The sequence below is a fragment of the Eleutherodactylus coqui genome, chromosome 2 (genome assembly GCF_035609145.1).
Source record: "Eleutherodactylus coqui strain aEleCoq1 chromosome 2, aEleCoq1.hap1, whole genome shotgun sequence".
Lineage (NCBI taxonomy): Eukaryota > Metazoa > Chordata > Amphibia > Anura > Eleutherodactylidae > Eleutherodactylus > Eleutherodactylus coqui.
The window spans coordinates 191,198,347-191,260,423 of record NC_089838.1 but is presented as its reverse complement, the minus strand read 5'-3'; the positions used below and the strand labels follow the sequence as shown (position 1 = coordinate 191,260,423).

The following is a 62,077-nucleotide window of genomic DNA, read 5'->3' as shown; positions in this document are numbered from 1 at the left end:
ACGGAGCTGTGTAAGGGTTTTTATTTTGCGGGATGAGTTGTACTTTATTAGTACCATTTGTTGATCCGTGAAGCATTTTGATCACTTTCTGTTCCGTTTTATGTATGGTGAGATAAGCTAAATTAGCCATCTTTGCCACGTTTTAACTTTTTTCCCATGCTGTGCACCCTGCAGATTAACCCCTTCCCGCTCCAGAATGTACATTTACATCCTGCAGCGTCGGGGTATGTATGAAGAGAGATCATGGCGCGACCTCTCTTCATACAGCATGGGCATCAGCTGTTTATTACAGCTGACACCCACGGGTAATAACTGCAATCGTACAGCATTACGTCATACTGCAGGAGCAAAAAAAAAAAAGTAAACATAAGGTCAATAAAGTTTTATTAATTGTAAAAAAAAGTTATAACATTTTAAATCACCCCCCCTTTGCCATATCTATAATAAAAAAAATCTAAATCATGAAAGAAAAATACATATTTGGTATCGCCGCGTCCATAAAAGTTCGATCTATCAAAGTAGCACATTATTTACCACACAGTGAATGTCGTCCGAAAAAAAAAATACAGAACGCCAGAAATGCACTTTTTCAGTCAATCTATCTCCCAGAAAAGCGATAAAAAAATCGTATGTATTCTGAATTGGTACTGAATTGGACATCCCGCAAAAAATGAGCCCTTGCACAACTACGTCGATGGAAAAATAAAAAAAGTTATTGCGCATAGAAGATGGCGGCAGAAAATAATTTAAAAAAATTAAATGTCTTTGAAAAAAAATAAAAGTACTTCGGCAAAAAAAAAACCTATACAAGTTTGGTATCGTAGTAATCATACTGACCCATAGAATAAAGTTATCATGTCATTTTTGTTGCAGTTTGTGCGCGGTAGAAACTAAACGCACTGAAAGATGGTGGAATGTCGTTTATTTTTTTCATTTTACTCTACTTAGAATTTTTAAAAAGTTTTTTAGTACATCCTATGGTACTTTAAAAAGCACCATTAAAAAATACAACTCGTCCCGCAAAAAACAAGCCCTCATACAGCGACGTCGATGAATTAATAAAGGAGTTACGATTTTTTAAAAGGGGGGAGGAAAAAATGAAAAGGGAAAAAAAGGGGGGGGGACGTGTCATTAAGCGGTTAGATAATGTACTAACTTCCTCCTCTGGGTCATTACAAACGCAGGGATACCACATGTGTAATTTTGTTTTTAATTTTTTACAAAGTAAAGGTAGAAAGGTGGGGTTTTATCGGTTCTATCTTCCTGCTTCTTTTTTTTAAGTCATGCACTGCTCTGTGTGGGTCTGTGCAGGCAGAGCACACTGACACAGCTTGTGGCATTGTGCTCTGCAGGTCCCATAGTGAAACATAGCCCGGAAATCTTCCGGGCTATATCGCTATGGGAAGTGGAGCTCGTCCCGGAAAATTTACGCGCGTGCAACTCAAGGGGTTAAATCTGACCAAGGCAACATCTTTATGTGATTTTTATGTTCTGTTTGTGTTTATTCTCCTTTTTCTCCTCTGGAGAAGTAAGAACAGGTGTGGTGGCTCAGTTGTTAGCACTGTTGTCTTGTAGTGCTGGAGTTTTAGGTTCAAATATGACCAAGGAAAACATCTGTATGGAGTTTTTATGTTCTATTTGTGTATTAGGCAGGGTTCACACGGGGCGGATTCCCGTCGGAAATCTCGCGGTTTGGCCGCAGCAAAAACCGCGAGATTTCCGCCGGGAGAACCGCCACGGCTTTGAAGCGGCCCGGCCGCTTGCTTTTCCGTTGCGGCCGGCGCTCCCATAGAGGAGAGCGCGGCCGCAACGTAAATAAACAAACAAAAAAAAGTAAACAGACATGCTCAGTCTTTTGAAACCGCGCCGCAGCCGCGGTTTCAATGGGATTTACCGCAGTGGATTAGCCGTCCCGTGTGGATGAGATTTCTGAGAAATCTCATCCACATGGCTGACTAATCCCGAGATTAGCGGCCACGGGCGGATCTGCTGCGGCCTTAATCCCAGCCTTAATCTTCTCCTTCTCCTCCTCTGCATAAAAGAAAGTGTGATGGCTCAGTTGTTAGTAATTAAGTGGTTTTCACCCCTACAAGCTCTATCAATAATAATAATAATAATCTTTATTTGTATAGCGCCAACATATTCCGCAGCGCTTACATTGACAGGGGGAATACAGAAAGACAAAAGTACACAAATTACAGAACCATGGTTACATAGTAATCGGTTGATGGAAACAATAGGGGTGAGGGTGCTGCTCCAATGAGCTTACATACTACAAATAGTGGGGTGATACAGAAGGTAAAGGGTCTGGAGATGTGCCCGGTATGGCGAGGTGGAGAGGGAGGGATGCTATACACACAAACAATGGTCGGACATTAAGCCATGTGACGGCAGAAACGGTATGACTGCAGGAGCAGTTTATGATGGCTAGCAAGGATTGCAGTCAGTAGGTCAGGGAGCATGTTATCAGGCGGAGTACAGAGGGGTTTGTTTAGGGAATGCGGTATGCCTCCCTGAAGAGGTGCGTTTTTAGAGCACGCCTGAAGTTCTGCGAGTCCTGGATTGCCCGGGTATCCTTTGGCAGTGCGTTCCAGAGGACCAGTGCTGCTCTGGAGAAGTCTTGGAGGCGGGAATGAGAAGTTTGAATTAAATAGGCGATCATTCTGGTTTCATTCTGGCTATATCACTATGGGCAGTGGAGCTCATCCCGGAAAATTTCGAGGCATGCCACTAATGTGGTTAAGAGCTGCTCCTTTAGATCCCAGATGAGGGTGGCTTTCTATGTAGGAGATTTTGCATATGATCCTCTGACTTTCCTCTAAATAGAAAGTGATTTACAGCTTCTAGCACATTAGCCCACCTGCACATAACTGGGTTTGAATTGCGGGAACCGCAATCGCTTCCCGTGCAGACGATCCACTTCATTCCGCACTAATTCAAACCAATGGAGCATCTGCGTGTCCGCTCACACGAGCGGACAGCAACTGCGATTTTCCGCTTCTGGAAAAAAAAAAAAATCGCATCATGCTCCACTTTTGTGCTGATTCCACGCAGACGGCTTCTATTGAAGTTAATGGAAGCCGTCCAACCAGCAGCCCTTCCGCAAATGACATTGTGGAAAGGTCACACATTCTGCGCCATCACTAAGTGATGACGTAAGAAAAGCAAGAGTTTAAAAAAAGGAAAAACTGTAGTGCGCATGTCAGGTGGCGAGCCGCGTGGACCATCCACAGTACAGAAAAAAAGGCTAAACTACAGGTACGCACGGACGCCGTCCAGGCACAAGGCCTGCAGGGTTTCATTTTCATTTTGTATTACTTTAGTTGATCTTTTTGGGGCTTCAGAATCAATCACCAGTTTTCCATAGAGCTCTGGCATCAACATACAACAGTCCATTCAGAACCAATTCACATTGTCTGCTGAGGGACCATTGTATGTACATGTATATATATTCTATAGGAAACTTCTTTAACACAGTGAGCTTAGATCAGGGGTGTCAAACTCATTTTCACTGAGGGCCACATCGGGCTTATGGTGACCTTCAAAGGGCCGATTGTAAGACAGTACAGTAAGGGCTCGTTCACACAAGCGTATTTGCGTACATAATATGCAGTGAATAGAAGCCATTGATGTCAGTGAGTTCAGTCACATGATGTATATTTTCACACAGCATGACCTATTTTGTTGCGTACTGCGCACCCCAATAGGCCATTGAAGTGAATGGGCCACGCAAATACGTGGTGAATGCGCAGGAAACCTATGTACTCACTGCATATTTGGGCACCATCTCAGTGGGCCCATCTGCGTTCTTTTTTCCGTGCCTAAATATGCAGGCATTAGCAATTTTTGATTGCGCAAATACACAGCGTATTTGTGCTACCGAAATACCCATGTGAACAAGCCCTAATAGTGACCCCCCCAGCAGCCACCATTATCCCCCCCCCTCAGAAGCCACCATTAACCCCCCCCTCTCAGCAGCCACCATTAACCCCCCCTCAGCCACCATTAACCCCCCCCCCTCAGCCACCATTAACCCCCCCCCCCTCAGCCACCATTTACCCCCCTCCTCCAGCAGCCACCATTAACCCCCCTCCTCCAGCAGCCACCATTAACCCCCCCCCCCCGTAGCTACCATTAACCCCCCCTCTCAGCAGCCACCATTAACCCCCCCTCTCAGCAGCCACCATTAACCCCCCCCTCTCAGCAGCCACCATTAACCCCCCCCTCTCAGCAGCCACCATTAACCCCCCCTCAGCCACCATTAACCCCCCCCTCAGCCACCATTTACCCCCCTCCTCCAGCAGCCACCATTAACCCCCCCCCCGTAGCTACCATTAACCCCCCCACTCAGCAGCCACCATTAACCCCCCCCCTCTCAGCAGCCACCATTAACCCCCCCCTCTCAGCAGCCACCATTAACCCCCCCCCTCTCAGCAGCCACCATTAACCCCCCCCTCTCAGCAGCCACCATTAACCCCCCCCCTCTCAGCAGCCACCATTAACCCCCCCCCTCTCAGCAGCCACCATTAACCCCCCCCCTCTCAGCAGCCACCATTAACCCCCCCCCTCTCAGCAGCCACCATTAACCCCCCCCCTCTCAGCAGCCACCATTAACCCCCCCCCTCTCAGCAGCCACCATTAACCCCCCCCCTCTCAGCAGCCACCATTAACCCCCCCCCTCTCAGCAGCCACCATTAACCCCCCCCTCTCAGCAGCCACCATTAACCCCCCTCTCAGCAGCCACCATTAACCCCCCTCTCAGCAGCCACCATTAACCCCCCTCTCAGCAGCCACCATTAACCCCCCCTCTCAGCAGCCACCATTAACCCCCCCTCTCAGCAGCCACCATTAACCCCCCCTCTCAGCAGCCACCATTAACCCCCCCTCTCAGCAGCCACCATTAACCCCCCCTCTCAGCAGCCACCATTAACCCCCCCTCTCAGCAGCCACCATTAACCCCCCCTCTCAGCAGCCACCATTAACCCCCCCTCTCAGCAGCCACCATTAACCCCCCCTCTCAGCAGCCACCATTAACCCCCCCTCTCAGCAGCCACCATTAACCCCCCTCTCAGCAGCCACCATTAACCCCCCCTCTCAGCAGCCACCATTAACCCCCCCTCTCAGCAGCCACCATTAACCCCCCCTCTCAGCAGCCACCATTAACCCCCCCCCCTCTCAGCAGCCACCATTAACCCCCCCCCCCTCTCAGCAGCCACCATTAACCCCCCCCCCTCTCAGCAGCCACCATTAACCCCCCCCCCTCTCAGCAGCCACCATTAACCCCCCCCCCCTCTCAGCAGCCACCATTAACCCCCCCCCCTCTCAGCAGCCACCATTAACCCCCCCCCTCTCAGCAGCCACCATTAACCCCCCCCTCTCAGCAGCCACCATTAACCCCCCCCCCTCTCAGCAGCCACCATTAACCCCCCCCCCTCTCAGCAGCCACCATTAACCCCCCCCCCCTCTCAGCAGCCACCATTAACCCCCCCCCCTCTCAGCAGCCACCATTAACCCCCCCCTCTCAGCAGCCACCATTAACCCCCCCCAGCAGCCACCATTAACCCCCCCCCCAGCAGCAACCATTAACACCCCCCCTCTCAGCAGCCACCATTAACCCCCTCCCTCTCAGCAGCCACCATTAACCCCCCCCCCCCTCTCAGCAGCCACCATTAACCCCCCCCCCCCCCCTCTCAGCAGCCACCATTAACCCCCCCCCCCCCTCTCAGCAGCCACCATTAACCCCCCCCCCCCCAGCAGCAACCATTAACACCCCCCTCGGCAGCAACCACTAAATCCCCCCCCCCCCAGCAGCCACCATTAGCCCCCCTAAACCACATACTTACCTCCTCCTTGCTGTCTGCGCTGCTTCCCCTCCGCTCACATATTAACATTTTCCACATCACTTCTGCTTATTCAGCAGTTCCAGCAGCCTGATTGGTTGTTTGGGTTGGCTGATTCACCAAGCAACCAATCAGGTTGCTGGAATTGCTGAATAGGGCAGAAGTGTTGTGAAAAATATTAATATGCCAGCGGGGAGCTGCAGCACACCAGCTGGTAATAGCTTAGTGGTGAGCAGCGTCGGCACGCCGCGGGCCACATGAAACAAGGCAGCGGGCCGGATTCGGCCCGCGGGCCTTGTGTTTGACACATGTGGCTTAGATCAAGTCTAGTATACATATAACTAATGCACAAATGTAGAAGAATAAATAATGCAGTCATCATATAATGGGACAACACTGCATTTGCTTCCACTGTTCATAAGTGACATCTTCTCTAGTTGGAATCCTGTTGTTTTTGTTTTTCTTCTTGGCCCAGACCTCCATGATAATTCTTCCAGCCATTACTTGTCACAACAGACTCCTCCCATATTGCCACTACTACCCGATATCACTGACCCTAACGTAGTACTATTCCCTCTCTGTGGCCCCATAACGTATTTATGCCCCCTTTGTGGCCTTACCTATTGATAGTGCCACCTATGTGGCCCCACAAAGTAATAATTCAACTTCCGGGTTGCTGGGTCTTGGATGTTGGGAAGCTTGGTGTGTGCTACAGAGAGTTAGGGAGTAAAATCTGAACTTTTCTCAGAGTGATGGCACACAGCATAACAGGTAGATTACTTCTACCAGTTCAGAGATAGTTGAGAATTATGGATAAAGCCTGCAGAGTATAAAAGTGATGCTAAATTCAGAATACAAGTCATATAATGGCCAGAAATAATGTTATTTCTAATGTACACATGATAGCTTATTCTAAATCCACCTATAGTTAAAAAAATGACAGCAAAATAATAAATACATAAGCTTTTATAACCACACCTGCTATCAAAGGAAGTCACATATGACTATATGAGGAAAAATATATATTAATGTAAATGATGCAAGATAAGGGAAAGAAAAGTCCATGCTGAAGACAAATGCATAAGCCATCAAATACAGTGATATAGCTGGTACTTTCCTATGATAAAGCTTGTGGTCATCATTGTTAAAGATAAGAAGATATGAAGAATGACTAGAATGATTGGTCCTGGGCGTTAATCCTGCCCGATCGCAGAAATACAGAGCGGGATTAACCCTTTCCAATCCACTGTCTGACCTCTGAAGACATTATGATTTAAAGGGGTTGTCCCGCAAAACCAAGTGAAGTTAAACACTTCTGCATGGCCATATAAATGCACTTTTGCACAGACCTGCTGTGCGGCGCGAGCACACCGGAGCGGCCCCATTCAACGGGAGAGAAGAGGCAGACTGCGCAAGTGCGTCTAATCGAGGCAGAAGGCTTCGGTCGGCGCCATGGAGACGGGGACGCCAACACCGGGAGGGGGGGGGGGGGTAAGTATATAACTTCTATATGGCCAATATTTAATGCACGATGTATATTACAAAGTGCATTTATATGGCCATACAGAAGTGCTTAACCCCACTTGCTTTTGCGGGACAACCCCTTTAAGGCTGTACAGCTCCGATGTTGGAAGACGTCCGTCAGGGTTCTCTTACTGTATATTGCCAGCCTCTCTGCTGTCGGAGCCTATCCAACGTGTCCCCTCATGCAGTACTGGCTTTAGCCAGCATATAGCACCGTTGTATAACAGCAGAAAAATGTAAGCCCCCTAGGAAAACCAGGACACAAATTGGATTGGAAAGAGTTAAAGTCTCTGCTCTTGCAATCAAGCAGGAGCAGGTGGGGTTGTTAGCTGTAAGGCTGCATGTCCATAGCCGAGGCGGAATATCGCTAGTGATATTCTGCCACAAGAGAGCAGGCGGGAGAACTGACAGGCAAAAATCGCAGAAAATCGCAGCATGCCGCGATTTGAATCCCACGAGCGGAGAATTGCTATGATTGCTAATGACTTCTAATTGTTTTGTAAGTAACATGGCCTATTTTGGGAAATTACACAATGGCTTCAGATATGATTGTTGCTGCCAAATTAAAAAGCCTTAACCCCTTTAGTGGCACGCCCAGAAAATCGTTGTGTGTAACTGCACTGATATCGTGCAGTTTTCATTATGCCGTCGATCATCGTTGTCTTTCAGCGGGATAAGCTGATACTATTGTTTCAGCTGTATCCCGCTCCCTGATCACAGGCTGAGTATGAAGAGCACAGCTGTCCAGCTCTGTTCTTCATACCCCGCACAAAGCGCTCCATGCAGAAAACAGCTGGATGACACCCCGCTTGTCTTCTGCATCCTCCGCTCGCAGCGCAAGGTGATCACTCATCTAGAGCGATCATCTTGCGCTGTAAATGACACGATTGTCGCCCAAAAGACATCTTTTCAGCGATAATTGTTGTGTGTAAATGGGCCTTTAGTCACACAGTATTTTACTAATTATATCCTTGCCAAAGACTACATTTCCTGTTTTTGCATTGAGTGGTTGTACAGACCTATCAAGTGAGAAATCTAGCACTTCTCTAGATAAATAATATACACACAATGACGTGAAAATATGTTCCTACTTCCAAATGCCCCATTTTATTGCTTGTTATTTTAAATGGGTTTGACCCTTATAGAAAATAGTACAATTTCCCGGCTTCACGCGTGTCTATTTCATGTAACTTTGTGAGCGTGGTTAAAAGCTTTGTTGGCTACTGATATGAAGCCAACATAATCAAACTACTAACGACCACTTGTCCGTCAAATATGTGTGTGTGACGTGTGAGTTACATGCAGAGCCTGACAGCACCTGTGATGTCAGTTACCGGCTCTTAGCTCCGCCCACCGATCACATGATGGTGATGTAATCACAGGTCCTTTATCCTCCTTCTGCAGTGAACAAGGAATTATGGGAGGACTATATCCCCCAAAACTCCGGCGGCTTCAGTTGCTATGGATACAGCAGTACTCAGTCTGAAATTTTGTACCTGGTTGTCAGACTGCTGCACACCTGTGTGGAGGCTCCAATAAATGACACCTCACAAATATCCACATATATAGCTGGCAGTGCATATTGACCAACCACATTGAAGCATAGTCCTTCACCACTATCTTCACATCTCCTGAAGATGATATCATGTCATCTCAAGTGCTAATGTTGCCAACACCAGTCCAGCCTTCATCTAATCGTCAACTATTGTCCAGCGTTGTAACAAACCGTCGCTGTCGTGCAAACATGTCACCGCAGAGGGTTCAACACCACCATGAAGCTAATGCAGCTTACATACCACAGCGACAAGCCACGATGTCACCTCAGCCACCAGCTGAAGTTCGTAAATCACGTACAGCTCATATTAGAAATAAGTAGCAGAACCGTTTGTGTGTGACGTGCGTGTAGCATGTATTACGATTTTTTTTTTATATGTCAAGGCCCTAGATAGCTTAAACCCAGTCTGAAATCTTCCAAAGTGCCTGACTTACCTATGTGGCAAATTTGGTACAGATTGGTCCTGTCTTTTGTCCATGCATAAAGAACAGACTAGTAATTATTTGGAAATAATAGCACCAGTGTTTCTGGTAGTGCGATTCGTCACACACCACACACATCTCTGCTACATGCGTGTGTCACACAAACCCACACAGCTGTTACATGCGTGTCACACAACACATACAGCTCTGCTACATGTGTCACACACATCTCTGCTACATGCGCATGTCACACACACACAGCTGTACTACGTGTGCACATCTTTCACACAAACACAGCTCTGCTACATGCGCGTCACACATACAGCTGTACTACGTGCGCGCATCTCACACACACACAGCTGTACTACATACATTCTTTGTCGACCTGTGATGGTTTAGGATCTATGATGATGTCCCCATCATGTGACCCCGGACTTCTCCCACACAGGTGACTGATCACATGACTGTGAGATTATCACAGGTCCTGTCAGCAGACAGCTGCTGTCCGGCTCTGCAGGTTTTTAATAAAGTGAAGCACCAGTGATAATGTCAGCATCCTGTGATCAGGGGGGAGGTGAGAGCCCAGGTGACTAATTACATGATGGTTACATCATCACATTTCCTGTGAGCACACGGCTGCTGTTCAGCTCTGCATGCTTTATGCTTCAGGAACTGCGATGACATCACCGTCATGTGCTGAGAGGCGGAGCATGTGGAGCAATCACACACTCACGGACAAGTGGTCATTAGCACTTTAGTGTACTTTTTGCGCTCCCATGTCATGCATATTTGCGCACGCAAAATAACACGCAAGCATGCTCCCATTGATTGCAATGGGCAATTAAGTTAAATTAGTTTAATATGTGCTGTGTTCATGCGCAGTATGCACAAAAATAGAACATGCTGCGTATTTTTGAGCAAACGAAATACATGCGCAAAATACACTCATTTTGCATGCACAATTGCGTTCGTGTGAATATGCTTTAAATCTCAAAGTCTACATTTGCAAACCCACACAGACACCGCACACCCTATCCTACGCACTCCTGCTATTCCTCTCTCTGCTTCTCCTCACTACTGACGATATATCCCCAAATCCTGGCCCATCCCAGCAGAATCCTATCATCGTACCTCCACCCTATCACCAAGCCACCTTTGTAAATTCTTCTAATCCCAATTCATTCTCTCTCTCTTGGCGGGGAGGGGCCAAAAATGGGGCGGAGTCGGACACGGCGTGATGCTTGCTCCAGTAACAAGCACTATCGAGTGCGCTAATACTCGAACGAGCATCAAGCTCAGCAGAGTATGCTCGTTCAACTCTAGTAGGGACCCAATAAAAAGAGGTCACAATAAAGTGCCTAGTGGCTTATACAATTTCATCAGAATGTAACTGCGAACCTCACGTTCATATTTATAATATACTGATAAGCAATACAGTAACAGAAATATATGCATTTAAAGAATGGAAATACACGTCCACAATGGGGCCTTAAAAAAAAGTAAACATAAGTTAAATAAAGGTTTTTACAACAAGGAATTATTTAAAAAATTAAAAATATGAAGTTTGACCCCCCACCTTTTAAACAAACAAAACAGGAAGTAAGCATATTTGGTATTGCCGTGTTCATAGAAGTCCGATCTTATAAAATAATGCATTATTTATCCAGCATGGTAAACATCATCAGAGAAAATATACACAACGCAAGAATTGAGCTTTTTTAGTCATTCCAGCTCCAAGAGTAAATTTTATAAAAAATTATCAAAATTTGTATATGTATCCCAAAATGTGAATAACTAATAAATAAAATATAACTTTTAATGAATTTGGTTAAAAAATGCGCGGTCAAAGCAACTAAAATTTGTGCCTCTTTTTTGAAAGGACAGCACTGATATATTTCTGCCTCAGATTGAATCTTTATGTCCTGATCCTTTTTTCGCATGCGCGAGATCGCCACTCCACCGCGATACCTCGGAGCAGTGGGAGGTGGTAAGACAAGCTGATTGGGGTAGCTGGACGAGCCCCTTGTGAAGGGAGGCGGGGTCTTTACTTCTTAAAGCCCTAGAGAGCGGTGTCATACCGTCTATGTTCATTTGATTGCAGCTCGTCACGCTGCTCATTACTTGTGGCTGTAATTGATACACAAATTCTACCCTGATGACACGGCTAACTTAGTGTTAGCCGCAGAAACGCGTCGGTAGTGTAGGGTCATGCTCTTGAGGGGGTTTTAGTCTGGCTGGACGTTATAATCAGGGTCCTGTGCGGCTACTAACATACCCTTACCAGAGAGAGCTCTGAAACAATGAAATGAACATGAGCTGAGTGGTTCCATTGATCTATACAGGGACTAGCACTAACTGCATCATAGGAGTCAATGTACCATCTATTTTGGTGACAACATTAAAGGGGTTGTCTCGCGGCGAAAGCGTGTTTCTTTTTTTTTTAAATGGACCCTGTGAATTCTGCCCTGTGAAAAAGAAAGCATGTGTTAGTTTTTAAAAGCACATTGCGCTTACCTGCATCAGCGTTCTGCAGCTTCTTCATTTCTTCTTTTAAAGATGGCGCCGCTGGTCTTCTCCCATGGTGCACTGCGGGTCTTCCTATGGTGCACCGTGGAGTTTCTTCTTCTGTCTTCCGCGTTCCACTGCCGATACAGCCACCTCATTGGCTGATCGGCACCACGTGACGGAGGCGGAGCTACGATGACGACGCGGTGACCAGCTCTCCGGCACGAGCGGCCCCATTCACCAGGCAGAAGACCGCACAGCGCAAGTGCGTCTAAAAACGCCAGAAGACAGCGAAATTAGACGGAGCCATGGAGACGGGGACGCTAGCAACGGAGCAGGTAAGTGAATAACTTCTGTATGGCTCATATTTAATGCACAATGTATATTACAAAGTGCATTAATATGGCCATACAGAAGTGTATAACCCCACTTGCTGCCGTGAGACAACCCCTTTAATGCAGTGGAGCTTGAGTAAGGGGTTTAGAATAAACCACCCCTGAGATATATATACAGCAGGAGAATTGATTCAAAGCCCTTGTATTGAAAAGCGGTGTATATCACCTCTCTATGGGGTACATTCAAGATAGTATATCCACGATAAAAGAAGAGTGGATCTACTACTGCTGAAGTTACCCTGCTGCGTCCTGTATTGATTAGTTCAATCAATAGGTCCGCTATGGACTAAATGAACAATATATCGGACATTTATGTTATAGTGGGGAATACAGCGCTATATGTATATGCCCGAGCGCAGCCCCAGACATTTGTTTGTTCTGAGTAAGTGTCCAACTATTTAACACCTTACTTGGGAAACCCAATTGGGCATTTGAGTGCAGTTTATATTGTACCGCAAACAGTTGTTCATCGATCAAACGCAACAAACATGCATTTAGTGGTGTGATTTGGTGTCCGCAATTGAGATCACCCAATAAATTTCAATTCACACCAAACACTGGATGATCCCCTTTCTAGGACTCTAGTGTAGTGGTACTATTCCCAAGGTGTAAGGTGGGATCAGGACATAAAGATTCAATCTGAGGCAGAAATATATCAGTGCTGTCCTTTCAAAAAAGAGGCACGAATTTTAGTTGTTTTGACCGCGCATTTTTTTAACCAAATTCATTAAAAGTTATATTTTATTTATTAGTGATTCCCATGGGTGATCTATTGGTTCTATTTATTGGGATATTCGTCTGTCACGGTGACAATGTATCCCAAAATGGTTGCAATAGAAGCTGCTGCTCACGCCACAAAGGACAAGCCCCACAGAGCCGCATGGATGGAAAGGTTATGGTGCTCAGAAGAGGACAACAAAAAGTTATTTTTTTAAGTAGTGCAATGACAAGAAAACAATATAAATGTGGTATTGTTGTAATTGTACTGACCCACAAGATAAACATAACGTTATTTTTACCTCACCCTGTACGCCACAACATCCCCCACAAAAAAAGTGCAGTAGTGGGTTTTTTTTAAATTTAATGCCACTTAGAAATGTTTTAAAGTTTTGAAATCTATGATATGGCACTTTAACTTGTAGCACTGAAAAATACAACCTGACCCGCAAAAAAAAGCCTGCATGCAGCTACCCCGAGAGAAAAAGAAAAAAGTTATGATTTTTTGAAAGTGGGGAGGAAAAAGCAAAAAACAAAAATGGCCTGGTCCTTAAAGGGTTAAAGAGTGACTGCAATTTTTAAAAATCTTTTAACATGTCAGAGCGACATGTTAAAAGTTTTGATCAGTGGGGGTCTGGGTGCTGAGACCCACGCTGATCTCTGAAGTGATGTGGTTGCAATGCTCGTCCTAGCTCTGTGTCCCTCCGGGTGTCTTCAGTGCCCGTGGGCTCCTCTCCGCAGCTGAGGATCGCCGAGTTACTCTTATGGTTTTCAATAGTGCTGCTGCCGCCGGCCCCATTGACAGCAGTGGGCTGTGATGCGAGATCGCACAGCCAGATGTGACATGCTGTGATGTGTTTCCCGTATCGCAAGAATGGGGTTCATATACGTGCGAGATTTGTGCATCTTGCAATGCACAAATCTCGTGCGATTTTATTGCCCATGTGAAGCCGGCCAGGATCTGCAGGAAAATGGAGCATACTGTGATTTCTTCCAACTCGTGCAATCCGCACACAGGCAAAAAAATTACATCCACATGCTTTTTACTGTCCTGCAGACGCTAATGCATCCCTATAGGCAGCCTGATTTGCGGATCTCCCACGCGGGTACTGCACATCAACCGCCCGTGGACATTGGGCCTTGCTTTCAGATGGAATCTGCAGCCCATCCGAAATTCAACTGTGGACGGGCCATGTTTTAAATGGCTTCCATAGACTTTAATGGAAGCTGTCCATGTTGGATCTGTAGTGAAATGGAGCATACTGCAATTTTTTCCGCATGTTTTATTTCACTTGCGGACGCCCATGCATCCCTATGGACGTCTGGATTGCGGGAGTGACCAGCGTGGATTACGTAAATCAGATGGACATTGGTCCTTAGTCATGCTGTGTTGATGGAGAAATAAAAAAGGTTATGTTGTGATGCCAAAAAAAAAATCAAATAAGGGTTTTTATTGTGCAAAAGTGGAAAAACCTAAAAATATAGTCGTGGCATCCTTGGAATTGTACCGATCTGCAGAAAAAAGTCATGTCATTTATACCGCATTGTAAATGCCATAAAAAAAGAAAACCACTAGCAGAATTGATGTTTTTTCACCTTGCTGGCCCAAACCAATAAAAGTTACATAATACATTATAGGTACCCAAAAATGGTACAGATGAAAACCACAACTCGCTGCGCAACACACCAGCCCGCATACGGCCACGCCGACGGGAATTTAAAAAAAAATGTCAGCACTTTCAAGAAGTGGAGATAAAGATTCCAAAGTAAACTACAAGTGGGAGCTGGCTATGAGCAGAGACACAGTAGCTGGGGTCACTGGAGGGCCCGGGACATTAGAAGGTGCTGTTAGAGCTGGCTATGTTTAGATCCCTAGTGAGGGGTTTGACAGAAGGTAAACTTCAAAGCTTTCGCTAATAGTCCTGCAGGTGACGTCCACTTATACCGCTACACGAGTTAACGCCACGTAATCTTACTGCTGCTCCCTGTTGCCCACATTCTTAATGGCGGGTGCCTACTTCCTGCCCCTACGTGACGTCACGCTCGCGCTGTGCGTAAGGCGCGTCACTGGTGCGTTCCAAACCTCGTTTGTGGATACGGTGCTAGTAGGCTGTTCGTAGTATTGTCGCGTTTATTACACGTACATCAGTCGCGCCCCTCACCAGCACCGGGTGTTTATGGAGGTTTCCTGCGGGAGTCGGTGATTACTGCTCGGTAAATCGTTTGCTTTATCCCCAGGTCCCGCTTTGCCACCTGCGGTGCTCGGTAGTGAGGAGAATGCGGCCGGTGTCCTCGTATTATCACTATGGCGGCTTCCTAGCAGCCTGTATTCTGTAGATGGCTGCACACACATGTGGTTTACTGGTCGCCTTTTACTGTGATGCTCCAAATGTGGCGCTAACCGCGGTACAACGTTGCTGTTGGTTTCAATGGGGCCTCGCAGACCTGCGCTCAGACGTGGCGATCTTTGAGCGCCGTGTTCTGTTTTCCCGTGTTTTAGCGCAGCTCTTCACCCATCATGATAGGCTGCTTTACAAACCGCCGTCAGAGGCTGTACTGTGCGTTCAAAGACGACGCTCCAAATCGCAGTAAAATGCTGCGACTTCCAGTGGGGTCTTCTGAGCGCAGGTGTGAGAGCGGTCCTAGTTTGTAGAGTCTGAGCCGGCGTACCGCTGCGGGGGGCGGTGCGGGATGCCGCATGTTGTACAGTAGTTATTAGCGGGGAAATCATTGGCGTGAAAGAAATGACGCTTTCCATCACCATTCAGCAGAATCCTTCGAACACTACAACTTATTGTACTAAATCTCTTATTAAAGGGGTGTTCTGGGCTCGTACTGCTGCCACCCCCTCAGGATAGGTTGGCAACAGATTATCACCAGGACCCCTGTGATGAGCTGACGCCCGCTGTCGGGGGCAGGACATCACTGTCTGGCTTCCCTTCTGTGGAAATGAATGGAAGCTGAAGCGGTGGTGACACATCCCCACTGTCCCCGGGGTTGGTGGCAGAAGTGTAATGGCCGACTTCAGTAGTTGAGTGGTGGGGTCTGCTGCTCGGGACCTCCACCAATCCGCTGGTCCTCCGGTCAGCAGAGCTGGATGTCCTCATCAGGGCCAGGAGTGCTACAGGAGGCATCGCCCCCACTGATTGGCAGGCATCCCGGGCGGTGGATCCCCACTGATCATCTGTTAAGGACAGGCTATCAATAGTAAAAACCCAGAATGGCCCTTCAAAGGGAACCCGTCACGTCCCTCCGTACCATCAGCTAGGCTATGGGGCTGTTAGGACAGGTGTCGGAGCCAGGGGTGGATCCTCTTTAGTCTCCCACTTGTCTCATCCATTGCTGGCACCCTCTTACGTCGACTCTCTCCCATGCGTGCAGTCCTCCATGCTCCCCTAACAGCACCATAACTTGGTTGATAGGGACAGACCAGTTCCCTTTTAAGCCTGTTGTTATACGCCAGCACAGCGGATGTATGTTGCATTGTGCCTGTTGAGATGTAATCTGCGGAGTCCTGAGGGTTATGGGGTCCTGCGGACAGGACTACTGGTGTGGTGACGGCCCTGTCTAAGGGGTAGATGCAGCACCAAAGAGGTCGTCAGACTTGGGCCAAGCGGATAACCTCTGTGAGACAGAGGATCTGTGGTGCCATCTGCCAGGAGATGAGGTGCTGGTGGTTCACGGAATAACAGTACTAAGAGTTTAGTATTACAGGCAGTAGTGGGCTTCTGGAGATGTAGAGATTATAACGAGGAATTACCGTATCGGAGTCGAGAAGGCTTTCCTCCTGATGGGAGGAGGTGGTGGCTGCACCGCAGGAGTGCGCAATGCCTTCCTCTGGGTGAACTTAATGGACTCTTTATCAACCTAACTATATTATAATCACCCCTTAAAATTCTATTCCTGTTGATGTGTATCAGAGGTGGGACCAATGAATGAGCAGAAAGTTTTATTTTTTCTCTAACTTTTTTTCTCTCTCCCCCCCCCCCCCCCCCCTACCCTTTCAGTAGGTGAGGAAAATGTCTTTATATGATGATTTAGGAGTGGAGACAAGTGATTCAAAAACAGAAGGATGGTCAAAAAACTTCAAGCTCTTACAGTCACAACTGCAGGTTAAGAAGGCGGCTCTAACACAAGCAAAGGTAAGTTTATTGAAAATTTTCTAGGCAAAAACTGTAGATGACACATCCTCAGGATAGGTTATAAACAGTTCCGCTGTCTGTGTAGCGGGTTTGAACATCGTAATGGACAGCAGTAAAAGTGCCCTATCTGGTTTCCCTCCCATTGAAATGAATGGGAGCTGAAGCAGCTATTACACTTCACCACTGTCCCTGGTGTTGGCAGCAGAAGTGCTGGAAGTGTTATAGTTGACTTCAGCTACCATTGATTTCAATAGAAGTGAACCCAGCTAGGGTACTTCTATTCCCGTCCCCTAAGACACACGCCCGACTCTCCCTGGTGACAGTGGGCCTGGCGATCAGCTCATTGCTAAATATCCCTAGTGACAGATCCTATGAGGATAGGTCATCAACAGGTTTTTTGAAAAAAAATTTTTTAACTGTACTAATTTATAAAAAATGAAATCTAAAAAAACTGTTGCTATCTTCTAACCTGGGGATTGTTAGTGTTTTTTTTTTTTTTTTTTTTGCTTTTGTAAAACTTTAATAATACACATGGACATGAAACCAGATGTCTTCTAAAGTAAGCAGTGACCTTTGTACTGTAAATGTTTGCTTCGGTCACAGGGCAGAGGCAATGTGCCATGTATTGATAACCTCAGACCTATAGATCGGATGCCCTCTTTAAGTATTATGCACAGTAGACTAAAAAAACACTAGAAAATACAAACGAGTAAAACCAGCATTTATGTTTTAGCACGGTGGTAGTGATTGGTTATTGCTCTAAAGAGTGTGGTTTCCTGTTCTGTTACAGACTCAGAGGACCAAGCAGAGTACAGTTCTTGCTCCTGTGATTGATCTAAAACGCGGTAGTACGGATGAGCGGCAGATTATTGATACCCCGCCACATGTGGCTGCTGGAATGAAGGTATGGTGACTGTTCTGCTATCAAAGTCCTATGCAAGGGCAGCATATTACAGGAATAGGTCGGCTCTACTATTGGACTAAGCTGTGCAAAAAAAAAAAGTGGGAAATTTTCATGAAAAGTTTTACACCTATTCCTGGTGTCAAAACACCCAGCAACCCCACAAAAAATAAATTGTGTGACCACTTTGCTGCCTGCGCTGCTGTGCGCCACTTTTTTTTTTAAAAAGGGCTATGACTTGTTGGGAGAGGCACAGCCGCCCGGGTCTACACATTTATGCATAATGGTCGTCAGAAACTGATGTAAATTATACCAGCAATGAACGGCAGATTGAATCTGGCGAACACTTCTGTTCAGGCACTGAGATAGGCCTAATACATTGGGCCATGTGCGTCTTCATGTATACTTGGACATTATGTGCACAGTCATTATGTGCACTTGGACAAGGAAGCTTATTCACATGCCAGATGTGTTTCATGTATGGATATAGAATAGTTTTAGAGCTCCGCACGGTAGATGGTCTTTCCATTACAGCGCTCTTTTTCAGCTGATTATAGTGCTGACAAGAATAATTTATTCTATTATATGTAATGTATAATTCTGTATAGCTCCAAGAGTCTAATAATCTCATCAGATCAGTCATTCCTCACTGACTTGATAGACATTTAAGCATACTTCTAACCTTTGTTTTATTTCATGGGTGTATTGCTGCTATAGGACCCCGTTCCTAGTGGGTTTTCTACAGGAGATGTCCTCGTTCCATTAGCTGATGAGTATGACCCCATGTACCCTAATGAGTTTGAAAAAGTGGTTAAACGCCAGAGAGAGGAGAGGCAACGTCAGCGTGAGCTGGAAAGGCAGAAAGAGATTGAAGAACGTGAAAAGTAAGTAAATGAGTATTTATTTAAAAATGGGGCCGGGAAGGGTATTTTTTTTTTCTCCTTAGGGAGAGCACCTAGAAGGTGTAAGTAGACTTAGAAAAGCATGGATGGCTTTATAAGAAATATGCAAATATGAATATGGAGCAATGCCTCTACAGCACCACCTGCTGGAAGACAGCATTCCTGCACATCAATGTCAGGCCTTGTAAGAATGATTGGGAATTATGAGCCAAAGCCACCCATGCACAGACAGCTGTTTTAGGGTGATTGCCCCTCATTGGTGTACCCTTTTATATTTCTTTTTTGGGGATTTTTCCATCTCCACATTCAAAAAATAAAAATAACTTTTCTCCCTGGCAACATACATTACTGGTCAAAAGCTTTTTTTTTTTTTTTTTTTTTTTTTTTTTTAAAGAGCTCCTCAGTTTTTCCAATTTTTATTGATATTTACTGTTTAATGTCTCAAATCTACTTTGAAATGAAAGCATAGAATAAGTAAGATGAATAAAGGTAATCGATTAATTTTGTTTCATCAAATCTAGATTTTTGACTAGATATTATTCAGAATTTTCTACCCAACATTTTGCAGAAATTCCCACAAATGTGCTGAACTTGTAGGTGGCTTTGCTTTCACCCTTCTAACTAGTTTATCCCATACAAGCTCAATGCGGTTTAAGTCTGGAGACTGTGTGCAGGCCATTCTTCTTGTTGTTTTAAGTAGTCCTGACATAACCAAGAAGTATGTTTTGGATCATTGTCTTCTGTAATATGAACCCCTGACCAACTAGGCGTACACCAGGGGGTATTGCTTGGTGTATCAAAATGCTGTGGTAGCCCTTTTGATCCCGTGTACCAGTGAAATTGTGCAAGTTACCAACTCTAGATCCAGCAATAAAGCCCCAAACCATGACTCTTCCTCCATGTCTGACAGTTGGTGTCACACTCAGGAATCGTCCTTTTACCTACTCGATGGAGTACAAAAACTCTGTGTAACTAAAAAAAACCTGCAATTCTGGCAATGTGTACTTTTTTCAATCTTTAAAGTGAAGAAAAGTGTCCTCATCTTCTTCTGTTCCATCCAGCTAAAAAAAGTGGGACAAAAACCTTGTGAAATGGGGAGACTAACCTATTGGTTTCCATCCCTGTGCAGTCTTCTGCATAAAAGATGGAGCCCAGCATGGAACCTGTGCTGGATCCGTAATAACACTAGGTGAAAAGAGCCTGGCCATGACGGCAAACTCCGATATAAAGTTGGTGATACACGGTGATAATAACATAAGTGCTTGCTAAAAGCTAATTATTTAGGCTAACGTTTACCTCTGTTTACCATCTCCTGGACCGTAAGGTGGTTGATGCAAACTCTGTGTACGTTCACCCGTAGTGACATTGTGTGGATTTTGATACAAATTCACATCAGACTTTCAGCCCTTCAGTTAATGGGGTGAGATTGGCTGCAGATCAGCATTGAATTCTGCACCAAATAGTGTGTATTTTGGTCCACATCAAAATCTGCAGCGCCAACTATGCTGTGGGTTCTTGTGCGGATCCTCAGCACTTACTGCAGTCACAATGTGGATAAGACTTTCAAAATCCCATCCACACACAGCAGAAAAACCCGCTGTAGAAATTGGCCTGAAGAGCGGATTTTGGATCCGCAGCGTGTCAATTAAAGCACCAGATGTTTGATGCATATTCCACCTCTTCTTATGAGGGGGTGAATTCCTCACCAAACAGTGTGGTTTGGGACTTGGTGTTTTTGTACTGGGGGTTTGCTGAGTGTCCGCAGCTGACATTCAACAGCATATTCCACCCACTTGTGAACATAGCCCTAAGATGTGTTTATTAACACTTTTATAGCTAGGGTAGTTTTGGGCTTTAAAATTCTAATGGTGGTTTTGTTTTAAGTCTGCCACAAAATGCACAAAAAGATAAAGGGTAGGGATAAAACAGATTAAAATTGTTGGATGGTAATTATTGTATGTTTTGAATAACATACTTTCTGCGTGACAGGAACATATTAATACCAAAGCACCAGATGCTCAAGCAGAACATGTCTGAGTTACGCAGGATGTCTAGAATTGCTGTGGATCAGTTTGGAGAGGTGCATACTTTCTTGGAAGGGGGCTGATTTATTTATTCATTTATTTTTTTGTCTCACTGTATATCTTATTTTACTATGGGGGCACAGGTTATCTATGTGCTCCCCGCTGTCCTCTCGTACAGATCGCTGATAAACGGTGATCTAATGGGAACAGCCTAGGGGCTTATTCAGACGAGTGTTTTAACGCTCGGATTACCACGGTAAAACAGCACAGCTATCTGAGCGTTAAATTGGGTGAACGAATAGCAGTAACGAGCGTGTCGCGGCTGCTATTACAAGTGTGCCGCTTCCCCTTCTTTTGCCGGCTCCCATAGGAGTCTATGGGAGCCGCAGGCGCTGTGCTGTCAAAGGATAGGACAAGTCCTTTCTTTGGACAGAAATCTTAGCCTCAAAAAAAGTGCCAATTGCACTATTTTTTTGACTTGCGTTTTTTTAGTCTCGTCAACAAAAGTTCACCTTCAGGAAACCATGGGTTCTTTTAGATATAATTTTTTTTTTTACGCACCAACACAGTGTCAAAATGACGCTTGTGTGAAAGAGGCCTTAAGGTGACTCCTACCAGTGATCTTTATTTATAGACCTGCCGAGAAGACGCACATCGTATCTTCTCTGCACGCCTTCAAGCCTCGTCTACACATGGATTCCCTGTGATGTCATGGTTTTGATTAATGGTGTCATGGGATTTCATAGCAACCGCCTGAGTGTGGAGCACAGCACTCAATAGCAATGGCTTCAGGGGTCCTTGTCGGCATGAATGGGCTGTCGGTGTGACCGGCCAATCCTGCCCATGGCGTTGTGTGCATGAGTGCGCAGTACCGTCACCTTATAGCGTAAATTGAACATGATGGCATGTAATATTCTGGTGCATGTAGCATGCGGATTACACTCAGACGGGTTAGTTATTAATAAGACCGTATCTAATCTTCAGTGATGAAACGGATTTGATTTAATACTATTACTCTTTCCAGGCCATGTCTCGTCATGCTGGGGCCATCAGAATAGGCTGGGAGGTCACTCATCCTTACTTAATATACATGAAGGCAAAGCTGGAGTATATGGAGAAATCAAGTGGCCTTCACTGGTCCTAGTAGGAATAGTTTATTCCATCATACATCTTGTATGCTGCTGCTAAATAGTGTCTAAGGAAAAAGTATGCGGCACACTAAAGGCAAACTTTAAAAAGTTAACATGAGAAATATTAAAGGGGTTGTCCCGCGGCAACAAGTGGGGTTATACACTTCTCTATGGCCATATTAATGCACTTTGTAATGTACATCGTGCATTAAATATGAGCCATACAGAAGTTATTCACTTACCTGCTCCGTTGCTAGCGTCCTCGTTTCCATGGTTCCGTCTAAATTCGCTGGCGGCTTGCTTTTTTAGACGCGCCTGCGCAGTCCGGTCTTCTGCTCTGAGCACGAGCTGCTTCAGTGTGCTCGCCGCTACAGCTCTTCTGCGCATGCGCAGACGAGCTGTAGCTTCTCGGGAGCGCGCTGGAGCGGCCATTCTGCTACCATCCTCTGTTAGAGGAAGGTGCAGAAACTGGAGCCGCCCAGCCCAGCAGCCCAGCAGAGCCGCCCAGCCCAGCCCAGCCGCCCAGGTAAGTGATGGGTGACGGACTGACGGGGGTGACGCGTGACTGACTGCCGCTGTGGCCCCGGGGCCTAGCGCTGTTGCCCCGGGGCCTAGCGCTGTGGCCCCGGGGCCTAGCGCTGTGGCCCCGGGGCCTAGCGCTGTGGCCCCGGGGCCTAGCGCTGTGGCCCCGGGGCCTAGCGCTGTGGCCCCGGGGCCTAGCGCTGTGGCCCCGGGGCCTAGCGCTGTGGCCCCGGGGCCTAGCGGTGGGTGACTGGTCGGCCGCGTTCAATCCCGGGGTCCGGTCGGCAGCTGCGGGGCATCTGGTTGTCAGAAAGACACAGCTGGTAGCGTCTCGGGAGCGCGCACATCGGGCTACAGCAAGCGACGGGAAAAGAGCCGGCGGCCATCTTGGGGAAACTTTTTATAAGTTGCTGAAACGCTGGAACTGTAAGTACAAACTAGCTAGAAAAGTCATTTACAGGGGGGCTTAGTAATGTATGCTTAATTAGGGGGACTGGGCAAAAAAAAAATTTCACTGCTTCCTCGAGACAACCCCTTTAAGTGATTTCAAAACGCAGGTTTTTTGTGGCACTTTTTCATGCTTTTGTATTGTGCCAAAGCCAGAAGTGATGCAGCAGGAAGGAGAAGTTCTTTCTCTATATTTTCCATTTCTTCTGACTTTGGCAAAAAAAAAAAACAACTGACGGATTGCCATAAAAACCGAGGCTTAAATAAAGGCTGTGTGAAACCACCAATGCTATATATTTTAATTAAAAGTAATCTCTTAAGCCTAGTTTAGACAACGATTATTGCTCAAAAGATGTATTTTGAGCAAATTGTTGTGTGCATTTACAGCGCAAGGTAATTACTCAAACGTTGAGCGATCACTTTGCGCTCTGAGCAGGGGATAAAGAAGACAAGCGGGGCCGCTTGTCTTCTGCATCCAGCTGTTCTCTGCTCAGAGCACTCGGCTGTTATACAGGTGAGCACTCTGAGTGGGGGATGCAGAACGCAGCTGGACTGCTGTATTCTTGATACCCCGGTTGTTCAGAGCGCTCAGCTGGTATACAGCTGTGCCCTCCGTGCAGAGTATGAAGAACAGAGCTGGACTGCTGTGTTCTTCATACTCCGCCTGTATTCAGGGAGTGGGATACAGCTAAACAATAGTATCAGCTGTATCCCGCTGTGAATCCCTGATGAGGCTCATCGTTGTCTTTCAGCACATGTTGAATACGCAACATGTCAATTCTTTGAACGCTGGTTTTTGTCCACAGGCATCCATGTAAGGTGCAAAAAAAGTGACTAATTCTGCTGGTGGGTTTTTTTTTTTTTTTTTATTCGGAAAGTATAGCGGTTCCATTGCAGATTGTTTGTGTGAAGGAAGGCAATAAAAGTTGATTGTGAAGCCGGAAACACAGGACATAGTGTAAAAAGCGCTGTGGATTTAAACGCACGTAATTAGCTGCGGAAATTCCGGGCAGAGAAAAACGCACATAATGCGCTATAATAAACACAAGAACAAATCAAGCTTGTCTGCGGTCTTGCACCATAAGCGGAAATTCTGTGGAATTTCCGCAGAAAATCTGTGACGAGTCCGCCCAGTTTTTCCACTGGCTGCCATCCATCTTAACTTGAAACTGAAAAAAAATGTGTGGTCAAGGCAAGGATATTGTTCCAGATTGCAAATCAATGGGATGCGTTTTGTAAGCTTATTTCGGAGCATAATACATGCCAAAATACGGTGTGTGAACATGCCCTAATACCCTGTTTCCCTGAAAATAAGACCTAGCATGATTTTCCAGAATTTTTGAGGATGCAAAATGATTTTTCAGGCTTTTTGAGGATGCTTGAAATATAAGCCCTACTCCAAAATTAAGCCCTGCTAACAGTTAAAGTCAATTTAAATAGTGTCCAGGCAGCTGTACATGTAAAAAAGTTAAACCTTTTTGAACAAAAATTAATATAAGACACTGTCTTATTTTTGGGGAAACACAATACACTTCATGTCTGTACATAAATGATGACTGGCTCATGGATTAGATGTCTTCCTCCATCTTTGTACAAATGACAGCAGCCCTATAGTGCAGATCAAGCACTTTCACCTTTGTAACGTATACGCTCTTGCACGCAGGCCTTCACTCCTCTAGATTGAATTGTTACTCTGTAATGTCTAGTTTTGCTTGTACCCTCTGAATTGTGCTGCAGAATATGTAGGCGCCATATAGAGATTATAAACCTGTTACGTTGTGTGTTTCAGACGAAGAAAGGACCGGCACGAAGCCAGCGGGTTTTCCCGCAGACCGGATCCTGAATCTGATGAAGAAGATGATTTTGATAGAGAACGGCGCAAGAGAGGTCAGTTGTCAGTTTAAAACCATTGTGAAGAACCCCAATGTAAAGTCCCGTGTTCTGATTCAATGCACGTTAGAGGAATACGGAACCCTAGCTTATTGAAGAAGGTATACACTGCATGCATGAATCCAGCCTATTGCAGGTTTCGCCACAAGCAGTGGTGTGGACTTTAACATCCTAGTTCAGCTGGAACTAAAAATTAAGAGAACCTTTTTAATGAATAGGGTTTTTTATTTTCCTTATGTGTTCCTTTACATAATACAGGGGAAGAGTGATACCTGATAAAGGTGTTTGTTAATGAAATCCGTATGATTATCCCCTTAGTGACCAGCTATGTTTTTATGGCAGTCACTTAGGGGCTTTGGGTTTTGTTAGGTCTCCATAAAAACATAGCAGCCCAGTCTAAGATTGGCATGGAAGTCATATATGGGAAGAGCCAGGGCACGGTTATTTACTGACCGCCGGCGTCCTGCAATAATGGCCAAGTGCAGAGATACCTTCCATCTTGGCTGCTTGATGGCTTATTTACCACAGTCATTACTGTGGTTTTGAAGCAGCCTTTCCACTACGGAAATCTCACGGAATTTCCGTGCAGTCCCGCTGCGGACATTCCGCTTATTTACCACAAGACTAGCATGTAACTGGTTGACAGGAAAAGAGGTTACCCGTGTCACTCATCAGCACTAGAGATGAGCGAGCATACTCGCTAAGGGCAATTGCTCGATCGAGCATTGTCCTTAGCGAGTACCTGCCCGCTTGGGAGCAAAGATTCGGCTGCCGGCGGCGGGCGGGGAGCTGCGGGGGAGATCTCTCTGTCTCTCCCGCTCCCCCCTGCTCATGGCCGCAACTCACCTGTCACCCGCGCCGGCAGCTGAAGCTTTTCTTCCGAGCGGGGAGATACTCGCTAAGGACAATGCTCGCTCACCTCTAATCAGCACCCAACCATGCAATGGTAGGGTGTCAGTGGCTTGCTCATGGCAAGGCATCTGGGTCTGTCATGTAAGCCAGCTTGTTAGGGAAGCAAAGGCATACTGCAGTGGAGTATGGCAGTGATTTGAGGAACAAGAGTGTGTCTGGTTAAATAGAGTTCACTTAAAAATCTAGAAAAAAAGTCTCTCCTCCACAAATCCCACAGTTTTATGAGCAAGATTAAAAAAAACCAAAAAAAAACATGGGCATTGTGGTGTTTTAAGCACCCAAACTATAAAAATATATTCTGCACTTATTCTACATGGTGAATGATGTAAGAAAAATAAATTAATTAAAGCAATGCCGATAATGCAATTTATTTTGTCTCCCCCTAAAACGCAATAAATAGCAATCAAAAGTTGTATGTACTTTAAAATGGTACCGATGGAAGCTACAATTTGTCCTGTAAAAAAAAAACAAAAACAAAAAAACAGCCCCTCCCATGGCTTTATCAAAAACTAAAAATGTTCTGGTTCTTGGAAAACAAAAATAAAAATGCAAAAAAAAAAACCATTGCTTGGTCATTAAGGATAAAATCAGGCTGATTGCGAGGGTTAAGCAGACATGACTATCTGCAGTATAGCGCAGGTCATAGAATTGGGAGCAGGACGTTGGCTGATGTGCTCTTGCATACTTCTCTAAGGGTTCCTGAAGGGGCAGACTAAGGCCACTCTCACACTTTCAACTTTCGTCTTTTTATCTTCTAGTAATGGGAGGAGCAGCCATCGCACCGCCTACATCACTTGTTGAGAAGGATCGGGAATGTAAGTGTTGCTATGGTTTTTGGGTTGTGACTACACTTGACCACTAGGTGGAGTCGTTGGTACGTCTTTGCTGCTGTATTTGTGCACATAAACATGTTTTTCTATTGCATAATATAAGTGAAATATTTTTGCATAAATGCTTTTACTGTAGTTCTTCATTTTATGTGCCCTCCTTGTACTCTCTATGATATGACCATATGTGTTGTGTTCTGAATAAGCTACAACTGTATAGAACACACTTTAACAGTTTAAGACTGATGTTTTATACACCAATTGTTATCCAAAGTCTGTTGGATCAAAAAGCGCAACATTTATTAAGCAGATGCCTCTTAATAAATTTGGCGCATCTTTGGCTGTTGTTGTGCCAGGAATTGAAATGTATGGACAGCCATAGATTTATGCTATAAATTGCACCAAGTTCTGGCACCAGCTATAGTAAATCTGTCACACTGTCTGAGACATCGCCCCTTCAATCTACACTTTTAAAAAATAGCAAGAAGACGCTTAAAGAGTTGCAAATACCCTGTTTCTATGAAAATGAGACCTACCCCAAAAATAAGCCCTAGTATGATTTTTGAGGATGCTTGATATATATGCCCTACTCCAAAATTGAGCCCTAGTTACAGTTAATAAAAAAGACAATGTAAATAGTGTCCAGGCAGCTATATATGTAAAAAACTAAAATCCTTTAGAGCAAAAATTAATATAAGACCCTGTCATGACTTATGCCACAGTTTTGTTTTTCTTTTGAACACACCATAAAAGTGGCATTAAACCTTTTGACCCCTGATAAATTCCCCCAAAGTTTCAATTTGGCCTTAAATTAAATAAAAAATTCCCTCATTGCTGGATGTTACAGAAGCTTAATTACTTTATTACTTTCTTTAGAACAATGTGTACATTCTAAGGCCGCACAAGATACACAAAAGAGGACTTGTAAATCTACAACTTGAAACCATTACATAACTCCAAGGCATCATGTCCTCTGATATTGTATATACAAAAATTCTAGAATTATGTTTTAATGGGATCCCCTAATATTGTATAGAACCCTAACCTATGAAATAAAAGCTGCCTAATGATATCCGTTGTAATATCCGCAATCATCCAGGCATATCATGCAATATGTATGTATCAAATATATAGAAGATATTACAGTAAGTAGAACTATCACTAGCAAAATGTAGAACTGTAAACAGGGCTAACTAGAAGCACAGCGGGTCTCATTCATCACAACTTTCTGAAAGAAAAACTTTGTTGCTTATGGCAACCAATCACAGTGCAACTTTCATTTTACCAGAGGAGTTTCAGAAATTAAAGCTGAACTCTGATTAATTGTTATGGGCAGCAAAGACAGTGGTTTTTTCCTTTTTAAAAAGCATTGATGAAAGAGGCTCGTTGTCTCTTATGTCATTTGAGGGTTACTATGTCACGTTCCAAATGTTATTATTTATTACTTTTTTTTTTTTTTCTTCCAGCCATAGTGCCGTCTTATGATGAAGAGCCCAGACCCCGTCCATCTATTCCTAAAGCAGCAATTCCACCTCCTATATATGATGAGCCAGAGAGACCGCGATCACCAACTGGGCCCAGCAATTCATTTCTTGCAAACATGGGGTAAGGTGGCTGTTTTTTAAAACTTTTTTTTTTTAATCCCAGCTGTCAATGGCCCAGATTAAGGCCGGCTGCACACGAGCGTGACGGGCTCCGCCGCGGAATATTCCGCGGTGAAGCCAGTCACGGCGCCCCCCAGAGACCCCATACTTACCAGCAGATCCGCCGTTCTGGGTCCCGCATGACGTTTCCCCGCCCACCGCCGCCGCGTCACATGACACGCCCACCACGTCACATGACACGCCCACCACGTCACATGACACGCCCACCACGTCACATGACACGCCCACCGCGTCACATGACGCGCCGGCGGTAGGCGGGAAAGCGTTTTCACGCTATCTTCCGCTGTGTTGCAGCGGGAGATAACATGAACGGACGGCTTCCATTGACTGCAATGGAAGCCGTCAGCGCGTACACCCGCGGCAAATAGAGCATGCTGCGGGTGAAAACGGGAGATTTCACAGTGCGGAATTCCGCGCCGTGTGCCTTGAGCTATTAGGTTCAATAGAACCTAATAGCTGCGGGCAACACAGCGGATTTTCGCCGCAAATTACGTGGCGGAAATCCGTTTGTGGGAAGGAGGCCTTAGTCTTTCCTTAAAGTGGCTTTATGGTTACAATATGATAAATAACATAGTATGTAAGGCCAAAAAAAGACACTTGTCCATCCTGTTCAGCTTATTGCCCCCCAATGTTGTTCCAGAGAAAGGCAAAAAAAAAAACCAATGACGTAGAAGCCAATTTTCCCCATTTAAAGGAAAAATGCCTTAATCTGGTAATAGAAATAATACCTGGATCAACAATACACTTCCGTATGGCCATATTAATGCACTTTGTAATATACATCGTGCATTAAAAATGAGCCATACAGAAGTTATTCACTTACCTGCTCCGTTGCTGGCGTCCTCATCGCCATGGCGCCGACTAACGCGGTCTACTCCTTCCTTTAGACGCGCTTGCGCTGTGCGGTCTTCTGCTTTGTTCAATGGAGCCGCTCCGGTGTGCTCGCGCCGCCGAGGTCTTCTGCGTTGCGTCCAGCCCCTCTTGAACCTTTTTATAGAATTTACCATCACCACGTCCTCAGGCAGAGCGTTCCATAGTCTCCCTGCTCTTAAAGGAAAGAACCCCCTTCTTTGTTTGTGTAGAAACTTCTTTCCACTAGACGCAGAGGATGTCTCCTTGTCAGTTTTAGGCATTGATAGATGATGGGAGAGATCTCTGTATTGTCCCCTATATAGTTATTAGGTCGAATTATTTCTGATGGCTTCTTGATTTTCCCCTCAGTCTGCTTCTTTTGCCTCCTCTGACATGGGTGACGCAGAAGGCATTATTCACGCACCATTGCAAAGTCTCGCACCTGCATGGTGAGACAGATAATTCAGAATTGTCGCACTGCTATTTGTTTGCGTCTTTAAACACTCGTGTTAGGTTCCCTTTATAAAATGTACTAGTAAGACAGCAGATACAGTACTTTCAGAAATGACTTGAATTGATCAAAACTTGGGAGTTTGTGTATATAGTTAAATGGTAAAGGGTTTGTCCGATTAGTGTATGATGGATCGGTGAGGATCTATCACAGTGCAGGATCCCTTGCATTTCTGTAATGTAGTTGAGAGTAGGCCACTGATCGTGCCTGCGTAGTGCTGCTCCGTTCATTTCTATGGGACTTCTGAAAATAGCCAAGCATGACACTCAGTTGTCTGTCTGCGCCATTGAGTAGAATGGAACTGCTGCCACACATGTGCAACCTGCGGCCTACTCTTAACTACATTACAGAAATGGAAGAAGGGATATTGTACTGTGAAAGTGTTTTTGGGATTGGTGAATGGGTGGAAACTTCATACACTAGCTAGACAACCCCTTGTTAATTGGGTATTCTCATCTCAAACAATTATGTCTGAAATGGGAATACCCATCTGTCTGCGGTGGCCAGGGTTACGAACACCGCTATGCTGACTGTCTGGCTTTTTCTGTAGTTTCCATTCACTTCTGCAGGACTTACAGAAATAGCGTAGCACAGCCAACTCGGCTGGCTGCATACAGACATATATATTCCCATCTCCACCATAATATCCCTTTATGCAGGGTTAGGTTCTGTTGACATCTGAATCGGATGTTCCACTAGTGGCCTCTGTCGCAGTTCTGGGAGAAAACTGACAAAATAGTGCAGCATGCTGCAATGTTTTGTCTGGGAGAATGTTGTGTGTCGTGTGCCAGATCCTGCACTACTTGCATTCTCATCATTCTGCTCCTCTGATGAAGAAGAGCAATAGAAGTGACAAATGTAGATGTAGACACAGCCTTGTTATAACAGATCATACTCTGCATGCAGACTACCATGCTCAACCTCCTGCTCTTAACTTCTTGTATTATAGTGGAACTGTGGCGCATAAAATCATGCAGAAATATGGCTTCCGGGAAGGACAGGGTCTGGGAAAACACGAGCAGGGGCTTAGTACTGCCTTGTCTGTTGAGAAAACCAGCAAGAGAGGAGGCAAAATCATTATCGGTGATGTGGCTGATAAAGGTATGCTCTTTAATTCATGTCCACCATTATTACATTTCTGATGATTGTAGACGACCACCTGTGTGTAAAGAGATTCTCTAGTTAAAGGCTGACTTGCAGTCTTAACAAGGTAAGTTAGAACGGTACTTTAGATTGGTTCTCCCTGCACAGTAATGTGTAATTTTATAGGTCGATCGTTGAGTAGCATGCTATCTAACAACCCTAGCAATGTAATTAAACCAATTTACCCAGCACTTTTACACAGGATGATTATCGATCAGATTTTCACACTCCCGCTGGAGTTTGAACGATAATCAGTTTCTGCATGTGTTTACACAGGATGAACGGGAGTTGTTCAGTCTTTCAGCTTCTGCATTTAGAATACTGAACAGCCATCCGGTGTAAACAGCAGTCTTCACTTCCGAATGACTGTCTGCTTATTGTGAATGGAGGTGGTGAGGGAGAACGCCCCCCGGCCCGCTCTTTCTCCATGCCGACAGTTCTATCAACAATGTTACTTGCTCCTGTAACGGCACCGAAGTGAGCATCACCGGGATGAGCTGTTGGCATAGTTTGCCCAACAGCTCATCCCGTGTGAAAGGACCTTTTAATGCCAGTCAGATTTGTTTATTTGAACTGATCTGTGTAGGCTGCACAGTGAGAAAATGGGAAATAAGTATTCTAAAAGCAGTAGCCTGCTAACTACTTCTTGGGATCTGCAATAAATGTAAACTATGCATGGAGACCCTCAAGCATAAGCTGCACCCATTTTTCCATTCACTCCTCCAAAACCATCTTTTCCCCCAGTCGTCTCCACGACAGCACCAATTGAGATTGCCTCCTCCTGATAGGACAGGAACACACTGAGAGGTTAAAAGCTCCCCCACTTTCCTCAGTGTCTTCCTGTCCTGCCAGGAGGCAGGATCTCTGAGAGGGGCTGGTGGAGAAGCCAGCCGGAAGCCTACTCACGGGCGGATCGGAGGGCAGTGGGTCAGCCTGTCCTCCCTTCCCAGCCAGACGACTCCCGGGACCCCACATGGGGTGGTAATCCCCGGGCCAGGTTCCTCCCGCGGCGGCCCATGGGGGGTTCAAAGCGGGAGCCTCAGTCCCCCCCCTCCTCCTTGTATAGTGGCAGCGCGGTGCTCCAGGAAGCCCTTTGACGGCGCGGGGCGTCGCGTGCCCAGCGTGGTGACGTCATCACGCTCGCATCAGGAGCCGCACGGAGGGGGTGGGGCTTAGCGCAGGAGCGCGAAAATTCAAAATAAGGAACCTGAGAGAAGCCAGAAGGTGGACCAGCACTACAGGTCGCAGGGTGTCTGCAGCACCGGTACAGTAATGAGTGCTCCAGCCCCAGAGATAGCTGAAACCTCAGCCTCACGGCCGTAAGTAGCCAGTGCGGCAAAAAATACAAAATGCAAAATCCAATGTATTGTATATGGAAAAATTGCATATTTACCCGCAAAAAATACTTTCCCCTCTTTGTTTGTCAGGGGGATAAAGAAGACATTCCCCCCCCCAGAACAAAACCCAAAAAATGTGTGGAGTGCGGGATGAGACTGCCAGCTACGTACCAGAGGCCTCTATGCAAGGCATGCGTAGCTAGGCTAGTCAAAGAGGAATCGGGGGGATTCCTGGATGACGTTAGGAAGCTGGTGAAGGAGGAGGTTCGATCAGCCCTAACGTCACAGCTGGCGCCGCCAGCGAAACGCCAGAAAAAGGCGTATGTTCCTGACGAACCTTCTGACTCAGAGTTCTATCGGATCGGAGCAAGAGGAACAGGCAGCCGAGGACTACAAAAGATACCTTTTCTATCAGGACGACTTAACAGAATTAATTAAGTCAGTCAGGGCTACATTAAAAATGGAAGAGCCCAGAGAGCCACGCACCCTGCAGGATGAGATATTTGGGGGACTAGGGGAGAGGCGCAAGCATACCTTCCCTGTCCACAAAAACATCATTAAAATTATCCAAAAGGAGTGGAAGAAACCAGACGCAGGTTCCTTCTCCGCTAGAGGGGTAAAAAGAAGGTACCCATTTGAGGAGGAAGTTTGCGCAAGCTGGGAAGAGATACCCAAGGTAGACGTCCCAGTGGCCAAAGTAGCTAGGAGGACGAGCCTGCCCTTTTAGGACTCCGCACAATTAAAAGATCCCATGGATCGCAAAGCCGAAGGCCTTCTAAAAAAATCATGGGAGGCAGCAGCAAGCATACTTAGGCCAGGGATCGCAGCCACCTGCGTGGCGCGCACTCTGGGGGTATGGCTCGAACAGCTGGAGCTACACTTAAACAATAAAACGCCAAGGGAACAGATCCTAAATTCCCTACCAATCCTGCGCATGGCAACAAATTTTCTAGCGGATGCCGCGGCCGAAACGGTTAAACTCTCGGCAAAAGCTACAGCCCGATCCAACTCAGCCAGAAGAGTACTATGGCTGAAATCATGGTCAGGCGACTTGGCCTCAAAAAATAAACTATGCGCCCTCCCGTTCTACGGTCAGTTTTTGTTCGGACCAGACCTAGACAAAATCCTGGAGAAGGCGGCCGACAAAAAGAAGGGATTCCCGGAAGAAAAGCCGCAGAGAGGGAAGACCTTCTTCCGAACCCCAGGGCAACAGCCCGAGGCCTACCGAGGCAAGGGCAAGACAGGCCGCTGGAGTTACCCCAAGGGGGGCAGAGGGAGAAATATCCTCTGTAATCCCCACCAGGGGGAGCCCAAGCAGAGACCCTGACGCCAGCTCCGTAGGGGCAAGGCTGGGGAACTTTGTGGACCAATGGGCCGCAATTTGCGAAGGCCCATGGATCCCAAAGATCCTACAGCAGGGATACCGGATAGAACTGGTGTCCCTCCCCAGAAGGAAATTCATCATCACAGGAGGCTCGGGGCGACAGTTACACTTACTAAGGCAAAGCGTTCGGGATCTGCAACATCTAAACGCAATATCCCCCGTACCGCAAAACGAGGAAACTCAGGGCCATTATTCCAGGCTCTTCCTAGTAAGAAAACCCTGCGGGAAACACCGCATGATAGTGAATCTGAAGCCTTTGAACACCTGTGTCAAGTACAGGAAATTCAAAATGGAGTCCATCTCCAACGATAAAGTTGATTCCCAGAGGGGCCTACATGGCGTCCATCGATCTGAAGGACGCTTATTTCCACGTACCAATCCACGAGGGGTCCCAAAGATACATAAGGTTCGCACTGGATATGGACAAAGGAATAGAGCACCACCAATTCAGATGCCTGCCTTTCGGGATCTCCTCAGCACCCAGAATTTTTACCAAAATTATGGCAGAGGTAGCTGCCTACCTGAGAAAAAAGTCGATCCTAATAATACCCTACCTGGACAATATTTTAATAATAGCAGAGTCCAGGAAACTACTAACAAAGCACCTAGAGATAGTGCTAGAACTCCTCCAGTCTCTAGGATGGATCATAAACTGGGAAAAATCCAGCTTAGACCCCGACAGGAAGAAGACATTTCTGGGCATAACGCTCAACTCAGAATCACAATGCTCCTGCCTGCCCAAGGAAAAAATACAAAAAATCCAAAGGCTGGTCAGATCCTTCCTACAGAAACGATCATGCACAATTCGGGAAGCCATGTCTCTCCTGGGAAGCCTAACGTCATGCATTCCCGGAGTAGCATGGGCCCAGGCTCACACCAGAGCTCTACAGGCCTCCGTCCTATCCGCATGGGACAAAAAGCAGTCCTCGCTAGGGACAAAAAATGTATATCCCAAACACAGTGAAAACATCCCTGCGTTGGTGGACATTCCCAGCGAACCTGCACGAAGGGGTTCATTGGCTACAAAACCCAGCCACGCACATCACAACGGATGCAAGCGCCTTGGGATGGGGAGCGCAGGTGGGGAACCAGTTCTTTCAGGGCCCTTAGTCCCAAAGGATAAAAGAACAATCCTCCAATTACAGAGAGCTACAGGCCGTATGGCGGGTCCTACAGCAGTTAGGAAACTCGCTACGGAACCAGCATATAAAGATACTGTCGGACAATACCACCACGGTCGCCCATATTCGGCACCAGGGGGGCACAAGGTCTCCTGCCCTGCAAAACATTTTGCAGAAAATCTTCCACTGGGCAGAGGGCCGGATCCTTTCGATCACGGCAACCCACTTAAAAGGGACGCTAAACCAAAAAGCGGACTTCCTCAGCAGGAGGCAGATAGACCCAGGAGAATGGTCTCTCTCCCGGGAGGCATTCAGAATCCTGACCAACCGGTGGGGGTCCCCACGATTGGACCTATTTGCAACCAGGGAGAACGCCAAAGTAGGCAAATTCTTCTCCCTCCGGCCAGGAGATCATCCTACAGCAATAGACGCCCTAGGCCAGGACTGGGGAAAGGGGCTAGCGTATGCGTTTCCTCCGATACCGCTGATCCCCAGGGTCTTACAACATTTCAGAACCCAGGTATGCACGCTCATCCTGGTGACCCCCTTCTGGCCCAAGAGAAGTTGGTTCGGTCTTCTGACAACATTGAGTGTCCAGGACCCAGTTACCTTTCCGACCTGGACAGATCTGCTATCACAGGGGCCACTGAACCACCCGGGCTTAGACAGACTCCACTTAACAGCATGGCTCTTGAGGAATCCTCACTAAGGGGGAAGGGATTCTCACAAAGAGTGGTAGAAACGTTAATGTCCAGCAGAAAAAAGACGACCCACCTTATCTACTAGAAGGTTTGGAGAAGGTTCTCCTCATGGAGACAGGGAAGGGATTCCGGGGAGTCTATCCCGAGCATCCCTTTGATCTTAGAATTCTTGCAAGAGGGCCTACAGATGGGCCTCTCTCCAAGTACCCTGAAGGTCCAGGTCGCAGCCCTTAGCGCGATGTGCGACACAAAGTTCGCGGACAATAGATGGGTCAACAGGTTCTTGACTGCAGCAGCTAGATTACGACCTAGACCCATAAAACTTGTTCCAGACTGGAACCTTAATTGGGTTCTACGGGCCATGTCAGCGGAACCATTTGAGCCGATCGAAGCACTACCGATAAAAATGCTTACAATCAAGACCGTTTTTCTAGTAGCCATCACGTCTGCAAGAAGGGTTAGCGAGCTTCAGGCTCTGTCCATTCGCCACCCATTTCTAAAAATCTCGGATTCCAAATTAATATTTAAAACGGACCCTGCCTTCATGCCAAAGGTGGTATCACATTTTCATAGGTCCCAGGACGTAATAATTCCCTCTTTTTTAGCAAACCAAAAAACGAGGAAGAAAAAATCCTAAGCTGCCTGGACGTTAGGAGAGCAGTCCTAGGCTACATAGAGGCGACAAGCCACTGGAGACGGGACGACAACCTGTTCATCCAGTTCAGTGGCCCAAATAGAGGGAACAAAGCGGCAAAAAACTCCATAGCCAGGTGGATCCACCTAGCCATCATAGAGTCCTATAAGGCCCTCGGGAAGGAAATCCCTTTAGCTCTTAAAGCCCATTCTACAAGGGCAGTAGCATCCTCATGGGCCGAACATAGCTAAGCCTCGGTCGAGCAAATTTGCAAGGCCGCAGTCTGGAAAAAACCCCACACGTTCATTAAACATTATAGGGTTTTAAAAGTGCAGCAGGACGAGGACATGGCCTTCGGCCGCAAAGTCCTCTCGGCAGCAATCCCACCCTAGGGAAACTTTAGTTGGTACGTCTCAATTGGTGCTGTCGTGGAGACGACTGGGGGAAAAAATGGATTATACCTACCTGATAATCAGGTTTCCAGGAGTCTCCACGACAGCACGCGTACCTCCCCCCCCCCCCTAAATGGATAGAAAGAAACTATAGAATATAATATAAAAAACAAATAAATATATAATATAATATAATTTTATAATCAACAAAAAAACCCCGGTTAAGGGAAGAAATTTAAGTTGAGCTCCTACCCCGGCAATTCGTTAGAATCCACTGAGGAAAGTGGGGAAGGGGGGGAGCTTTTAACCTCTCAGTGTGTTCCTGTCCTATCAGGAGGAGGCAATCTCAATTGGTGCTGTCGTGGAGACTCCTGGAAACCTGATTATCAGGTAGGTATAATCCATTTTTTCTTATAACCTGACAAGTGTCCAGATCTAGTGACACCAGTGACCTTAGTGTAAATTGGTCTGACTAGTATAGTAGACTGTTCCTAGACATGGGCTACATAGCCCCTACAGTGAGGCCATCTTACAGGCAGCCTGTTGTACCCGTGTTCACTTTTTTTCATGGGCACAACAGGCTGAGTCTCAAATCAACAGCAATAACAATTGATTGTACCATAATTGTCTATGTGTATATCACCTCTCACTCTCCACCTCGCCATACCGTGCACATCTCCAGCCCCTTTACCTTCTGTATCCCCCCATTACTTGTAGTATGTAAGCTCGTTGGAGCAGGACCCACACCCCTATTGTTTCCATCAATTGATTACTATGTAACCGTGGTTCTGTAATGTTTGTACTTTTGTCTTTCTGTATCCCCCTGTCTATGTAAGCGCTGCGGAATATGTTGGCGCTATACAAATAAAGTTTATAAAGTTTATTTTTATTATTATTATAATGGTGTCACATAGTACTCATAAAATTATTTTAATCCCATAGCAGTGCCTAAAAAAAAAAAAAAAGTTGCAAACTATTACAACAGTCCCTGATTAAATGTGCCATGGGCCTCCACCTCTACTGTAGCAGGGACACATGCCTAACTGTGAGTCTATGGTGGCATGTGACTCGGAGCTTGTATGGAGGAGGCAGAACACTGCCACAAACACAATGGTAATTGGCCACGGAGGAGCTAGGAGCTCATGAGAGCTCAGACTGAGTTTGCTTGGTGTAGAGGACTGGGATGGGCATGTGATGCACGAGACTCTCAGTATAAGCTGTTGATCCTTCTATACAGTCCTCTCAGGGAGGTCTCCTCTGTTCTCCTGTGTGGTCCGCAGTGCTGCCTTCAGTGTTTAACCCCTTCCTACCTCTGTACCTCCACTAATGATGGGCAGCAGAGCTTCAGAGCTCGGGAATGTCACACAAGCCACTCCATTAATTCCACACACTGTTTCTTAGTAGTATAAACATGTGAGGGGTCATGCATGTGCTCCGTTTTACTAATACCTTATGTGCATTTCAGCATAATGTGCAACCCACGGCTTGTCCTGCCTCAGTATAATGTTAGAAAAGTGGAGACGTCGCCTATAACTAATCACATTATCCGTGTCATTTTCCAGAGAGCCTGTCAGAAATGCGTGCTGCAATATGATTGGTTGTGATAAGAAACGCCTCCACTTTATCCCAGGAATACGTTTGATAAATCTCACCACAGTGAGCTCACATGGTCTTTACAGTTGCAGTTAAAATTATTCATCCTCTATTACAAATTAGGGTTATTTGCCAAATTTACTTCATGCTGCGCTCTTCGAGAGCAGAATGAAATACCCTGAAACCTACACTTGCTGGGCCTTCCCTAGATCAGGATCAGCTCGGTTGATGGGAAATAAACCGTGCAAACTTTTTCCATGTAGAGGGCGTCACCTGTGGCGTGGTCTCTAAAAGGGGTGGGATACATCCACAAAAATCTTGAGGTCTTTGTTGGTTAAATTGTCTAGAAAAAACTAAGGAGAAGATTGACAACCCTGGGTTGTGTTAACAAATTGTAAATGGGGATGAATAAGATGCTTTAAACCCTGCCCAGATCACATTCGTCACTGCAGTCTTTGACGTATTACAGCGCATGCTTTACGAAGATTCATGTCAGGGCTTATTCAGACGACCGTATATATCTGCTGGGTATTCACGCCGGCCGATATACGGCGTCCCTCTGTGCAGGGGGAGAAGGCTGGAAGAGGCGGGAGCAGTGCTCTGAGCTCCCGCCTCCTCTCTGCCTCTCAGCACTATTTGCAATGGGAGGGGGCAGGATAGGGGTGGAGCTAAGTACCGGGACTCCGCCCTACCCCTCCCATTGCAAATAGTGGCAGGGGGCAGGAGCTCAGTGTAAAAAACCCAGCCGATATACGGTCGCCTGAATAAGCCCTAACACTGCATATTATAGAACAGGTGCAGATTGTTCGGTGTCCTCTCTAAATGTTTAGTTTTCAGTCTTGTTTTGTTGCGGCGGATTAGTCTAATCTTTTTGTGTTTTTCTTCCAGTTGAAGCATCTAAAAAATCTGATGCAAACCCTCTGACAGAAATCCTGAAGTGTCCTACCAAAGTGGTTTTATTACGGGTAAGATTTTAGAAGGATTTCTTTTGCAGACAAGAAATATATCTAGGTAGCAAAAAATACATATGTGCCAATATGCCCTGAAATGTATCAGATTTTACATCAGTGTACACAGTCTGAAAAAATGTTATACGAACGTTGTTTTGCAGAACATGGTTGGTGCGGGAGAAGTGGATGAAGACCTGGAGGGTGAAACTAAAGAAGAATGTGAAAAATATGGCAAAGTTGGAAAATGTGTCATTTTTGAGGTAAGTCCATGTATTGATTTTATAGAAGACACATTCTCACAAAGGTATACAGATATTAACAATCATTATGCAAATGTCTTCATGATCAGATTCTACTGTTAAAATGGTAATGGGCCAAAGAGGACTAGGGGGAAAAAAAGGCTATTATCTTCCAGAAACAGTGCCTTTCCATGACTTGTGTCTGGAGCGAGCGGGGCTGAGCTGTTTCTGGAAGAAAACAACCATGTATTTCTAATCCTAGACATCACCTTTAAGTAGGTTTATCTGAGTAGTTTTGTGTAACCCTTACGCTGCCAGGACAATTTTCACTCTTTTGACATACATAATAAATACCCACCCACACATGTGCTTTCTAAAAGTACATACCTGGCACACTGTTTGGAGCGTCGTGAACTGTGAATGAGTGGAAGCAAGTGTTGTAGACAGGTGAATCATGGTAAACAATTGTCTGGCATGGTTAACATGTCAAACAGAACTCTGTGTTGAGGCTTAGTTTGAGGAGCAGAACGTCTGCAAACTTCATTGGACAGTCCAAAGTCCAGATCTCAATGCTATTGAGCATCTTTGGGACAAACTAGAATGCCGTATCCATGCACGCCAATCACTATCTAAAGCTCCCCTTGAGGAATGGAGCTATATCCTTCCACACATCTATTGGAATTTGGTGGAAAGAAGCCTAGGAGGGTTGCTGCAGTCATTGAGGCCAAAGGCGGCCCCAGACTGTATCAAAAAATATAAATAAAATTGAATTGCATCACGTTCTATGTGTGTCCCAATACTTTTGTCAACATGGTGTATGTGACCAAACGATCATTAGGGTACATACAGTTTCATTGGTAGATCTCTTATAGTGATGATATTGGTAACCTTGTTAAGTGAAGTGTGGGGGAATAGTTTTGGGGTACATTCACACATGATGGATCTTGGTGCAAATCTGCACCATAATTTGCACTGCAACGTATCGTGTGGATTTTGATGCCTATTTGCAGCAGATTTTACCCTTTCAGTTGAAGGCTTGAAGTCTGCTACTGATCCCTGTTAAAATCCGCACCAATGGGATATGACCCAGATTTTGGTGCAGACTTTCCACTGTGGAAATCTGCTACATGTTAATGCAGCCTAAGTGCGGTTTCACTCACTCGTTTTTGTGGTAGGTTTTGAGGCAGTTTTCTAGCCAAAGCCAGACATGGCTCCTGCGGGCAGGAAAAGTAAAAGTCCTTCCTCTATATTTGCTGCATCTTTTTGAATCCACATCTAAAAAAAAAATATGAAAAACTGTCTCAAAAACCTGTGTGTGAAATGGCACTTATGCAATTTTTCGTATGGTTTTGAAGGCTCACAATGAAACCGTTATCTGCTAGCATTCCCCACCTGTGTAAGTTGTTCTTTTGCCATTGCTGAAAGACACAAAATATTGTAAATAGAAGTGACTTTATGATCTGATTAGTAATGGTCACGATGTCTTTATTAGATCCCCGGTGCTCCTGATGATGAAGCTGTGAGGATATTTTTGGAATTTGAGAGAGTGGAGTCGGCTATAAAAGGTACATGTTGTATGGTCTCTGTAAACCCTGATAAACTTGTCATCTGATTTCTGTGGGATACAAAGGAGGCTCAAGGATGATAGCAGTCTTTATTGTAAGTCTGCTAGACCCATTTACTAGAAAGATTTGCAAATCGGTTAGACTAATGCTTGATATCGATTCTCATATAAATAATGCAGTTGTACTGCGAACCTCACACTTATGCGGGGAGTTTGCTGACCAGCACATGTGCAGATAATTTATCCTTTTAGTGGTCAGATTCACCACACTCATCTGTGCCCGCGTCGGTCAGCGAACTCTTGGCATAATCTAAGGGATTTGCAGCGCTATAGAAGTCATAGGAGCGGAGAAGGGCGGACTTGCGAGGGAAACTTTCAGGCAGCAAAGACACTCCGACCCACCCGACCGGTCTGCCTGCCTAATTTACATGTGGTACAGAGAGGTTATAAATGCTCATTTTTCAGGTATGCTTTTATAAAGGGAGCGCGTCACATATGGCAGTTGGTCACCCCCAGTAATGGTATGAGGGACAATGACAGCTCAGCAATATGTTCAGGACGTCCTGCAGCCACATGTGTTCCTCTCATGGCAGGGTTCCTAAGAGGCATTTTCCAGCAGGATGCGCGGCTGCGCACAGCAAGGGTGTTACAGGAATGTCTCTACAACATTGCCACACTTCTGTGGCTGCCGATCGCCAGATTTATCACCAATAGAACATGTATGGGAGCATCTGGGACGCCAACATCAACAGCCTATGACTTTGCACAATCTAGGGGCTCAGTTACAGCAAATGTGGACGGATATGCTGCAGGATACCATATAGAACCTGCAGGCTCCCCATGCCCATCCATATCGCATCTTGCACTCAAGCTAGAGTTTTCATGCCTGCCCTTATCACACCTTGTATCCGAGCTAGAGGTGCCCTACAGGGTACTGGAGCCTCCCTTCAAGGGTTCCGTTTGCTCTGATATTGTAATTACTTACTTGTGTCAACATTACAATCGCACATAGAAAGTTTCATTTGATTTTGGCAACTTCTTCTAGGAGAGGTTTTTTTTTTTGTTTTTTTTGGACAAGTAGTGTAAAAAAAAAAATTAGAAAAAGCATGCAAAAAAAAATTAACGCAAAAAAATCAGTGTTAAAATAAAAAAAAAATGAAATCTGGCTTTTTACATTTGGCTTTAGAGTAAAAGAAAAAGCCACGAAAAAAGTGTGTGTAAAAGAAGTCTATAGCTGCCCATATGAATGAGAGTTGTTTGCATTAAAGAAGTTTTCAAAGATAGTTATTGCTGACCTATCCTTGGTGTAGGTTATCAGTTGCAGATGGACAGGGATCCACTACCTGGGACCCCGCCAATTGGTGATCAACTGATAAGCTGCCTCAGATGGCTGGAATGCTCAGAGTGCCATCTTTAGTGCAGTGGCGTTGTTTGGTATTGCAGCTCTCTCCCATCGAAATGGATGAGCATTTCAGTCCTCTTCTGTAGCTTCTCATCAGCTGATAGATGGGTCTCTAGCAGGTGACCCCCTGCCTAAGGATGGATCATCAATAGTGTTACCTTGGAAAACCACTTTTAAAGGAAGTCTCTTACTTAAATTAGGCCTATTAACCCAATTTACTGTTATGTATGCCCTGTCATAAGAAACCTTTTTTCTCTTGCCAAAGTGTCTCCTATGTAAAGATATGGGCCAATAAGTTTCATTCCCTCAGAATGCTATAGCTTGAAAATGAGCTGAAATGTTGACTTTTGTGCAGTGTCCTTAGGTATCTCATTAGGGCCACTAGAAGGGTTTGTCCAACAAGCAGAAAACCTGAAGATCCCTTCAATAACTAACATTTTTATAATGGTGTAATGCAATTGGCCTCCACAGTCATGTGATAGTGTTGTAGTTTAGACCCACAGAGGATTCCAGGACAAATGAAAGAAGAAGCAGAAGACATAACTAATATATGGAAAGTTTTAACCCTTTCCAATCCAATGTCGGGCCTGCCCCGACATCATAATTTCCCTCCACAGCTCCGATGTCGGGACAGGCCCGACACAGCAGTGCAGGAGTGCATCTGCACCCGATCATCAGACACATCGGGTGCAGATACACTTCTGCACTGGTCCTCATCGAGGACTCCCGAGGAGAAGGCCGAAAGGGTTTTTAACCCTTTCTTCCTTCTCCTTTACACATTACATAGCGCTCAATTAGTGCTATGTAATGCAGGAGATTCCGGCCAGCGATCATGTGACCGCCGGTGTCACCTGACCCCCAGCGGTCACAGGAACGCCCAGCCGGGAGCCTGCACCATGGGGGGGCCTGCTTACCTGTCCAGCGTCTTCCGCATTCTCCCTTCTGTCTCCCGGCTCGGCGATCATGTGACCGCTGGGTGCCACCTAACCCCAGCTGTCACATGATCGCCGAGCCGGGAGGCAGAGGGAGAATGCGGGAGACGCCGGACAGGTAAGCAGGCCCCCCCCCACAGTGCAGTGAGCATCTGCACCCTCCTGAACTCTGTATCTTTTCTCTTCCGGTCTGAACAGCTCCAATTTATTTGGAGCTGGGGAGAATGAATGAGAAAAAATAATTGGATTGGAAAGGGTTCAGAGCATATTTCTTTTTTCTAAAATAACATTTTGTACTTTTGTTTCTATGGCTACTGGATAATCTAACCCAACAGTGCCAATTGCTGGGGACATATTTAGTGCAGATGTGATTGACGGCCCATTGTGATTCTTGGAGAATAGTTAGCGTAACCAAAGCTTTTCTCTTTCTACAGCTGTGGTGGACCTCAACGGAAGATACTTTGGTGGTCGGATAGTGAAGGCATGCTTCTACAACCTAGACAAATTCAGGACTCTGGATCTAGGAGAGTAAAAACTGTATACCTCCTTAGAGCTCTGTGGACTGAAAATATGATGTAAATTTATCCAGCTTCTTGTGATGGGGTTTTCCTTTGTTTTTATAGTATAAAAAACCTTTAAAAACCACACCAGTCTTTGTACAGTTCTTTTCAGTTAAAGTAAATGGTAATGTGATTTTTGTTACAAGATCCTTCCTTTTAAGCTCAAACAAGCGAAGATAGCTTTTTTTTTTTTTTTTTGGCTGTTGCTTCTATCCGTTGTTTTTGTTTTTATCCGACCGAAATAACTGCTGAGGATATTGATGCATAAAACCCACATTTCTGGGCTACTATGTGTATTTCTTACCAAAGGACCATTTATTTTTTTCTGTTGGTGGGTACTACTGCCGTGTGGTCTCCAGTGTTGCAATAGTCTGTTCTGCAGTCTGTGTGGCTGTTTCTAAATCCACTATTTGCTGCGTGGTGTTGGTTATTTGCAACGTGCAGAATTTATTCAAAGGTGATCGGAGGCGGTTCATCTATCAAAGAGGAGCATAAGGAACTTTAATACCTCCTGTGCCGCCTGCGTTCTTTGTTTCCATGGAATTTGATGGACTATGTTGTGGTGACAGGATTGGGGGGTGGGGGTGTTGTCTTCCCATGAAAGGATTCAGGTGTCCACTGATATTTCTTTACCTAAGGCTGGACACCCACTGGCGATATTTTTTTATCGTGCGCTGCGAGAGCAAGTAAAAAAACGCTCGCCTCGCAGCGCAAGAAAGATGCCGGAATGAGACCAGGATATCGTCAGTCTGTTCAACGGGGCCAGCGGCAGCAGCGCTAGCCCCATTTGAAAAGATATGGAGAATACCGCGGAGGTGCTGCTGCCGGTCCCATTGAAAGCAGTGTTTTTTGCCAAAACCCTGCAGTATGATTTTCGGGGAAGGGCTTGAAATATAAGCCCTTCCCTGAAAATCATCAATAAGTGGTAAAAAAAAAGTACTCTCCTATCCGCCGCTCACATGCGTCCTCCGGCTGGCTCCCTGACACTGCTATCCTGTGACAGCTGTGGCAGAAGTTCGTGGTATCTTTTCAATGGGGCTAGCGCTGCTGCCGCTGGCCCCATTGAAAAGACTGGCGATATCCCGGCGTCATCCTGTTTTTTTCTCGCACTGCGAGGCGAGAGTTTTCACTTGCTCTCGCAGCGCAGTGGAGAAAAAAACACCAGTGGGTGTCCGCCCTAAGGCTGATGCTTTGGAGTCCAGTTCAACTTTAACGGGCCATTTTTTTACCTCCCCAAGCAGCACAGAGGATTTATGAAGATCTCTGTAGCAAATAGATTTAAAATGTCAGCTGTCCATCTGAAATCTACCCTGTAAGAAATGGCTAATATTTCTTGTAGTGAAGTAGGAAACTCAAAATGATATGCCGCGTGGCTCCCAGTCTAACAGCTCCTCATGTCAAGTGTTTTTCTTATTCAAAGTAATGTTTAAATAAATTTCTCTAGTTGTATAAAAACATTTTTGTTCTCTATTTTTCATTTAATAAATAAAATTCTCACTACACCGACTCATTGGCCTCATTTATCATGAAAATGTAGAATTTTGCACTACATACAAGGGTCCAGGGGCGTAACTATAGGAGATGCGGTTACAGCCAGGCCCAGGATCCTTAGGGGGCCCATAAGGCCTCTCTTCTCATATAGGGAGCCCAGGACTATGAATAAAGCATTAAAGTTGGGGAGCCCCATTACAGATTTTGCATTGGGGCCCCAAATCTTCAAGTTACACCTCTGGGTATGGGTACAGATAGGGGTGTTTCAGTTAACTTTTGCACCCAGGCCCCTAAACCTGTAGTTACGCCTCTGTAAGGGTCATTATACAACACAAATAACTGCCCTTTTTAGGCCGCCTGCAGACGGCCAGATCGGATCCGGCTGCAAGAATTCTCGCAGCGGTACCTGACCCGAGCCCCTGCAGCGAGCAGCGCGTACTCACCTGCTCCCGCGGCCCTGGCTGTTTGATGTGCCAGCAGCCGGCGCATGCGCAGACCGGAGCCGGCGGCCGGGGGAGTTAGATTTCTGTGTTTTTATATCAAGAACGCTTTGTCCCAAAAGGGCTTTAACCAATCGCAGCTCCACCAAACACTCTTTCGGTTCCACAGTGCCGACACCGGTCCGACACCCAGAGGCATATGTAGTGCAAGTGGACTGGGCACCTGTACCACCTTGAAAGGATTTTATAGCTTTTTTTTTTTTTTCCCTTGGGCAGCGCACGCAATAGAGAACTTGTGAGTACATGCGCATGCCTTCTGCCAATCACTGGGGGATATCGTAGCCCCCAAGTCTGCCTCCCGCACCAGCTTAAAACCAGGGTCGGTATCACAGAAATCTGTTGTCAGCAGGCTGTATATCTGGGATACCGGGTGTGCTGGGGAAGATTTCAAGGAGAACACCTTCTCAAATAGTGTTAACGTTCTCCGAAGGAGCCCTCAACTCCCTGAGTGGAGAGAAAGGAGTGTAGCTGGTAGTATTCCAACCAGAAGAAATCTAATCTCCCGAATCTGTCCCTCAGATCCTGGAAAGTTGGTAACGAGGCTCCCTTAAGGATTTGGTGAGCCTGGATGTCATCATGTGCCTCCCAACCCAAGAATCTATCTCTAACCCGGCCAGGTGGGAACACTGGGTTGTGAAAAAGGGGTGTGAGAGGGCGATCTGCCCTTGCTAAGTGTTGTCTGTGAATCATCGTGTCCCTTTCAGTAGGAAGTTGGGGGAGATGGACTGGGCTCTATCACAGACTCTGATCCACAGCATATGACTTAGAACACACATGTCAAACACAAGGCCCGCGGGTCAAATCCGGACCACCACCACATTATATGTGGCCCGTCGGCTGTGCAGCAAGTTCCCTCACCCTCCGTGCTGTTTTCAGTAAGAACTTCAATCGTCTTTTTCTGTCTAGCAGAGCAGACAAAAATAGAGGCGTGCCGATAGCACACTGACAACTGCCACGGAGGAGGGAAAAAGCCTGCAGAAGACCTCCTCTTTAGTGCGAGGAGCAGCTGCAGGAGGCGAGCCGCTCAGCACTGAACTCCTCTCACCGACCCTCCCTCTGTTCATGGCAGCAGATCTTGGGAGACATCAGGGGCCCAAGTATGCAGGAGGGCCCTAAAGAGGACTGACAGCAGCCAGTATACCTCCCGTTGGGACCACATTGGATGCAGGTAAGTATACAGATTGTTCTGTCTGGTATATAAACATATTTGTTTGCCTTGTGTATAAAAATGCAAAAATGTCTGTGTATATAATATTTATATTCTAGTGTGTGCCATATATATATATGCGCACACTATATTACATATATATTATGTGCGCATATATGTATAATTGTGTGTATGTATGTATGTATGTGTGTATAATATATATATATATATATATATATATATATATATATATATATATATATATATATATATATATATATATATAATCACTAAATTTGTTTGTTCAATCGCTTGACTTTCCTCTCTTTCTGCTTTTGTTAAAAACAGACTGATGCCTGCTTATGAGTGGAGGTACTGCTGCCAAATGATCATTTTTAGGTTTGCACAAGTATATTTACACAAGCAATTTTCACGCACATTGCAAAATGCATAGATGCGAACATAGAGTAAAGTTTACAAGCTGAAGCAGTCACCCTCCAAACAGTAAATGCGAGCCAATGCAGTCATGTAACTATCCTTGTTCCATTTACTTCTATCACTATGCTACTTGAGTTGCGAGAAATGGCATAAGTCAAATAGCATAAAAAGTGCATGCCACAATGTCAATATTTAGCAGTTTTCAATCAATATGGTTGCAACTGGTTTGATGTACAGCAGTATAATGGATAAAATACAATTTCGGCCTAAGCAACTATGAATCAATTGTGAGCACACATAGCAGGTAATTAAAGTATTCTGGAGCTTTTATGTATCCTTCCACACAAGTGGATGTAACATTAGACCATGTAATCCTCAGCTTTAATAGAGTTTGGGCTATTTATTGATTTGTAGTGTGACTGATTTAACAACTGACATTCTTCACTTTTGTTAATTTGGTTAAATCTGACAGACTATTTAAATAGATGCTGGAGTTCGGTTCGATCTGGGAATAGTGAGAATAGATGTGAGCTACAGATTTAAATGAATTACAAAGTTTTAGCTTTCTACAAACATGTTTTATGATGTAGACTTATATTGTAAGTCATCTACAACAGCTCAATGCATATACGGACTGTTTCAAAATTTTTGAAAGAATCTATGAAGCTTTCATAGAAATAGGAAGGAGGTTCTTGAATACCTATTATTTTAAAGGGACACTGTCATCACCTTTCAGCCCCATGAACTACGTTATGGAGCTCAAATGTGAGGGAACGGGGAGTTGTTTCATACTCGCCTGGTGACCCATTCCAGCACTGTGTCCCCATGAAGCTGGCAAGTACTAACACCTTGACGTTCTGCACACACACTTCCCATGGAGATAAATAGGAGATGCATGCGCAAAAAGTCAAGATGCTGGTTGGTAAAGTCCCCCATTGACTATGAAACACAGCTCTCCGTTCCCTCACTTTTGAGCCCCAAAACACTAGTTTATGGGGTTCACAGATGATGACTGAGGCCTTTTAAGTCTACATGTGAGAAACCAGAGAGGCCTTACTTTAGCGTCACTTGGTACCACCACATTTAGGGCTGCTTAAAGAGTTTGTCTTGGTTCCTTTCAACTGATGACTTATCTTCTGGATAGGTCATCAGTGGTTGATGGACGGAAGTCCACTGCTCGCCCCCCACCCCCCTGTCCATCAGCTAATCGTCCGGCTCACTGCTAGCAGCGGATAGGGGAGGAGGTTCCACCTGCTGCTGCACTTCCTGACCTGGATTTAAATGGGAGTGAAGCTAGCGCCCACACTTCCTCAGCCGTTTGCTGCATGAGACAGTGGACTGGACGATCAGCTAATGGATGGGGGATTCCAAGAAGCAGATCCCCCATCCATTAACTACTGATTTCCTATCTAGAGGATGGGTCATCACTAGAGATGAGCGAACGTACTCGTCCGAGCTTGATACTCGTTCGAGTATTAGCGTGTTCGAGATGCTCGTTACTAGAGACGAGCACCACGCGATGTTCGAGTTACTTTCACTTTCATCTCTGAGACGTTAGCGCGCTTTTCTGGCCAATAGAAAGACAGGGAAGGCATTACAACTTCCCCCTGCGACGTTCAAGCCCTATACCACCCCCCTGCAGTGAGTGGCTGGCGAGATCAGGTGTCACCCAAGTATATAAATCGGCCCCTCCCGCGGCTCGCCACAGATGCATTCTGACAGAGATCAGGGAAAGTGCTGCTGGTGCCGGAGCTGCTATAGGGAGAGTGTTAGGATTGATTTTAGGCTTCAAGAACCCCAACGGTCCTTCTTAGGGCCACATCTGACCGTGTGCAGTACTGTTGAGGCTGCTTTTTGCATTGTTGCACTTTTTTTTTTTTTTTGTATATCGGCCGTGCAGAGCATTGCGTCCTGCAGTAATTTTACATAGTCCAGGGCCAGTAGTGGTGGTGAGGCAGGGACAGTGAAAGACATATCCAGTCTATATAGGCAGTGGGCTTTTCCAAAAAAATTTGGGAAAAAAAAATCTATTTGGGCTGCCTGTGACCGTCCTGACTGTACTGCATCTCTGCTGGGGGTAGTTGTCCTAATTCATACGCAGCCAGCTAAGTGTTACAGCAGGCTTGCGCAAAATTCTTTCCTGCCTCTGCTGTGCGTTCCGTAAGCGAAGTCAGCCTCCAACCACAGGCCAATAAGCGGCACATTTAATTACAGCGTTCTGTTTCTGCACTACTGGTAATACAGCATGCTGAGGGGTAGGGGTAGGCCTAGAGGACGTGGACGCGGGCAAGGACGCCCAAGTCAGGGTGTGGGCACAGGCCGAGCTCCTGATCCAGGTGTATCGCAGCCGACTGCTGCGGGATTAGGAGGCATGTTTCTGGCGTCCCCCCATTCATCTCACAATTAATGGGTCCACGCGGTAGACCTTTATTAGAAAATGAGCAGTGTGAGCAGGTCCTGTCGTGGATGGCAGAAAGTGCATCCAGCAATCTATCGACCACCCAGAATTCTGCGCCGTCCACTGCTGCAACTCTGAATCCGCTGGCTGCTGCTCCTCCTTCCTCCCAGCCTCCTCACTCCATTACAATGACACATTCTGAGGAGCAGGCAGACTCCCAGGAACTGTTCTCGGGTCCCTGCCCAGAATGGGCAGCAATGGTTCCGAATCCTCTCCCACTGGAGGAGTTTGTCGCGACCGATGCCCAACCTTTGGAAAGTTCCCGGGGTCTGGGGGATGAGGCTGGGGACCTCCGGCAACTGTCTCAAGAGCTTTCAGTGGGTGAGGAGGACGATGACGATGAGACACAGTTGGCTATCACTCAGGTAGTAGTAATTGGAGTAAGTCCGAGGGAGGAGCGCACAGAGGATTCGGAGGAAGAGCAGCAGGACGATGAGGTGACTGACCCCACCTGGTTTGCTACGCCTACTGAGGACAGGTCTTCAGAGGGGGAGGCAAGTGCAGCAGCAGGGCAGGTTGGAAGAGGCAGTGCGGTGGCCAGGGGTAGAGGTAGGGCCAGACCGAATAATCCACCAACTGTTTCCCAAAGCACCCCCTCGCGCCATGCCTCCCTGCAGAGGCCAAGGTGCTCAAAGGTCTGGCAGTTTTTCACTGAGAGTGCAGACGACCGACGAACAGTGGTGTGCAACCTTTGTTGCGCCAAGATCAGCCGGGGAGCCACCACCACCAGCATGCGCAGACATATGATGGCCAAGCAACCCACGAGGTGGGACGAAGGCAGTTTACCGCCTCCGGTTTGCACCGCTGCCTCTCCCCCTGTGCCCCAACCTGCCACTGAGATCCAACCCCCCTCTCAGGACACAGGCACTACCGTCTCCTGGCCTGCACCCACACCCTCACCTCCGCTGTCCTCGGCCCCATCCACCGTCCAGCCGTCGCTAGCACAAGTGTTGGAGCGCAAGCACGCCGCCACGCACCCGCACGCTCAAGCATTAAACGTGCACATAGCCAAATTTATCAGCCTTGAGATGCTGCCGTATAGGGTTGTGGAAACGGAGGCTTTCAAAGGTATGATGGTGGTGGCGGCCCCGCGCTACTCAGTTCCCAGTCGCCACTACTTTTCCCGATGTGCCTTCCCAGCCCTGCACGACCACGTCTCCCGCAACATTGTACGCGCCCTCACCAACGCGGTTACTGGCAAGGTCCACTTAACAACGGACACGTGGACAAGCAGAGGCGGGCAGGGCCACTATATCTCCCTGACGGCACATTGGGTGAATTTAGTGGAGGCTGGGACAGAGTCAGAGCCTGGGACCGCTCACGTCCTACCCACCCCCAGAATTGCGGGCCCCAGCTCGGTGGTGGTATCTGCTGCGGTGTATGCTTCCCCCACTAAACCACCCTCCTCCTCCTCCTCCTACGCAACCTCTGTCTCGCAATCAAGATGTGTCAGCAGCAGCACGTCGCCAGCAGTCGGTGCCGCGCGGCACGGCAGCACAGCGGTGGGCAAGCGTCAGCAGGCCATGCTGAAACTACTCAGCTTAGGAGAGAAGAGGCCCACGGCCCACGAACTGCTGCAGGGTCTGACAGAGCAGACCGACCGCTGGCTTGCGCCGCTGAGCCTCCAACCGGGCATGGTTGTGTGTGACAACGGCTGTAACCTGGTGGCGGCTCTGCAGCTCGACAGCCTCACGCACGTGCCATGCCTGGCCCACGTCTTTAATTTGGTGGTTCAGCGCTTTCTGAAAAGCTACCCACGCTTGTCAGACCTGCTCGGAAAGGTGCGCGGGCTCTGCGCACATTTCCGCAAGTCCCACACGGACGCTGTCACCCTGCAACATCGGTTTCATCTGCCAGTGCACCGATTGCTGTGCGACGTGCCCACACGGTGGAACTCTACGCTCCACATGTTGGCCAGGCTCTATGAGCAGCGTAGAGCTATAGTGGAATACCAACTCCAACATGGGTGGTGCAGTGGGAGTCAGCCTCCTCAATTCTTTACAGAAGAGTGGGCCTGGTTGGCAGACATCTGCCAGGTCCTTGGAAACTTTGAGGAGTCTACCCAGATGGTGAGCGGCGATGCTGCAATCATTAGCGTCACCATTCCTCTGCTATGCCTCTTGAGAAGTTCCCTGCAAAGCATAAAGGCAGACGCTTTGCGCTCGGAAACAGAGGCGGGGGAAGACAGTATGTCGCTGGATAGTCAGAGCACCCTCCTGTCTATATCTCAGCGTGTTGAGGAGGAGGAGGAGGAGGGGGAAGAGCCAGCTTGGCCCACTGCTGAGGGTACCCATGCTGCTTGCCTGTCATCCTTTCAGCGTGTATGGCCTGAGGAAGAGGAGGAGGAGGAGGAGGATCCTGAAAGTGATCTTCCTAGTGAGGACAGCCATGTGTTGCGTACAGGTACCCTGGCCACTACGGATTACTGGATGTACACACTGCTCGACCCACGGTATAAGGAGAACCTTTCCACTCTCATACCCGAAGAGGAAAGGGGTTCGAGAGTGATGCTATACCACAGGACCCTGGCGGACAAACTGATGGTAAAATTCCCATCCGACAGCGCTAGTGGCCGAAGGCGCAGTTCCGAGGGCCAGGTAGCAGGGGAGGTGCGAAGATCAGGCAACATGTACAGCACAGGCAGGGGAACACTCTCTAAGGCCTTTGACAGCTTTCTGGCTCCCCAGCAAGACTGTGTCACCGCTCCCCAGTCAAGGCTGAGTCAGCGGGAGCACTGTAAAAGGATGGTGAGGGAGTACGTAGCCGATCGCACGACTGTCCTCTGTGACGCCTCTGCCCCCTACAACTACTGGGTGTCGAAGCTGGACACGTGGCCTGAACTCGCGCTGTATGCCCTGGAGGTGCTTGCTTGTCCTGCGGCTAGCGTCTTGTCAGAGAGGGTGTTTAGTGCGGCTGGGGGAATCATCACAGATAAGCGTACCCGCCTGTCAACCGACAGTGCCGACAGGCTTACACACATCAAGATGAACAAAGCCTGGATTTCCCCAGACTTCTCTTCTCCACCAGCGGACAGCAGCGATACCTAAACAATACGTAGGCTGCACCCGCGGATGGAAGCATTGTTCTCTATCACCATCAAAAACGTGGACCTTTTAGCTTCATCAATCTGTGTATAATATTCATCCTCCTCCTCCTGCTCCCCCTCCTGAAACCTGACGTAATCACACCGAACGGGCAATTTTTCTTAGGCCCACAAGGCTCAGTCATATAATTTTTGTAAACAATTTTTATATGTTTCAATGCTCATTAAAGCATTGAAACTTGCACCTGAACCAATTTTTATTTTAACTGGGCTGCCTCCAGGCCTAGTTACCAATTAAGCCACATTAACCAAAGCGATTAATGGGTTTCACCTGCCCTCTTGGTTGGGCATGGGCAATTTTTCTGACGTACATTAGTACTGTTGGTACACCAATTTTTTGGGGCCCTCGCTTACAGTGTAATCCAATTAATTTTTTGCCCACCTGTATTAAAGCTGACGTTACATCAGCTGTGCTGGGCACTGCAATGGGATATATTTATGTACCGCCGGTGGCTTCCTGGCACCCACCCATGCTGTCGGTCCACACGGAGTTGTAACTGCATGTGTCCACTTCTAAAGAACCCCAGTCTGACTGGGGCATGCAGTGTGGGCCGAAGCCCACCTGCATTAAACATGACATTACCTCAGCTGTGCTGGGCACTGCAATGGGATATATTTATGTACCGTCGGTGGGTTCCAGGGAGCCACCCATGCTGTCGGTCCACACGGAGTTGTAACTGCATGTGTCCACTTGTAAAGAACCCCAGTCTGACTGGGGCATGCAGTGTGGGCCGAAGCCCACCTGCATTTAACATGACATTACCTCAGCTGTGATGGGCAATGCAATGGGATATATTTATGTACCGCCGGTGGGTTCCAGGGAGCCACCCATGCTGTGGGTCCACAGGGACTTCACAATAGGGAGTTGTACCTGCCTGTGTCTATGAATTAAAAACCCCGGTCAGGTTGGGGCATGCAGTGTGGGCCGAAGCCCACCTGCATTTAATCTGACGTTAGCTCTGCTGTCCAGGGCACTGCAATGGGATACATTTATGTACAGCCGGTGGGTTCCAGGGAGCCACCCATGCTGTGGGTGCACACGGAATTCCCATTGTGGAGTTGTACCTGCCTGTGACCATTTATAAAAAAACGCGGTCTGACTGGGGCATGCAGACACCTTGACAGAATGAATAGTGTGTGGCACATAGGTTCCCCATTGCTATGCCCACGTGTGCAGCTCCTGATGGCGGTGGCACAGGATTATATTTCTCATTGCTTCTGTACAGCATTGTGGGCTATCGCCCTGCCCCTTTTAAAGAGGGTTGCTGCCTAGCCGTGCCAACCCTCTGCAGTGTGTGCCTGCGGTTCCTCCGCAGACGCACTTATAAATAGACATGAGGGTGGTGTGGCATGAGGGCAGCTGAAGGCTGCGCAGGGACACTTTGGTGTGTGCTGTGGACACTGCGTCGTGCAGGGGGGGGGGGTTGGGCAGCATGTAACCCAGGAGAAGTGGCAGCGGAGTGTCATGCAGGCAGTGATTGTGCTTTGTTGGAGGTAGTGTGGTGCTTAGCTAAGGTATGCATTGCTAATGAGGGCTTTTCAGAAGTAAAAATTGTTGGGAGGGGGGGGGGCACTCTTGCCGCTATTGTGGCTTAATAGTGGGACCTGGGAACTTGAGATGCAGCCCAACATGTAGCCCCTCGCCTGCCCTATCCGTTGCTGTGTCGTTCCCATCACTTTCTTGAATTGCCCAGATTTTTACAAATGGAAACCTTAGCGAGCATCGGCGAAATACAAAAATGCTCAAGTCGCCCATTGACTTCAATGGGGTTCGTTACTCGAAACGAACCCTCGAGCATCGCGAAAATTTCGTCCCGAGTAATGAACATCTGAGCATTTTGGCGCTCGCTCATCTCTAGTCATCACTTTCAACGAGCCCAGATAATGCACTGTGAAAGTCTTTTAAAAAGGTAATCTTCCACTTCTAACAAGTGAACTATAGATTAAATACTTTTCGTTTAATGCACTACTATAGATTGCAGCTGCTACTTGGAAAGTTGTGCTACAAAAAGACTCCATGTAGCCCCAACTCTGGACCTCATCCGCATTATCTGTATGGCTCTTAGTTATAGAGCTGAGGCCAATAAATATGCCACCATACAGTGCATATTCCATAGAAGCAATGCCACAATTTTTTTTGTCACATTCACATGGAGGTACATGCATGACAGTCCTTATATTTGACAAAACAGAAAAAATCTGTTATGTAGGTATGAATAATGTTAGAGATGCCAATGCTATTGAAAAACGTCCGTGCCATATAAGTAAAAGTAAATTTTACAGTTTTAGGTCACACCATGACTCTTGTGAAGCTTTTCTCACACTTGTTGTGCAAGCATGCACCCCGCATGTAGTTGGTACCATCACAGTGAAAGACAATAGCAGCACATTGCTAGGTGTGCTGTTTCCAGTGCTAGAAGAAAGACATTAGCATTATTCCTCTGCCATTCCTTCCTGTGAATTTGTTTATCCCCAGAGGTGATTCTCTAACTATAAATAATGGTAGAACATTGTGTGCACATCCCTGGTGTGGAATATATCTGGGTAATGCCTTATTACTGATATCGCATTGAAAAACAGTCTGTACCTTGATAACAAATTCATCTTGATAGGATCTTAATAAAATATACATTGGATAACAAGAAATCCTGGGCAGAGGAATAACTGATCATACAGCCACATGAAAGGATGTACAGAGCTATCCTCAGGATAGGCCAGCAATAGCTGATTGGAGGAGCTCCAGTGTCTGGGACCCTAGCTGATCAACGTGTCTGCCAGAAACTGACAGCTCCGCAGACATTGCAGTTGCCCAGCATGATATTGTAGGCACAGCTTCTGTACAATTCAATGGGAGCTGTGCTTGCAACACCACATTGGGACACTGCACAATTTATGGTGCTATCTGCTTTGTACACTGTGACAGCTGCTGATTGCTGAGGGTAGGCCGGCTGCACACGGCCGTGACGGGCTCCGCCGCGAAATTCCGCGACGGAGCCCGTCACAGCGCCCCCCAGGAGACCCCAAACTTACCTGCGGATCCGGCTTCCTCGCTCCCGCATGACTCTTCCCCACCCACCTCCGCCGTGTCATGTGACACGCCCACTGCATCACATGACGCGGCCGGCCGCGTCACGATGCGGCGGCGGTGGGTGGGGAAGCGTTTTCAGCGGAAGATAGCGTGAAGGGACGGCTTCTATTGACTGCAATGGAAGCCATCCGCGCGTACACCCGCGGCAAATAGAGCATGCCGCGGGTGAGGACGCGAGATTTCACGGTGCGGAATTCCGCATTGGAGCATTAAGCTATTAGGTTCAATAGAACCTAATAGCTGCGGGCAACGCAGCGGATTTCCACTGCGAAATCCGTTTGTGGGAAGGAGGCCTAAGGCCGGCTGCACACGGCCGTGACGGGTTCCGCTGCGAAATTCCGCGGTGGAGCCCGTCACAGCGCCCCCCGGGAGACCCCAAACTTACCTGCGGATCCGGCGTCCTCGCTCCCGCATGACGCTTCCCCGCCCACCTCTGCTGCATCATGTGACACGCCCACCGCGTGACGCGGCCGGCCGGGGGCGGGGAAGCGTTTTCACGCTATCTTCCGCTGTGCTACAGCGTGAACGGATGGCTTCCATTGATTGCAATGGAAGACGTCCGCGCGTACACCTGCGGCAAATAGAGCATGCCCCGGGTGAGGACAGGAGATTTCGCGGTGGAATTCCGCACCGTGAGCATTGAGCTATTAGGTTCAATAGAAACTAACAACTGCGGGCAACGCGGCGGATTTCCTCCGGGAAGGAGGCCTAAGGGCTTTGGACCCCTGCTGATCAGCGATTAATGACCTATCCTGTAGATAGGTCATTAATTTTTAACATTTGGGCAACCCCCCCTTAATGACTTTTTAATTGGTCACAGTCTATCTGTACATGTCCCCTTTACCATGGCGTGGTATACATTATCTTCTCTGTAATGTATTCATGGAGTGCCATGATAAAACTAAATGGCCTTTTATAGACTAATACTCCTATAATTAACACCATGTTCAGGGTGCAAGCTGAGGACAAAGGCTGGAGTAGCAACAATCACAGGGACATGCAGTCCATTCTGTGGACAACAGGTTGCTGAACAAACAGATTAAGGCCTCCCTCACACAGGCGTTCGGCAAAGTGCCTTGACTTTAGTTTCACTCTTGGCCGCAGCTCCCTGCATTCAACAGCGATGTGTAGCATACTTCATCATGGATGAGATGCGCTAAACGTCAAAAATAGAACAGACTCCGCTCAAAAATCATGGCGCTGGAAAGCAAATGTGATCGAACGGCTGTCTGAAAGGCTCCATTGAAAACAATGGGAGCATTATACCGTGATTAGCGTGGCGCTGAAAACGCTGTTAATCGTGGAAAAAAGTGCCCGTGTGAGGGAGGCCCAAGAGTTTTTAAATTAATTGACAAATATTCAATATTTACAGTGTTGACCCTTTTTTTTTCTCCAAGACTTCTGCAATTCGCCCTGGCATGCTGGATACTAGATTCTGGGCAATCTAATCGCTGAGGGCCAATGGGTTGCCATGGCAACAGGATGCCAGACAATAGTGGCTGAGCCTGCCATGTCCTGTGATTGCTATCGGTGCCAGTAGAAACCACAGTTCACTACGCAAAAGAAAACTTATATGGCCATGTCAATGGAAAATAAGTTATGGCTTTTAAGGAGTTAAAGGGCCACGTTTTTTTCCCCCCAATCATTATGCAGCTATTCCTTTGGTGTATATAGGTGCGCTAATACTACCTTGGTTACTTATTCCTTTCTATCTGAAACTCCTGGCCTTTTTCTCAATTCTGACCAACTCAGATGTACTTGGGTTTATATGTTCACTTTCTAGTCAGTTTCTTAATCTGTGTGATGTTGTTACTTTGAGTTTACCACAGAAACTTCCTAGAGGGGGACACAGGCACTCCTGTCACAGTTACTGATTATGATCACACAGCCCCTATCACATAGTTATAATAGAGGAGATCACAGCTCATCCTCCTGACTGTATACTTATGGGCTATAGCTTATTTAGGTGAATACAGATGGTAATGGCGATGTTACAGAGATGGTACAGGCTTGGGATTGACGTGAAAGCAACATCAAGATGGTGCCTGATAAGCCTCAGACAGGAGGCTGCACTGCATGGAAGTCACTGCAATAAGCAAAGGAGACATTCAGAGTGTGACAGGCAATCAGTTGTGCAAGGATGTAAAAATGTGTTTTCACCGGAGTGGCCCTTTAACCCCTGTTCTAATGTGAGATGTGTTATGTTGGTTGAGTTAACTTGCAAATGAGGGAAGGTCTAAAGGAAGGGAAGAAACCTCTTGTTTGTAAATAACTTACTGTGATTTACAGTTTAATACAGTTTATGTGCATAACAAAGACTTTGTAAGATAGTGGCCTCTGTGGTAGAGTACGGCTAGGTAGCTGTGGGAACGCCAAAGTGGTAGGGGCGTTGTGGGGAAGCCTCGAAGGAATGCTAGTCTGAGGATCAAGGAAGCTGGGCTGGTGTGTCTTGAGTTTCCAATGTATACACCTGGAGATAATGACAAATAGACAGACTGAGTAGGGGGGGTCTTTGTACAGCCTGAGTTGAACCCGAAGTTCAATCCGTAATCTGCGGAGTTGCGATGACCCACCAATAAAACCTGTTTTATAGAACCCAAGTTTTCCTACTTTTCTCATGCAACACTCTGCGATCCGGCCAGAACACTAAATCCATATTGTACAGAAATGTTGCGACCAGTGCTAGGGTTTGGATAGGGTTAAAACTAATTTAATGTGTTGCGTTGCAATTCTGCATCTAAGTAGAGGTTGCCTCTTTTGTGGGGAGTTGTATAGAAAAGACAATCCCTTCGTCAGGTCCAGGCTCCCCTCCTAGTGAATAAGGATAACTCGGAGTTCTAGTCATTCCCTTATTTCCTGGAGCAGAGGTCAAGATGTAAGCGAGAATGTGCTAAACAGGCATTGTAATCTCTGCTCGGAACTGGTATGTGGATTTTCAGCATGTTCCAACATTTCATCCTGTCCCACCCTCTGTTGCAGACTTTCAGATTAAGGTGCAGCTCTGGTAGCAGTATAGTTATATTACTTGTCGATTACTTGCAGTACCAAGTCTATGCTTCCTAGTGTCTGAGCTCCTTCCGTGAAGTGACGTGTGAGTGGGTTCTGGTGACCATATATGAGTATTTCCTGCTTCGGAGATTCCTGCTGTCCAGCTTGAGCAGACTTCCTGCACCAGTGACTATCTATAGGACTACAGCCTGAACTCTGAACTCAGCAATGGCTCTCAAAAGAGGTAAGAATAGGAAAAACGTTCCCCACCCCACACTGTTTACTGGGAGGTGCAGAACTGTGAAGGAGACGTCATGCCTGAGATACTAGTATCAGGCAGTGTTCTACTGTACAGGACAAGGAATAAATAGCATTCAGCTCTACTTAGAAGTTTATCAGTTCAAGGAAATAATATCCCTGTACCATGGTAGCCAGTAGATGGAAAAGATAAAAAGTTGAGATAACTTAGTTGTCGATACCTGTGGATGGCTTAGGGCCTGTTTATTCTGAAAGTTTATTGTCCAGATTCTCACTGGGTCCTAGGACTCGGAATAATAATTGTTCAGTGTAAATGCTGGCAGCAACTGAATGATGACAGGCATAAAAATCAATCAATGATTGGCCGTGTAAACAGGTCATCTATGAATGACTGTCTGATTACTGTGGATGGAGGTGGCCGGCCGGAGCGATCTCCAGCGCCTACATTCAATGAGCAATGATTGCTCCTGTGTGAAAGCAGAGGGAGTGATCATGGCTGTTGGGCACTTTGTGCACCTGACAGTTATCCTGTGTACAAGGGTTCTAACTGAGTAGCTTAGTAAAGGGGTATTCCCTTCTCAGTAAGGCTCCCTGCACACGAGCGGAACTTCTGCGGCGGGATTTTTGCCCGTGCCTGCTCCCATAGGATTGCATTACATAATGCAATCCTATGCACACAGCCATGATTTTTCCACGTGAAAACAAATCGCGGCATGTTCTTCAGTAGTGACGGGCTGGCTCCACTCTGCTCATGCGACGGCTGGGCGGCAGCCGCCACACAGCGCAGAGAGGAGACGCCGGGAGCAGCTGAGCTGCAGGTTTCTGCAGAGGCACGGGTCCGCATCCCGCTGCGAGAATTCTCGAAGCAGGATCCGACCCGGCCGTCTACAGGTGGCCTAAGTTATCCCCTATCCTTTTATTGTATCTGTGTTCTTGATACGTTGTTTACACGTTTCACCAACTGTTCCACGTTTTGCAATGTGTGTTGTATTTTGTGTCTTATTTGCTTAAAAATTACAATAGAAAGATATTTTAAAAGAGCAGGAATATAAGCCTAGCAGGCATTTCCTGGTCTCTGAACACTAAGGGTGGTTTTACATGTGACAAGTGTCACTCCTATGCTTTCACACAGGTGTGATAGTCATTCAGTGAATGGAGGTGGAATGCACCGGAGATCGCTTCAGGCCGCCGACTCCATTCACTATGAACAGGAAGTGGTTCTAAGATGAGGGGTGAGAATTCACTCACTAGACGCTTCATTTCAGTGTAAACAGGCAGTCGTTCATCTTTGAACAACTGCCTGTTCACAGTGTATGGAGGCAGTTGGGAAGAGATCTCTGGCGCACTCTGCCTCTATTCACTGAACGACTATCACTGCTGTGTGAAAGCACAGGAAGGACTGTTGTCCCTTGTAAAGCCAGCATTAGAGTTTGTTTCTGCACAACATAGCTAAAATCGTAGACTTTCCTGACATTTTTGAATTCAGTGGGAACAATGCCTGCAATACCAACTTGGGCCTCCGCAAAGTGTATGGAGCAGTTTATTCAACTCACTGTGACAGTAGCCCAGCGACCAGTTGATTGGTGGGGATCCCAAGCAGCAATCCTGAGAATAGATTACAATAGTTCAAAGCAGGACAACTCGCAATCCTGAGGATAAGTCATGATAGTTCAATGTTGGATAACCCCTTTAAGTAAGTACTTGCAATCCCCATCAAATAACAACGTTGTAGCATCTTTTCTTTCAACTCTACTTTGTGTCATTTCTCTGCTATTCCTCCTGGAAATGTGGTATATTCTAGTACAGTCAGCACTGATTCAGCAGTGCTAGAGTATATGGAACATACCTAAATGATACTAGAATTTTGCTCTTCAGTTGCAGACATTTCTATAAATGTGTTACCAGGAAGTAAATAAAATATAAGTTGCGAACTTTGGTGTCACAAGGGTGAACACACCCTTATATATGATATGTGCACACCTGGTTAGTTTATGACCAGACTATTTTTATATGACTTACCACAGGGGTGCAGTTAGTGGATGGGTTCTTAGTACCTGTAAATCCCCACTCTTAACCATTCGGGAGAAAACATTGAGTTAAATTATAATTTTTTGTGCCACCACTAGTGGTGCATACTGCAAACATTTTCTCTTTGAATTCCACTGGAAATGCAGCGTGCTTCCTTTAGTGGTGATTGGAGGCAGCCGTAATATTATCGTTGTATGAAAGGGGGTAACTACTGATGGCCTAGCCTCAGGATAGGTCATCAATAGTAGATTGATGATGGTCTGCTGTCCAGGACTCCTGTGGATCAGTTGTTCGCCAGGCGGGCGTACTTGTGCACTAAGTTGATTTCTGTAGGAAGCAGATGGCTCTGTTCTTACTGTAGTGACCAGCCTTGGTATTCCCATTCATTTCAGTGGGAACTTGGCTTGCAATACCAAGCCTGGCCACTGCAGTAAGAAGAGAGCTGTCTGTTTCCTGCGGAAATTGGCTCATCCATGAGCACAGTGACCCAGAGAACAGCTGATCGTCAGGGGTCCCTGGTGATGGACAATCGCCAATCTACAACTGATGACCTATCCTTAGATTAAGCCATCAATAGTTTACGACTAGACAACCCTTTTAAAGGAAGCAGAGGATTTGACCCCTGTAACAAATTCTGGAGCTATTTAGATTAGAGCACTGATTCCCAACAGGTCATGTTTTCAGGATATCCTACAAAGAAAACACCTGTGGTAATTTGAGGCACTGACAATAATTACATCACCTGTGCAATACTAAGGATACCCTGAAAATGTGACCTGTTGTTTGGGGTCGGGGGTCTTGAGCACCAGAGTTAAAGAAACACTGGATTAGAGGGGTTGTCTCAAGACAATTCCTGTCATATCCCCTATTATAGGATATGGTTGTCGTGGCCCACTATTTGACTATTCTGGTAAACCTGACACTTCCATGCATTACATGAACGG

At 46.5% G+C, this 62,077-nt stretch overlaps 1 protein-coding gene across 2 annotated transcripts; it reads left to right on the top strand.

Moving 5' to 3' along the window:
• The first annotated feature begins 15,050 nt into the window (after positions 1-15,050).
• RBM17 (RNA binding motif protein 17) lies at positions 15,051-45,134 on the top strand. 2 transcript variants are annotated; one of them, XM_066592108.1, is made up of 12 exons: positions 15,051-15,172; positions 16,966-17,100; positions 17,891-18,004; positions 18,719-18,885; positions 24,816-24,913; positions 26,587-26,643; positions 28,122-28,260; positions 30,632-30,783; positions 38,876-38,952; positions 39,099-39,197; positions 40,669-40,741; positions 43,509-45,134. In XM_066592108.1, the coding sequence occupies exons 2-12, from the start codon at positions 16,978-16,980 to the stop codon at positions 43,604-43,606; spliced, it is 1,197 nt and encodes a 398-aa protein (XP_066448205.1). In that variant the 5' UTR covers positions 15,051-15,172; positions 16,966-16,977; the 3' UTR covers positions 43,607-45,134. The 2 variants fall into 2 exon arrangements, with proteins under 2 accessions (XP_066448205.1, XP_066448206.1); XM_066592109.1 differs by having other exon boundaries at positions 15,058-15,172; positions 16,969-17,100.
• Positions 45,135-62,077: the final 16,943 nt, after the last annotated feature.

What these genes read in the sequence shown, in the direction of transcription:
- RBM17 (XM_066592108.1), top strand. Translation starts at nt 16,978, where the DNA reads ATGTCTTTATATGATGATTTAGGAGTGGAGACAAGTGATTCAAAAACA. An exon ending in CGGCTCTAACACAAGCAAAG is followed by an intron (nt 17,101 to 17,890) that starts GTAAGTTTATTG and finishes GTTCTGTTACAG; the next exon opens with ACTCAGAGGACCAAGCAGAG. An exon ending in AGTGGAGTCGGCTATAAAAG is followed by an intron (nt 40,742 to 43,508) that starts GTACATGTTGTA and finishes CTCTTTCTACAG; the next exon opens with CTGTGGTGGACCTCAACGGA.